The 72,089-nt window shown below is 38.7% G+C and overlaps 1 non-coding gene and 1 pseudogene across 1 annotated transcript; both read left to right on the forward strand.

Moving 5' to 3' along the window:
• Positions 1-10,082: 10,082 nt before the first annotated feature.
• Positions 10,083-58,233, forward strand: LOC124992663 (serine/threonine-protein kinase Nek4-like; annotated as a pseudogene).
• On the forward strand, positions 21,412-21,484 carry Trnat-cgu (transfer RNA threonine (anticodon CGU)). The gene has a single exon. It is a non-coding gene; the product is annotated as a tRNA-Thr (tRNA).
• Positions 58,234-72,089: the final 13,856 nt, after the last annotated feature.

A 72,089-nucleotide genomic window follows, 5' to 3' on the forward strand; every position in this document is an offset into this window, starting at 1 on the left:
GTTTCCTGGAGCTGACAGCTTTACTCAACCATGCCCTTCTGCCATGATATTTTTACATTGGAGCTAGCCCATAATGGACTAGGACCATCAGAGAACTTTCTCTATCTATACCTTGAAATATGTAAAATCATTTTGATTCAACAACTTAGGGTCAGAATACACAGGATTTTCATGAATTAGATGAACAAACAGTTGAAATATTTACTTGATAGAATCCTTACTATGAAAGCAGCTTTAGAATTTATTTGGTTGACGGTTTTTCTCCTATAGGGAATGATGGGAATAATGAAGGGTTATTAGAAGATGAAATTGCTTCATGCAATAAGTATCTAATGTAAAGTCAGAGGATGACAGTAGTAGCTCCTGATAGAACTTAGTCAAAATTAACTCAGAGTTCTTTTAAATGCAAGGATATTAAACCAAATAATCTGGTTGTTTTCTTATTGGAAAGATGGTTTTCAAAGTTTCATTCAAGGAATTTTAGAATCTGTGTGTCTTCAGCTCAAGGTGTTTAAATTTTTAGTTTTTAATACTGCTACGAGATCATGCAATGACTATAGTTCCTATGGTAAGAAGAAGGTACTAACAGGGAATAATATAAGATAGGACAGAAAAACTATAAAGAAAAGGAAAAAGTAAGGGAAGCAAAGAAGAAATGAAGGGTGAGATAAGACGATAACAGGGTTTTATAAAGACTGCTATTCCTCAATAGAACAGCTTGCCAATTTCTAAATTGTATATAGGAACTTGTTTACAGGGTTATAAAAAAGAAAAAGTGTGGTCTTGTTATTCCAGTTTTTAAAAAGATTGTCAAAATATTTCTAAACTATTTGGATAGGAGGGGAGTTATGATGTCAGTTGGTAAAAGCATTTTCAAATTAAATTTTAATAAAATGTAACACCTGGGAATAATGTTGTAATTTTAAAGATAACATTAAATTAGGAGACATTCTCTGAGACACAGCCTATGACCTTTTCACCATTCTGCTGACTTCTGTGAAGACAGTAGCTTCAGTAGCAGTCCTGGATTTGATATTGTGGCTCTCATGGGACTGTCAGATGGCTTGATGGATTTGGAAGGAGTTAGCCCACAGTGTTCTCTGTAACAGTTACTTCATTTCCAAGGCCTTTTCTTCTGAGTTACTTATCTCCTGTGATTAGGTGGTGGTTGAAAAAAGATGGTCAATGACCGAATAGAGTCAGTACCATAGAATGCAGTCAAGGATCAGATGAATCTCAGAGCTCTAGGAGGAGAAAAAATATTGATTTTTGGTAAATGCTAATCAGAAAAATATTTTTAAAAATTAAAAAAAATTCATACACAAATTGTACATATTTATGGGGTGCAGTGTGGAATTTCAAACGTTCAAAATCATCTCTACTGTTTTGAAATGCACATTTAATTGCACATTTTGGTGACAAGAACATTATAACAGCAGAAGATGTGCTAGAGAACATTTTCTTATTCCTTCTGCCCAACTGCACCCTGCACCCATTCATAATTTCTGCCTATTGCTCTTCCCCATACCCTTCCCAATCTCTGGTGATTACCATATTACTTTTCAGCTTCCACACATCAGTGAGAACATGCAGTATTTGTCTTTCTGTGTCAGGTAACTTTTGAAAAAGACTTCCTATAATTAACAGCCATTGCTTCAGACTCACCTTTTTGTTTCTAATATAACTGTAAAGTCATAGCTGATTATTGAGACAGTGAACATTTGTTTTATGGAAGCTGGAAGTAGTTTTGGAGATAAAGGTAATACTGAGTTATAGTGATCAGAATATAATATTATATGTAATATAATATTAATATAATAATATAGTACAGAATATTAACATATTCTAGTACGAAATTCCTCAACCTCCCACCACTATTGACATTCTGGGTTGCAAAATTCTTCTGTCATGATGCCTGTCCTAAACACTACAGGATGTTTAGCAACACCTTACAGATTAATAGCACACTTTTGAGTGACAATTGGAATTCTCTCGAGATATTGATAAATATCTCTAGGGGGGCAAAATCCACAGTGTTTGAGAAACATTTTTCTATTGGAATAATCCTCATATAAATGCCACTTTCAGATAACCATTTTAGAACATTTGTTTCATTTTATCTTCACAAGATTCTTATGAATTTTTCTTTCCTGCGACAGGATGTCTATTGTCATATCTCAAGATTGTTGATGTATGATATTCATTTTATGAGTCATTTAATTAGTATGACCCTCAGTTTTCTTGGACATGAACATAGAGGTAGATATGTTACACCTGAAACTTTCCCCTTAAAGTAATTCTCAGATGACACATAATAGAATAATTGTATGCTTTTTAAAATTAAATATCTGTGTAAAAAATTGCATCATGTGTGGGATCACAACTTTGTAAACATTTATATTGAAAGAAAACAAGGAAACAGAAAATATGTGACTCTTTTTTTTTCTTTTGTGGTGCTGGGGATTTGAACCCAGGGTCTTTATGCTTGCGAGGCAAGCACTCTACCAACTGAGCTATATCCCCAGCCCATGACTTATTTTGATAGTCAATTGTTTTGGCTTCAGAATTTAGATTTCCATTATGTAACCCTGATTACATATCAGATTCACCAGGGGCTTAGAAGTTATTAACATCTGGTTTCTGTCCCCAAGGACTTGGATTTATTTGAGGAGAGAAAAAGTCAAATAGGAGTATTATTAACCAAAAAGGAAACTGTTTCACCAGGCACGGGGATGCTATTGTTCACAGCCTTTTTTTTTTTCCTCTCCTCTTCTGCTAGAAATAAAGAAGATGAAATTTGGGAACTTAAAACTTTAGAGAAAGAAATTCTTCTGACAGTATTATAAGGTGTCAGAATTCCTCTAGCAGAAGGGGAACTAATACTCAGGAAGATTACATCACCTTTGAGGGTTCCTCTTAACCTGCCCATCAAATGCAAGGTTCTTGCGTCTGCATTCTTTGAAAAACTATGTATGACATTTATTTTTAATCTCTGATGAATATAACCTTTAGAAATGAGGACACTGGTGATTTGCTGGATCTTTTTATTATTAAAATAGCCATGATATACATAATCCAATACAAATTTATGTTCTTTTAGCTGCTAACCTCTATGGGCATCATTTATTGATTTGCTTTCCTTGTCTGTATTTATTTTTCCTCTTGGTTACTCATCATAGTTGCATTTCTCTTCAAATGTTTCTTTATTTTGGGTTACATACCACACATTGTAAACAGAATCACAGACTAGAGCTTGATGCCTTTTTTATTGTAGAGAATTGTTGAAGGGTATATACTTTCAAACAATGGCATCAATTCTGGCAGAGAAGAAAAGTGAGCTATAAGCTACACCCATCAATGGGAATTAAACATGTTTTGTTTTGGTACCAGGGATTAGATCCAGAGTTCTCTACCACTGAGTCAGATCCCCAGCCCTTTTTATATCTTATTTTGAGACAGGGTCTCACTAAATTGCTGAGGACCTCACTAAATTGCTGAGGCTGACTTCGAACTTGCAGTCCTCATGCCTCAGCCTTCTAGCCAATGGGATTACAGGCCTGTGCCACTATGACCAGCAAGGAATTGAATCTTTATTTTTTATTTTCTTTTAGTTGTAGATGGACCCAATACCTTTACTTATTTTTTTTTTAATGTGGTGCTGAGGATGCAATCCAGTGTCTCAAAAGTGTTCTACCACTCGCTACAACCCCAGCTCAAGGGATTGAATCTTGATTTTGATTTAGTAACTTATGAGTTGTGAGTCTTATGGCAAGGTTTTTTTTTTCTTTTTTTTTTTTGGTTCCCGGACTGAACCCAAGGGCACTTAACCACTGAACCACATTCCCAGCCCTTTTTATATTTTATTCTGAGAAAGTGTCTCCCTACGACGATGCTTAGGGCTTCACTAAGTTGCGGAGTCTGACTTTGAACTAGCAATCCTCCTAACTGTACCCCTATAACTAAACCTAATTTTACATAAAACCATATATAGTAATATGAATATTTGTGTGTATTTTGACTTACATATTCAATTATGAGTGGTATATTTGGATACATATTATTATATACTCATAGATATAATTTACTCGTGCATTCCCAAATTTAAAAGTGTATTCATATGACTCACATTAATCCTTCCCTATTTCAAAATATTTGTTTATATGAATTTTTATGCATATTTTCATGCATGCATTTTTATGAATATTGATGTTTTCATATATATTATATATTCATTCCTTAACCCAACCCAAAATATAATAACCTTAAAATTACCCCATACCTAAGCCTAATTTTACATATAAGCATATATAATCATATGAATATTCATGTATATTTTCACTTATATATTCAATTATCAATGGTATATTTGCATATAAATTATTATGTATTCGTATATATCAATGCATTTCCAATTTAAAAAAAGTATTCATGACTCACATTAAATTTTTCCCTATTTTGAAATGTATACATATATACATATATACATTTTCATACATATTTTTATGCATACTTTCTGATGAATATTCACGTTTCCTGATAAATGTATTCATTCCCTAACTGTAACCCTAATACTAACCCTAAACTTACCTCTACACCTAAACTTAATTTTAAATAAAAGCATACATAGTAATATAAATATTTGTGTGTATTTTGACTTACATATTCAATTATCAATGATATATTTGCATATATATTATTATAAATTCATATATATAATTTACCCATTTATCCCCAAATTTAAAACAAATATTCATATGAATCACATTAAACACTTTATATATATGTATATATATAATGTTTTCATACATATTTTCATGGTAATTTCTTATGAATATTTGTTTCCTGATATACATATTCATTTCCTAACCCTAACCCTAAACAAAATTTAGTACTAACTCTAAACTTAACCCTATACCTAAACCTATATTAACATAAAAGCATATATAATATGAATATTCATGAGTATTTTGAATTATATATCCATTATCAATGGTATATTTGCATATATGTTATTATATACTCACATATATAATTTAACCATTCATCTCCAAATTTAAAAAAGGCATATTCATATGACTCACATTAAACCCTTCCCTATTTGAAAAAATGTTTTCATACATATTTTTACTTCTACTTTCTTATGAATATTCAAGTTTCCTGATGTACATATTCATTCCTTAACCCTAACCCAACCCCAAATTTAAAACTAACCCTATTCTTACCCCTATACCTAAACCTAATCATATGAATATGTGTATTTTGACTTATATATTCAATAATCAATAATCAATGGTATATCTGCATATATATTATTATACATTCATATGTATAATTTATCCATGCATCCAAAAATTTAAAAAGTGTGTATTTATATGACTCCAAGTTAATACTTCCCTATTTCATAAATGTGTTTATCTCTTTGCCACAGCACAATAAGTTGCTTACTGTAGCTTATATTTAGTCTTAAAATTGGGAAGTTCAATATACGTTATCAAATGATTTCTGTGTCAATTTATATGATTATGTGATTTTAGTATTTAAGCTATTAATATGGTTAATTATAATAATTATCTTATACTGATCCAGCCTGGAATCCCCAGGATTCACCCAAGAGTTAGTCAGAATTCTCCAGAGAAACAGAACAAATGGGATACATAGATATATGAGGTGATACCATAAGAGGATTGACTCAAAAAATTATGTATGCCAAAATCTCATGCTATTCCTTCTGATAGCTGGAGAACCAGATATAACCCAGTCAGAGTACAAAGGCATGAGAAATAGAGGAAATATCACTTCAGAGTAGAAGAAATCTAGAACGAGGGTGAAGTAGGGAAGTTTTCACCGTAAAGCTGAAACCCTGAGGGAAGGTGGATGCTGGTATCAGCCTAGGCACATGAAGAGACAAAGACCTGGACTTAACGATATCCAAGAGCAGGAGGAGATGCTGTCCCAATTCCAGAAAGCAGAGTGTAGCCCTTCTCTTAGTTTTGTTTTTGGTGGGACCATCAGTGAATAGGAGTCAACCAGAATAATGGTTTTTCAGTGATCTGATCTCCCTTAACACAGTTATTTCACAGTATAAAATTGTCACAACTACCTTATTGTATTTTTATTTGATATAGTGTTTTTGACTTTTTAAATATTTTATCACAAACTTTTACAACCATGTTCATGATGAGTATTGTCTATAGGGTGTGGTAGGAGGGATGGATGTCTTTGGTATTATGTAAGGATCATGCTGGTTTCACAAATATGAATCAATAAGTTGTTCATCTTCTTTTCTGAAATAAATAATTGTTCTTTAATGTAGATAAAATAAAAAGAAGTCAGAAAAATTGTAGATAAAATCTGCAAGTAAATCTATCAGGGTCTGAAAATTTCCATTTATTTATTTATGTATGTATGTAAGTATGTACTAGAAATTGAACCCAAGGGCACTTAACCATTGAGCCACTTCCCCAGCTGGTTTTATTTTTTATTTTGAAACAGGCTCTTGCTAAGTTGCTCAGACCTGGCTAAGTTGCTGAGGTTGGCTTTGAACTTGCACTCCTCCTGCCTCAGTCTTTCAAACCACTGGGATTAAAGCAACCAGTGACATCTTTTTATTATGAATACAATTTCAATAATGGTTATAGCACTATTCCATTTTCTTTTTTCTTAATATTTTTTAGTTGTAGATGGACACAATATCTTCTAATTTTACTTTTATGTGATGCTGAGGATCAAACCCAGTCTCTCACATGTGCTAGGCAAGTGCTCTACCACTGAGCTACAACCCTAGCCCCATTCCATGTCATTTTTGATATTCGTTATGTGTTTTCTTTCTTTTTCCCAATCACCAGTGAGAATATTAACTTTTTTTTACTTTCTCAGAGAATAATGTTTTAATTTCTCACAAAATTTAGAGGAAGAATTGGAGAAAAGAGGATCTGAACAGTAGAGTTGGAGGGTCAGAAAAATTACCAAGGAGAAATACCTGAGAGCTAATATATCTATTAGTCCAAATGTGACTTCAAAGAAACAAGAGCTGAACTCATGTAGGAAGCTCTTCCTTTGTGGGTCTGGTGATGGGCCTGGTGCCTCTGTGGGTCTGCACTGGCACCACTCATGAAGAAGGGCTCCATGCATAATGGAGGAGAGCTAGGAAGATCTGGAATCAACTAGTACCTCTCCTTCTGCCCAACACCACACATACCCAGAACAGTCCTAAGAGAATAATGTAGACCTACTCTCATACACATTTCCCTTTTAATTAATTTCTCTTTTGGATATCTGTAATTCAGAACAGTACAGAAAAGGAGATTCTGGGGAATTTAATTATGACTTAGCCAAGTGAACATGGCACAAAATATGATTCATAAAATAGATTTCCACACATGGGATATTATCAGAAATAATAGCGCAATGACAGAGGAGTTGATGTTTTAAGAAAACACAAAATTATTAAATGTGCATATACTTAATACATAAGCTGCAAAATACATGAAGAAAAATAGCAAGAACTAAAGGTGATCTATTATCTAGTTAGTCATAAACACTCATCCCTCTGTAATTGATAGAACAAATATACCCAAAATTTGTATAACTATAAAAGATTTGAAAACCATAAGGACTTATAACAAATAGAGAGGAAATACTCATTTTAAGATTAAGCAGAGCATTCACTGAGACAGACTGTATGGTAGATCACTGTTATCATTTGGATCATAGATATTCCTAAAATCTCATGTGCTGGCTTGGTCTCAAGCTGATGGTGCCATTGGTGGAAATTTTAGGAGCTGTGTTATGTTTGGTGAAGTTAAGTCATTGGGGGCATGACTTTGAAAGGGATATTTGGACCCCCCCCACGCCTTTCATATTCTCATTTCCCAGACATCATGGTATGAATGCCTTTGCTCTACCACAGGACTGACACCATGATGTTTGTCCTCCCCAAAGGCCCACAATGATGGGACCAAGGAATCATGGGCTGAAATTTCTCAAATCATGACAAAAAAAAATTTGTTCCTTCTTTTCAGTTGTTTATCTCAGGTATTTTATCACAGTGTCCACAAAGATGATTAACAGATCATAAATGAGTCTCCAAAATATCTTAGTGTTTTTATTCAGAATATTTAACCACAACAGAATTAGATTAATAGTCAACAATGTAACAAATCTGAATACCAACCAAATGTTTTTAAGCAACGTATTTTTTTAAATTACTTATGTGTTGAAGGCAAAACTTATCTGGGAAATTGGAAATTTTTGAACTAAATAATGTTAAGCAACATCATGAGTGATAGGATTAAGCTGAAGAAGTTCTTAAAAGAGTGCTTCTTCTGCTAACTCCACTAACTGCTTACACTAGAAAAGAACACAGCAATAAAATCAATGTTCATATGCCATAATTTCATTCTTTTTTAAAGCTAAGTAATATTCCATATGATGAGTATTATTCCATCATATATATAAATATATATGTGTCACATTTTCTTTATTCATTCTTCTGTTGAAGGGCACCAAGGTTGGTTCCATAGTTTAGTTATTGTGAGTTGAGCTGCTATAATATCATGCTAAGCAAAATAAGCCAGACCCAAAAAACCAAAGGCCGAATGTTTTCTCTGATATGCGGTTGCTAATTCACAATAAGTGTGGGGGGGCGGGGCTAGGGAAGAATAGAGGTACTTTATTTTACATAAAGGGGAGTGAAGGGAGGGAAGCGGGTATGGGAGTAGGAAGGATAGTAGAGTGAAACAGACATTATTACATCATGTACATATATGACTTATGACCCATGTGATCCTACAATATGTACAATCAGAAAAATGAGAAGTTACATTTCATTTATGTACAATTTATCAAAATATATAAATACATTCTACTGTCATGTACAACTAATTAGAACAAATAAAAAATGTAAAAAAAAAAAATCAATGTTCTCTCTGTGCTTCCACCTTGAGAAGCTAGGAAAGAGGAAGAAAATAAACCAAAATAAGTGGATGCAGGGAAATAATAAATGTAAAGGCAGAAATAAAGGAAATAGGGGCTAGGGTTGTGACTCAGTGGTAGAGCACTTGCTTACCATGCGTGAGGCCCTGGGTTCCATCCTCAGCACCACATAAAAATAAAATAAAGGTATTGTGTCCACCTACAACTAAAAAAAGAAAAAAAATATATATATATTTTTTGGTGTTGTTGAGGATTTGAACCAAGGGCCTTATGCTTGCAAGGCAAGCACTCTACCAACTGAGCTATATCCCCAGCCCTAAAAGAACATTTAAAAAAAGGAAATAGAAAATGATAACACAATATAGAACAAAAAAAGAAAACAGATGATGACTCTACAGAAAATTGAGAAACTAGATGAGAGCAAGACAGAGAACAATTTAAAATATCAAGGAAAATAATGATTCAAAAGATCAAGAAATCCTAAAACATTACAGTAAGTTAGCACTGTGTATCAAGTTGTAAGGATATATCACGAAAAACATTTAGGATTAAAATAAACTTACAACTTAGGTCAACAAATGCCTTGAAAAACAAGTTATTAAAATTCATAGAAGGAAAAACAATGGAAAAGCTTGATGGCTCAACCTATGTGAAAGTAATTTAATTCATAAAAATCTTCTTACCAAGTAAACTCAAGGCCCATATGACTTCACTGGATATTCTATCAATCATTTCAGAAAGAAATATTACCAAACTCATACAAAGATTTTCTAATGACAAGGGAGTGAATATTGTACTGCCAAACCCAGGTAGCAGCAAATGAGGCCATCAGCAAAATAATCACATAAGGACATTTTAATTATTTTATTTATGCTTATTGCTATCATCATCATCATTATCATCATTAATACTATTTTTACAGTGCGCTCTACCACTGAGCTAAGACCCCAGTCCACACAACGACATTTTAAGGTAAGCAAACTGGAAACTATCATCCCTGGTGAACACAGTCACAATAGACACCACAAAATATTGAGGAAGTAGATGTAAAAACACCGTAAAATGTCCCAAGAAGACGCCATGGCTGCCCAGATACACGCACCTGGCCTTCCTAGGACTAGAGGACCTCAGGACCTTTGGCAGCCGGGATGACTGTGTCCCCATGTGTCCCTGTGTCTTCCCTTAAGGTGGCACCAAGTCAGGCTGACCTGCTGATGTTCCTGGCCTTGCCGCTCATGATCCTGCTGCTGATGGTTTGCGGTTGGTGTTTTGTGTGGCATCTCTTTTGTCTAAATTCAAGTTTCTGCAGAAACTGGTGGGAGACCCAGGATCCCAGGACGGAGGGGATAAGCCTTCTGGGTCTAAAACTGAAGCAGACCCTTCGTGCTCTGCAGACAGGATAAGATTAGCTGCCCAGAGGAAGGCATCTGCTGGTGAAGACCACTAACCCCACACGTGGTCCTTTATCAGTGAATGGTGGAAGGCAATTGCGAACCTCGGTCTTTAGTGATTTGGCTTTGAAATTGACTAAATGACTGGTGAACATTTGTACTTTGATTTTATAAACAGTTCAAAAAAGTTAAATGTAAGCCATATGGTAATAAAGGGAATTAAAACCAAATTGGGACCACTACCAATTTCATCTTAAAAACAATTATTTTGATTCGCTAAATTTCTACTTATTCCTTGGCTCTTGGGATTTCATTTGCTTGTTTGGTGACACTGGTGTGAATCTGGTGATCATTCTAAACTTGAAAAATATCTTTTAATAGTTATAAAATAAGTTCTTTTCTTCACATTTTAGCTTGTCTGAAATTGTTTTGCATCTCATTACCACCAACCAGTTGATAAGTCACAGAATTATTGTAACGTGTGCACGTGTGAATTATAGCTTATGGTGGCATCCCCTTAACTGACCTGTGTATTGTTAAAGTCAAAAATGCCAGGTTTGATTAGTATTTTAAAATGACTTCAAAAAGATTACTCCATGACTCAGCATTGAATCACAGGTTTATTACATATGTAGAAAAGTATGAAATCAGAGCAGCAGGGCAGAAATTTGATATTAGTGAAGCAAGTATTCATTGTTGGTGAAATGATCACAATTCCATATTTTCTTGAAATGCACTCATAAAATATATTATGAGACCTAACATAGGAAGATACCCACAAAGAGATGAATTTGAACTACATTTTGTCAGTGAGGCATTTGCAAAGGATGGCTTATCACATGCCAATCAATGCAGCTGAAGGCAGAGGAAATCACCCAAACCCTTGGAATATCCATGAAACAATATTCAAAGCAATAAGAGGCTGGTGTGAGGGGTTCATGGGCAGAGCTGGACTATGGTGAAGGCCTCATATAGTTTTGTCTAAAGCTTCCCTCTGGCATTAACAGAAGACGGTAGTGGCGCCCTCTTTCAAGAGGAATCACCAGTTCTCCTGAAGACACCTCGGACTATGTTCTGTGGGTAAATGCAGACAGTGAGGACACTGATGTAAAAAGTGACTCAAAAGAGTTGGGTTCAGAATATGAAGTTATAATTGAAACTTAACCAGATTATTTCCCACAGTACATACAAGATTGATGTGATAAAACATTTTAACAACACTACTTCAATAAGTATAAAATAAACATTTTCCATGATTAAAAAAATACTATAAAACAGATCATACATTGTGACCAAGTGGATTTTGTCTCAAGAATGTTCACTTATTTTCATCAATAGACTATTGAGCAATGCAGTTGATGACATTGACAAAATTAATCAACATCTTAATAAATGGCAAAACAGCATTTCACAAAGTGCAGCACCCATTAATATTCTAATTTCTAAGCAAATGAGGAATATAAGGAAAACACCTCAACCCAATAAAAAATCCTTACAACCTACAGCTGATTATATATCTAATGGGGAAAGCCTGAATAGCACCCACAAACACTAAGGAAAAGACAAGGATACCAATTCTCACCTCTTCTGTTCAGAGCTGTCTTTAATTGCAAATGACAAGACTGTGTAGGTAGATAATCCTAAGGAGTTCACCAGAAAATTGCCAGAACTTCAGTTAGCTGCTAGTAGTGCACATGAGGTTGGGGACAAGAGAGAAACTGCTGGAAAATGGAAATGGGCCCCTACAAGGCAAGGTGGATGGTGGGTGAGGCTGTGAGGGATTTGTCTCAGCTAGAGCAGTTTCAATGGGAAAAGGAAGAGAAGGGATATCTTCTAGGTGAGACAGACCCCCCCACCCCAAGCTCCAAGCAGAGACCACATGGGGGTGCAGCCTGCCCAGAGCAAGGGCAATTGGAGAAGGCAGGTGAGATACAGAGATCAGAACCTAACTACAAACTTGAAATCACATTAAAAAATAAAAAATAAGGAGTAAACAATTCACAAGGAGGGAGGGTGGAGGATCTTGGTGAAGGCTTAAGAGTAGAAATGTCTGGTTTGCTGCTGAGGACCCTAGTGATTACTTTTAGGAGACTTTTCTTTACATAGTTTACTGTCTATTGAACAGGACTCCAGCCATAGAAAATCCAGTCAGAACTAGTCCTTGATCTGATGGCCCTAGGTCCTGAACCTCATCCCTTCACCTAAACCTCTCTAGGCCCAGAAGGCAGCTTGTCTGCAAGGAGAGAAGATGTAGGGAAGGGGAGACAAGGTATTGCTAGTCAATCTTAACCCATTAAGTCCAAGTGTTTAATTCTGCCAATATTTCAATGAAATTCATGCAGGTGCTTTAAAATAGTTTGAAAAGTCCAGTCTAGAGCTTATTATATAATTTAATGATATTTGTCAATATCACTGATCATTTGCCTCTTATGTTTCTCAGAATACTAGAACTCTAAAAACAAAATTTTTTTGGAAGTTACATACATTTTCTATTCATGGCTCAATTTAAGTGTTTTAATCTTCCATAAACAAGACAATGGAACATAATGGGCAAATGTGGTGTCTGAAACCCAGAAACGGAAAACTACCCTCTTGGCTCCTTGCTGGTAGGTCCCCTTCTATCTTCTTTTCGTGGTTCTCTCCTCCCTGCACGACCTTCCAAGGCCCCTAACTCTTTCTTTACAGATGTTCCATAGTGAGTACCTCAAAAAACTGTTTTCCACGGAGAGTTAAAAAAAAAAAAAAAAAAAAAAAAAATCAAAACACTGTCTAGTGCCTGGCGGAGAACATTTTAACTAGATAGGAAGATCCTTTCAAATTCTCTTCTAAAGCTTTCAGTGAAGAAGAGGGAGTCGCAATGGTTTGTTGTTGTTGTTGTTGTTGTTGTTTGGATGGGAAAAGGCAGAATTTTGTTTATTATTATTATTATTATTTGATTCATTGTACACAAATCAGTTACAACTTCCATTTCTCTGAATGTACACAAAGTAGAGTCACACCGTTTGTGTGATCATGAGCTTTTCATGATCTGCACCAAGGGCGTCTTCTCAGCAGAGCCTGGCAGGAGCAAGGGGGATTCCCCGCGACTCTGGGACGTGCTCCTCGAGCTGCTCAGGATCCTCTCACTTTCTCCCTGGACGAACTCCTCTGGGACGAGGGAACTCAATCTCTGGGACACAGAAATCCAGGCCCAGTTCATTGCTCAACGGAGTTACGGGTTTCAGGGACTTCCCTACACTGGGGTGCCAAAGTCTGGGCACCGGCGCCCTCTACTGGCCCCAATAGACACTTAGAAGCTCTCGATTTTCCCGGTAAATTAGTTAGGAATAGTGTGACAGGAATATCAACTGAAATGCTCCCAACCCCCTTGAACCCGGGACTGGAAATTGAGTCTGATCATCCCACGACTGAGCTAAGGAGCACCATTTCCTATTTCAAGTACTTTCTTCCTGTAAGGAAATAGGACAATAGAGCCAAATAGCAGGCTCTATTAAGGAGTTGGTGGCCAGTGGCCGAGGGTCACCTGAGTATAGACGGAGTCTTGCAAGGTCACTGGGCTCATAGGGCGCGGGGTGGGAAACTCCGGTGCCAGCTAGCATGGAGCCAGCAGAGTAGCTGAGGACAGGCTTGGACACCGAAATTTGATGAGTTCAGTTTCCCAGTGGTCGCGGCCTCTCGGAGGATCTGGACTCAGGTACACGAATTAATGAAGAGTCAGGGGACAGCGCCGGGGGACAGGGCTGAGTGGGCAGCCAGGGACCAGAAGGAACTCAGGGACCAGGAGCAGCCACTGTCCTGAGCAGCCTCTTTCACTACCCTGAATCCTACCTGTCCCCTAAAGCAGAACTTGGAAGGAGAAACCAAGTCCCACTTAAGGAGGTAGTGATAATGGCCATTACCCCAACTAAACGGAAATGTTCCACCGTGACTTGAATTCTGATCTTTGGGCTTACAGTGTCCAGAGTGCTCACCATGATTGCATGGAACAAGTCCCAGCTTGCCCTAGATTTTCAAACCCTTTTTTTAGCCTCCATCGTGCCCCAGATTTTCTTCCCTGGTAAGTACAGCTGTTACTCAAGTATTAATGAGTCCTCTAACTCGTAAATACATTGTATCTCCCAATTTAGTTAGGTATTCTTTTATCCTTGTTAAATCCTTTGCCATTTGTACATCCAAATATATTTTTTGAAGAATCACGTTGGTGGGGACCATTTTAAATAGTATTAATTTTAAAAGTTTGCTTTTCGTTGTATATTGCTAGTAATAGAAATACGTTTGATTTTTATTCATGTACATTGCACCCTGCAATACTGCTAAACCCTCTCATTAGTTTTAATACTTTTGGGAGTTTTCCACCCACTTTCTTTGGGATCTTCTCTATGGACAATCTTATCATCTCTGATAGAAACAGTTTTATCTCTGCCTTTCCCAGTCTGGATGCCTTTTACTTCTTTTTCTGTACTATCTCATTGGTTAAGATTGACAGAGAATGTTGATGTGAGTGGTGATGTGAGTGATGTGATTGTGATGTGAGTGGTGAGGGTGATACCTTGCCTATTACTAATGTGATGGGGAGAGCATGAGGTTTTCACCAGGAAGTGTGATGGGTGTGATATTAGCTGTTACATGTCTTTTATCAGTTTGTGGACATTCTCTTCTATTCCTAATATACTGCTTGCATATATATATATATATATATATATATATATATATATATATATATCACCAGTAGATGTTCTCACTGAATTGCCTTTGCACCTTTGTCAATAGTCATTTGGCCAGACTGATGTGGCCCTATATCTGGAGGCTATTCTTTTTGTTATATTTGTCTATGTGTTTATCCCTTTGCTCATAGTACTATATCTTGCTAACTGGAGTCTTATAGTAAGACTTAAAATTGGATAGTGTAATACATATTGTCAAATATAGTTTCTGTATTAATTGATATTATTATGTGGTTTAAGTATTTAGACCATCAACATAGTGAATTACAACAATTGATTATTTTACACTGAGCCGGTCAGGCATCCCTGGGATTAACCAGGAATTAGGGAAGAGAACTAATAAGATATATAGAGAACTAATAAGATATATAGATAGGAGAGGATGCATTATGAGAATTGACTCACAATTGTGAAGGCCAAGAATTCCCATGACATGCCAGATGTAATTCAGTCTGAGTCCAGAGGCTTAAGAAGCAAGGAAGCTTTCACTGCAAAGATAAAGAGATGACTGTCCCAGTTCCAAAAGACAAAGTGAAGTATTTCTCCCTCCATCTTTTTTGTTTGTTTGTTTTGTGGTGCTGGGGATTGAACCCAGGGACTTGTGCTTGCAAGGCAAGCACTCTACCAACTGAGCTATCTCCCCAAGCTCCTCTCCCTCCATCTTGATTATTAATGTTGTTATTCTTTGCAGTATTGGAGATTGAACCCAGAGCCTTCCACATACTAGACAAGCAATCTGCCCCCGAGGCACATTCCAGCCATTTGTATTTTATTTTGTGATAGGGTCTCACTGAAGTTCCCAGACTGGCCTTGAACTTGAGATCCTCCTACCTCTTAGGAAGTGGGATTACAGGTATACACTATCATGCTCAGTTCTCTATCCTTATTTTTAAATTTTTTTAAATTAAAAAATATTTCTTTTTAGTTGCAAATGGACACAATACCTTTATTTTATTTATTTATTTATTTTTATGTGGCACTGAGGATTGAACCCAGTGTGTCACACATGCTAGGCAAGCACTCTACCACTGCCCTACCTTTATTTTTTATGGTCCCATAAAAAAATGTGTACCCACATCAGTGAAGATGGATCTTCTTTTCCAGTTCTCTAAATCAAATACTAATCTTTTCTATACACAAGCAGAAATAGTGTCTCATCAGCTATTGGTGTGTGTCTTAAAGCAGTTGAATTCACATTAGAAAAAAATTATCACACCCACTTCATTATATTTCTCATTTTGTATCTTGCTGGAATTAAATCATTAATATTTTATTATAAATTTTGTATGTATGTTTATGAGGGTTATTGATCTATAGGTTTTGGGATGTTTTTAATTGTTTTTTTTTTTTTTTTTTTTTTTTTTTAGAAGGCAGGGGTCTCTAGTATTATATCAAGGTCATGCTGACTTTACAAAATGAATCATGAAGTATTTGCTCCTTTTCCAATTTCTGAAAAAAATTATGTATCATTTATAATGTTTTTTCTTTAATTGTTAACAATTACCCAGTTAATCAACGTAGACCTAGAGATTACTTTTTATTATTAATAACAGTTTTAATAATATATCACTATTCAGGTTGTTTTGAGTGAGTTTAGTAGCTTAAGGTTTTCAATAAATGAATCTACACTTGAATTTATATGTGTAGGGTAGTTCATAATGTTATAATAGTCCCATATTATGCTTTTGATATTTTTAGGATCTTTAATGATATCCCATTGTCATTCTTGATAATACTAATGTGTTTTTTTTCTTTTCTCATAAACACCACCTAGAATATTAATTTTTTCCTTTCTCAGGGAATAAGATTTTAACTTCTCATAAAAATTAGAGGAAGAATTGGGGAAGAGAGGATCTGAACAGTGGCAGAGTGGGAGGGTCAGAAGAATCGACAAGTAGATAATGCATGAGAGCTGATATGTCTGTTAGCCCAAGTGTGACCTCAAAAAAAGAAGTGCTGGATTCACACAGGGTGTTAGGCCTTTGTAGGTCTGCAGCCAAATGTCTGGTGATGGGCCTGGTGCCACTGTGGGTCTGTGCTGGCAGCACTCATGAAGAAGAGCTCCATGCAAATGGAGGAGATCAAGGGAAAGCTGGAATCCACCCAAACCTCTCCATCTGTCCATCACCACACTTATCCAGAAAGTCGTAAGATTATAATGTAGGCCTACTCTCATAAACATTTCTATTTTAACTAATTTCTCTTTGGGTCAATTCTGAGAAGTGTACAACTAAGGAGATTGTGGACATTCTTTTGTTGTTAACAATTCCCTACTCGGGAAGACACCGCTGGACTCTGAATGCAGGGAGTCTGGTTTGTGACTGAGTGTGGTCTTGACCTCAGTGCTCTTCTGGTCTCATTGGAGCTCCGCCATTAACGCAGTGGTGTGGTCTCCCCCTGGTGTGCACGTCTGTGTGAACAAAAGCAGCAAAGCTGGGCTGTGGGTACAGACTTGATGGCTTTTAGGAGAGGAGCAGGGACTACACAGCCCTGTTCTGTGGGCACAGCTCCTTCCAGAGAACTCAAGTCATGCAACATGGTGGCCTTCCTTTGACAGGATTTCTGAGAATTTTGACTAAGCTCTCTAGTTGCCTGAAAGAATCAACACTGAAACAGCTTGACCCTGCTAGTCAGCTGACCAAGGTTCAAGCTCTTGCCTCAGTTGGGGTGGGAGACACTACTAGCTCTGATCTTCCATACCTCATAGGGCAGCACAGGGTCCCCACTGGGTCTCCTCATTGTATGACAGTGCCAATGACACCCCACATGTCCAGGTTGGTTCCCAGCTGTTCTTCTCCCATCCTTTCAGAGTCGTTTCTGCCTGATACACAGCCCCTTGACTGGAAGTCCTTTTCCCAGTGGACGTGTTCTAAGCATAGGATTAGAGGAAACCCCAAACACAGGGCTTGTGGTTGTTGTAGGGCTCTCAAGATCTCATCTTACTACTGCTGAAACTTGAGGTCTCTTGACTGGTCTTCAGAACTTTAACTCCCTCCCCCTCAGTTCTTCTAAAAATCTACTTCTTGGTAAAGAAATGAATATTGATTTGGTTAAAAACCTTTTGGAGATAGGCAAGGACATGTGCCAACCTTTTCCAGTGAGGCAGTTTTGTGACAGAGTTGAAGAATGGGCTCCTGTATCACTTTGCAAATGCCCAGAAGGTGGGTGCTTGCCACATTTGTACTGATGACAAAGGATTTGAGGCCTCCCATGTATTTGCTCTAGAGCTGGTGGTGATCCCAGTCACTGCCCCTCTGCCCATCCTGCGTGCACTGACCTTGGAGTTCAGTGCAGAAAGCCCAGGCCAGGGAGCATGGCAATGTCCTGTTCCCCTGTCAGGCTGTGATGAAGGCTGGGGAAACATTTATCCTCACCATTACACCTGTGTACGTGTTTAGTTCTGTGTCTGGGTGTCCAGAACACCATGTTTTCATCACATTTTACTTTGCACTTTTTTTCTTCCACATTTGTTATTGGACAGTTAGGGACATGAGTGCCAGAGCAGGAGAAGGAATGAGGTGTCTTTGCTCATACAGGGACATCATCTCCATTCTTCATCTTTGCCCTGCTTGCATCTTCCTTTTCAGTTTGCCATTCAGAGAACTTGTATGAGGGGAGTGGAAATTCACAGCCAGGGCACCTCTTATATTTACTTAATTATTTATGTTGCCCAAAAGAACACGATTGTAAATTTAAAAATTTTTATTATGTACTTTTCAAAAAATTTATAAAATGGATAATAACTGGTGACCAAGTAGGTGATATCTCAGGACTACTATATTACTATTAGTAGTAGAATATTAAATATTGCGATTAATCACATTAACAAAATTATTCACCATATTAATAGATGCAAAAGCATCTATTCACAAAATTCAACACCCATTTGTCTTCTAAGTGTAAGAAAATGAGCCCTAGAAGGAAAACACCTCAACCTGATAAAAAGTCCTATAAACAGCCTACAACTGATTTTATACCTAATGTGGAAAGCCTGAAGTGCCAGAATTAATAAGTGAATTTAACAAGTTGCTAGAAGTACACATAATTGGGGACAGAAGAGGAACTGCCAGAAAATATGAATCTATCCCTCCAGAGGGAGGGGGAGGGAGGGGTGAGGCTGGTGAGGGCCTTGTCCTTGTCTCAGCTACAGCAGTTTTGATGGGAAAAGGAGTATCTTTCAGGTGAGGAAGGAAAGAAACTCCAGGCTCCAGGGACAGAACTGAAGTAGGTGCAGTCAGCCTAGAGCATGGACAGTTGGAGATGGCTGGTGAGACATTAGAGGATGGAATAGAACCTAACTATGAGCTTGTAATTGTATTAAAAAATATAAATAAAGCCTAAATTCTCAAGGAGAGGAGGTGCAGGACAACAATGAGGGGTTAGGAGTAGAAATGTCTGGTTTGTTGCTAAGAAATCTTTTGATTACCTTTATGAAACTTTCCTGTACACAGTGTAGTAAATAGACTTTGAGTCCTTCAATATGCAGTGGATTCAGGTATGGATCTCCAGACACAACCAGTGCTTGACTTGACCTCAATCTTGAACTCTTCCAATAGGGAGACACTGTCCTCAACCAGTGCTTTATACTTAGGTGTTTATACTTTTGCATGAGTGCCTTTGGCTTTGAAATACAGAGGAACTCACTGGTAGAATTAGCTGAAGGGAAGAAAAGTCAGCAGTGGGTCATTATCACTTAAAGACAAAGTAGTAAGTGGTGAGTGTAAGAACCCAGAAACCACTCCGGATGCAGGAACTCATGCAAGAGACTTTATTAAGCGGACTGACAGAGTGTCTCCCTGCAGGCTGAGAGAGAGAGAGAGAGAGAGTGAAAGCCAGGAAGAGAGAGAGAGAGAAAATGGCGAGAGAGCCATTCTTAAGCAGTGGAATTTCGCAGGCTAATAACAACGGATCAATGGTTGGCGAGGCGGTCTGTGGGCTAAGAATCTGGACCAATTACTGGCTAGTAAGTTTGCGGGCTAATGATCTGGGTTGTGAGGTGGTATGGGGGAGCAGAATAGTGGTGGCAGCAAAATAGTAGATCTGATGCCAACATTCCTCCCTTTTTGTTTTTATAGATACCGGGGGCGGGATGATGGTCTTTCTTCTGTAGCTTTTTCCTGCTGGTTAGGGGCAAAGAGTCACATTCCTGTTTAAAAAAAAAAGAGGATTAGGGAGGGCTTTAGGTGGGAGCAGATTTTTTGGAGCCAGAGTTGTCAAGTGAATCGTAGGTCTTGGCTTTGGGTGTCAGGGGCTGGTAGTCTTGAAGAAGAAGCGAGTTGATTGGCTGATTGCTTAGTGAACTTGTGTGTGTCTACCAGCTCGGGAACTTGTGTATCTGATTTTGTAGGAACTTCTGTAGGCAATTTAGTGGGCATGTTTAGGAAGATCTGTAGATGTTAAAATGACCCAAAATTTCTGATTCCAGCAGTTTCTCTTGATGGTTATCAGGCACTCCTGCCTAAGAATCTCTTTAGTAGCCCTCCAGTTTTACTTATTATTGGGGCTAACGTAAGTGTACATCTTAAGTTACATCTAACTATTGTTTCTTCTTTTAAATGCCCAGGAATGGCTGTTTTGGTTTTAACTGTTTTGCTAGTTGTTCAAGATAAAGCTGTTCAAATTGACCTTGTTCTTAAGGGTCAGCTGAGTTCCCACAGGGGTTACTCATGGAGAACTTGAGAGCAGCTTCTTAGCTCCTTTAGTGCCATTTGCTAGGTAGGGTCTCCTTGATGAGGTGACTTCCTTTGGAAGCATCAGGGATGTCTCCCTTTTTCGAAGACATTCCTCTGCAGCAGGTACCCTGATTGGCATTTTATTCTCCAGTGGTCTCATTAATCTCCCTGATCAGGAGGTCATGTGACCCAGAGTTGCAAAGCTCCTTAGAGAAGTTCTCTTGTTCCCTGGATTTAGGCTGACACTGAGGGCAAGATCCAAATACTGGTTTTTCTTGGTCTCTGTATTTAATCTCAATCTCTAAATTTGATCTGAACCATCCAGCAAGCCAGTCATAAAGTAAGAGTACTGGGCTTTAACTTCAATGTCTATGGCTTTACAGTTATTTACCCTTTTATTTAACTGGAGTCTATATTAGTACTGGAAGTTACCATTATATACTATCTGTTCTGTAGGTGATGGCTTATTATCACTAGTTACCTAGGTTCTGTGTTCTTGAAGCAGTACCTTTGCAAAACAGGTAACAGTTTTACAAAATGAAATTAGCAAGAATAAAAATATATTCAGCTTGTATAATAGCTATCTTGAATTTTGGCTGAGCTCTACATTATATCCTGTTTGAGATCACAGTAATTTTACAAGAACCAATCTTTTGAATATAACTTTAAAAAAGCTGGAGTCTGGGGGCTGGGGAGATAGCTCAGCTGGTAGAGTGTTTGCCTCGTAAGCACAAGGCCCTGAGTTCGATCCCCAGTACCGCCAAAAAAAAAAAAAAAAAAAAAAAAAGCTGGAGTCTGGCTTATTTTGGAGCCACTCTAACATGCAGTAAGGTGGGAGGGGAGGCAGAGCCTTATCTCAGGTAAGGCATGGCTTTTTACAAATCTTAAGTGAAGTGTTCTAATTCTGATGTTGATCTTTGCTTCTTTCTTAAATGTCATTTTAAGAAACTTACATATATTGAATTGATGCAAAGATCATTAACAAAATATTGGCAAACCGTATCCAAAAACATATTAAGACAATTGTGCACGACAATCAAGTGAGGTTCATCCATGTAATGCAAGGATGGTTCAACATTCGTAAATCAATAAATGTAATCCATCATGTCAATAGACTTAAGGATAAGAATCATATGGTTATTTCAATTGATGCAGAAAAAGTGTTCGACAAAATACAACACCCCTTCATGCTCAAAACACTAGAAAAAATAGGGATAGTAGAAACATACCTGAACATTGTAAAGGCTATTTATGCTAAGCCCATGACCAACATCATTCTTAATGGAGAAAAATTAAAACCATTCCCTTTAAAAATGGGAACAAGACAGGGATGTCCTCTTTCACCACTTCTATTCAACATTGTCCTCGAAACTCTAGCCAGAGCAATTAGGCAGACCAAAGAAATTAAAGGGATACGAATAGGAAAAGAGGAACTTAAACTGTCACTATTTGCGGATGACATGATTCTATATTTAGAGGATCCAAAAACCTCCTCCAGAAAACTTCTAGACCTCATCAATGAATTCAGCAAAATAGCAGGCTATAAAATCAACATGCATAAGTCTAAAGCATTTTTATACACAAGCGATGAAACAGCTGAAAGGGAAATGAGGAAAACAACTCCATTTGCAATAGCCTCAAAAAAAATAAGATACTTGGGAATCAATCTAACCAAAGAGGTAAAAGATCTCTACAATGAAAACTACAAAACATTGAAGAAAGAAATTGAGGAAGACCTTAGAAGATGGAAAGATCTCCCATGTTCTTGGATAGGCAGAATTAATATTGTCAAAATGGCCATACTACCAAAAGTGCTATACAGATTCAATGCAATTCCTATTAAAATCCCAATGACGTACCTTACAGAAACAGAGCAAGCAATCATGAAATTCATCTGGAAGAATAAGAAACCCAGAATAGCTAAAGCAATCCTTAGCAAGAAGAATGAAACAGGGGGTATCGCAATACCAGAACTTCAACTATACTACAAAGCAATAGTAACAAAAACGGCATGATATTGGCACCAAAATAGACAGGTAGATCAATGGTACAGAATAGAGAACATAGACACAAACCCAAATAAATACAATTTTCTAATACTAGACAAAGGGGCCAAAAATATGCAATGGAGAAAAGATAGCCTCTTCAACAAATGGTGCTGGGAAAACTGGAAATCCATATGCAACAGAATGAAATTAACCCCTATCTCTCACCATGCACAAAGATCAACTCACAATGGATCAAGGACCTTGGAATCTGATCAGAGACCCTGCATCTTATAGAAGAAAAAGTAGGTCCAAATCTTCACCTTGTTGGCTTAGGATCAGACTTCCTCAACAGGACTCCCATAGCACAAGAAATAAAAGCAAGAATCAATAACTGGGATAGATTCAAACTAAATAGCTTTCTCTCAGCAAAGGAAACTATCAGTAATGTGAAGAGAGAGCCTACAGAGTGGGAGAATATCTTTGCACTCATACTTCAGATAGAGCACTAATCTCCAGAATATATAAAGAATTCAAAAACTCTATACCAAGAATACAAATAACCCAATCAACAAATGACACTTCACAGAAGATCTACAAGCAATCAACAAACATATGAAAAAATGTTCACCATCTTTAGTAATAAGAGAAATGCAAATCAAAACCACACTAAGATTCCATCTCACCCCAATTAGAATGGCGATTATCAAGAATACAAGCAACAATAGGTGTTGGAGAGGATGTGGGGAGAAAGGTACACTCATACATTGCTGGTGGGGCTGCAAATTAGTGCAGCCACTCTGGAAAGCAGTGTGGAGATTCCTTAGAAAACTTGGAATGGACCTACCATTGACCCAGCTATCCCACTCCTTGGCCTATACCCAAAGGACTTAAAATCAGCATACTACAGAGATACAGCCACATCAATGTTCATAACTGCTCAATTCACAATAGCCAGACTGTGAAACCAACCTAGATGCCCTTCAATTGATGAATGGATAAAGAAACTGTGGTATATATATACAATGGAATATTACTCATCTATAAAGAATAATAAAATTATGGCATTTGCAGGCAAATGGATGAAATTGGAGAATATCATGTTAAGTGAGATAAACCAATCTCAAAAATCCAAAAGACAAATTATCTCACTGATAAGCGGATGATGACACATAATGGGGGGTGGGAGGGGGGCAAGAATGGAGGAAGGAGGGACTGTGTAGAGGGAAAAGAGAGGTGGGAGGTGTGTGGGGGAATAAAAAATAATGGAATGAATCAAACATCATTACCCTATGTAAATGTATGATTATGCAAATGGTATGCTGTTCTTCCATGTACAAACAGAAACAACATGTATCCCATTTGTTTACAATAAAAATAAATTTTAAAAAATTAATAAAAAAAGTAATTTACATATATTGATTCCTGAGTCTATATGAACATTAGTTAACACAATTTAACATTATATCTAAAATATGAATTAAAGAAAGACTGAGAGAGCTTTTAACTTTCCTTTTGTGTGGCAAAGTGGCAAAATGCTTTCGTGTTTCACGATATTAACCTCTAAACAAATCAGGCTCTCAACTTCTAGAAATACATTTACATTTAAATTTTTTATCTCAGTGTAAAAAGTAACAAATATTATATATACCATATTGATAACAGGTCCTAAAATAGAACATTAAATGATAAAAATAAAAAGCCAATAAAATTTACTCTTTATAAGTTTAAAATGATCACTTCAGACAAGTTTAATTTGGAGAATAGCAGCTTGATAAGTTTTCTGCTTTAAAGGCTTGTATACTTGGAAAATATGAACACATTTAATATACAATGAATTACCATTCCACAATTACCTTGATAATTTTATATTACAAATTTTGTTTTTAAAGAAAAATTTAGACTCTGTAATGTAGTATAATACTCTAATAGTTGTTTAACTGTAATTGTATAAACCCCAATTTTTAAGACTAATTGTTCTAAAGAATAAAACTTAATAGAAACAATGTTAAGAGTAAATTAGTGTTTCTAAGAAATACTTGTCATTTTAACATATAGATTAAACTTTGGTTTATATCAGTACAGTAGTATTTGACCTCAGGAAAAACCTTAAATAACTTTGACTGATTGTCTTATGTACATATAACCAACTTAGTTACATGCAAACTTGTTGAAATTTGCCCTTTACTTACACAGACTTTCTTAGCACTTACTTAGACACTCGTGTATCTTATCACATAAGCACTTTCTTACCCAGAAACATTTTGTTCTTCATTAAATATATTTCCATGTTTAGAACCTCTTATTTTCTCTTTCCTATCTGTTGAACCCCTTTTTGTTCACATTTTGAAACAATTCTTATGAAATTTATGAATTTAGATAAATTACTCCATTTTAATAAGATTAAATATTTTGTTATTTATAGTACTGTTGTGCCCAAAGGCTCGAGACCCCACAAAGACCACCAGAGACCACGATCAATGCAAGCAACAAAGAGTTATTTATTAATAAGCTCAAGCCTGGTCCTCCGCGCCCTCAGTGACCGATGATGCTAAGAGGCCCTGAGCCCTTGTTTAGCAGGGTTTTTATAATGAAAGGCAAGCAGTTTTACAGTGTTCTTTTAATTGGTTAACATTTGAACAGCTAAGCATTAGTCCTCCTCTGGTTGGGTCCTGCCAATCTATTTGATTCTCATTGGGTCCCACCAGAACTGAACGGTCCTAGTGGAAGAAGGGAGGAGGGAAGGGGTGAACTATGCAGGAGATGAGTTGGGGCTAAGCCCCGCCCCCTTGATAGATAAGGTTTCCAGGCAACCGCACATTCCTCAGACAAATATCTCTTAACAACCTTGGTAAGCACAGGGGCCCAGCAGTCCTGTTTGTCCTGTATTGCCTGCATCTGAGTGATTGAGACAGTTAGCAGCACAGATATCACCCTGTTCTCAACAGTACCCTAATTGAAACACAGTTGAAATTTTTGGAACCCTTTGTATATAGAATCGTACCTGTTAGGACATGACTCTTAGTAACCTTGTTTTTAGTAATGACACAAAGCAATTCTAATCCCTTTTTTATTTACCAATCTATGAAAACACCAGTAATGTTTAAGTGTGTTACCCCATGGAATTTAAGGAGTTAAAGAGTACTTGATGTTATTTAATAATTAGCATTTTAACTTTGTAAATTAATCAGATGTCTCTAACAAACACATTTGAGTAATCCCATACATGTCAACTCTAATTCACTCATCTTATTGTAAAAAAAAACCAAGATATCAGACAAATGTACTAAACAGTATTTGCCATCTCTTTCCTGTTGAAGAAAAGTCCTAGAAAAAATTGATGTTAGACATTTTATAAACATCAACATTTTATGAGTTTGACCATCTAGAGACTTATGAGTTAATTTTACTTTTATTAGTTTATCCAATTTAAATTGAACCTTTTTAAATCATGTGAATTAAAAGTATTTGGATCCACTTTTTAAATTTTAATTTTATGCATGCTTATATTTAGTTGCACATAGACAACATGATATGAACATAACACAAAAGCAAAGGTCTTGTAACATTTATCTCCATTGCAATGTAACAGATGTTGAAAATTAACTCTAGAGTTGAATAAAATGAACTGATCAAAAAAAGTCATGAGCTCAAAAAATATAGAATTTAAGGAAAAAAAATAAGAGTCCTGGAAAAATGATCCGGCCGTTAATTACGTTAGTAAAGCGCCATAAAATTTACTTTTGCTAGAGTTCAGGTGAAACTTTTTGCTTTTTTTTTTTTCCCTTGAGTTTGAGATGGGTCTCCTACTGAGCCTTCAGTCTTCCTCTATTTACATTTCAATGTAAGCCTTGACTGAGATCTGAAAGGAGTTGAGATAAAAGGTTCTAGCAGAAACTTTATGCCTAGGGCATTTTAGCCATTTCTATCAGGACAGGTTTGGATATCAAAGAAAATTATGAGAGCTTATTTTCCATTACTTTTGAGAATGAAGCTACTATGCTACTAAGCTCCTCACTGAGATATGCCATTGGCTATTGAGCTACCTATGGCTGCCTATCCAGGATTTATTTTCCCCTCAGTGACAAACAGGTTAAATCTTGCTTCATAGGTAAGTCGAGGACAGGAGCTTGAAGTAAGGTCTATTTTTGATATTCCTGGGGCAGAGGATATTGTCCTATGGTAACTATTTTCCTGTAGTGTTGAACCTGTTGATGGCATAATTAAGCTTTAGTTTTTTTGAGATCTTATAATTCCTATCAGCTAAGAAGTTTAGGAGCTCTGTAATGGCCTTTTGATAGTCTTCCTGGGTGGAGGCACATAAAGGATGTCATTTACATACTGGAGAACAATTACAGATGTTTTGTCTGAATTTTGTTAAGTCCTTAGCTAAGGTTTGTCCAGAACAGGTGAGGGCCATCTCTAAATCCTGAGGCAACACTGTCTAGATTAGTTGAGGTTCATTATCTGGTTCCTCAAATGCAAGCAGAAACTGTGATTGAGAGCCTAGTGTCAGATAACAGAGTAAGAACTACAGGGTGGGGAGAAATTACTGCTTCATTAAATTATGCTAAGGTTTTGGACTAGGCAGTTTCCTAATGTCTGACCAGCGAGGGAAGGGGAGCATCCAGGAGGGAGTGGATGTTGGGGAGTGTTGTGCAGCCCATACAGAGGCAAAGGTAATTGGCGCTTTCCCTCAGTGCCATTTATCAACTGATCACCCTAGATACCCCTTAGGGTGGTCGGGAGGGGGAGTCTGGAGAAGGAACCTTTGGGATCTGCCAGAGAGTAGCCCAGGCCAGAGAACCCTACAGTTGTTCCAACCCTTCATCCACCTCCATGCATCCTGGGTAGATCAGGACTAGGGACACTGTGTACTGATGACAATTGTGCTCCAGGCCTGGACAGAAAAGTAGGAAATGGCTTTGGCACAGTCCAACATGCCTGGTCTGTACAGAGCAGGTGATTGGAAACTGCCTGGGCCAGGAAACCTCTCACCCGAGTCTTGAAGGATGGCGGCTGTACTAACTGCATTTAAGTAGCCAATGGTTGCCCATTTTGCCCTCCAAAAATAAGGAGATGGAAAGATGCACCTCAAACAGATGTGGGGTATGTGGAGAGAGAAGCTTACCTAGGCTTAGATCTCGGTGGGACCTTGTGGCAGGAGGACTGGGTGGGCTGGGCAGGGGAACAGAAGCAGAGACAGAACGAGGCAAAGGAGATGGAGGAGCAGAGGCTGGAGGGGCCTCTGTTGCAGTGGACCGGTATCAGGGTGGTTTGTTAGCTGAGTTCAAGTTGGAGGAGGAGAAGGGATTAAGAGGGAGAGAAGAAGACAAAAGGAGGTGTTTGAGTTTGCAGGAAGAGCAAAGTGCAAGAAAGAAAAGACTTGAAGATAAGGACTCCATTTCCATCTGCCTGCTCACTCACAGAAGCTGTGTGCCATTATGTGGCCATTTTGGATTGATTATCTAGGCAGGGTAAAGGGGTTTAAGATTGTCTGGTAGATACCCTGGGGTGAATCTGCCGGAATGGAGGACCCAGATCCATGGTGGAGACTGATACAGCCGAGTCAGTGTCCAGGGTGTCCGGAGGTCACAGAGTAGTCGGCTGGAGACAAGAAGGCAGCACAGTGAAGGGGTCATCACCCAAGCATGAGTGTGTGCTGGGCAAAAGCCAAGAGAGTTGAGGACCTGATGTCAGGATTTTCAAGAGCACACGTCCTGGACGATAGTGTGAAGAAGAGCCTCAACCCTGAGAGAGAATCTCCATCATAAAGATCAGGGATCCACCTGTCTGATAACTAAGGGGACAGCCGTGCCTGAAAAGTCATGACTGAGGGAACCCCCACTCCTCAACCACCTCGAAGGTGCCTGACGATCAACCGTCATGTCTCAGGTCAGCAGAGGAGTGTTGAAGCCAACCTAGGGGAAAACTCACCAATCTGAAGTTGGTGGTGGATGTGGAGGAGAGCGTCTGGGCTAATGGGAGGTGAGATCAGCATCTGGGGCTCTGGGGCATCAGATGGGATTCCATCCGCCTACGTGGTGGTAGAAGAACCCATCTGAGTCACAGCACCAATGTAAGAACACAGAAACCACTCTGGACGCAGAAACTCACGCAAGAGAGTTTATTAAGTGGACAAACAGAGTGTCTCCCTGCAGGGTGAGAGAGAGAGTGTGCGCAAGAGAGAGAGAGAGAGTGAAAGCCAGGAAGGGAGAGAAAATGGTGAGAGACATTCTTAAGCCGTGGAATTTCACAGGTTAATAACAATGGACCAGTGGTTAATGAGGAGGTCCACGGCTAACAATCTGGACCAATTACTGGCTAGGAAGTTTGTGGGCTAACAATCTGGGTTGTAAGGTGGTGTGGGGGAGCAGAATAATGGCAGCAAAATAGCAGATCTGATGCCAACAGTGAGGAGCTCTGGCCCTGTGGAACTTGCAGCAGGATGAAAATTCCTTTCCTTATCTCTGTGCTACCGGGCTGGAGCCTTGATAAGATAATAGTGATCACTGGACAATTCAAATATCAATCCTTAGAAAGTCATTTCTCTAACCAGGAACACAGATGACAACAACAAAATATTAGATAGTGTTAAGTCTGAGAGCCAGTGGATACAGCCATAAATGCCTTTTGGGGAAAAGTTTTAAAAGCTATTGTGATTTCATCTTTTATGAATGTTGAAAGTGAGCTCTGTGCCCTAAAAAAATAGGTGACAGGAAAATATCTTTCCAGTATTTAATTTTTGTAAATTATATTCTTTCCCTGTGTGTAGCAGATACAGAACTCATTATTTAAGAAAAGAGGAAGAAAGAAAACAAGCTACAAAACATTAGAACCACTCGCCTCCTCCTAGGTGTTCTGGTGCTCATTGTCAGTCTCTCACTATCCCCTTGTCTCTACCCTCCCTAGCTACTAGGGACCTCTTCTCTTTTCTACTTCTAGATGATCAACTTTTTAAATAACCTGTATTTGAGGCTCTGATTCCGGCTTATTTAACTAAATGTCCTCCAGTTCCATCAATGTTGCTGCAAATGACACAATTTCATTTCTTGTTTATGGCTGAATATTATTTTCTTGTGTATATTTACCATGCTTTTAATATCCATTCATTGATGGATGGGCACCTAGGTTGATACCATATTTCGGCTGGTTTGACTACTGTCACAATAAACGTGAGTGTTCTTTCTGAAAGCACCCAGAAACCACTCTGGACACGGGAACTCACACAAGAGATTTTATTAAGCAGACAGGCAGAGTGTCTCCCTGAAAGGTGAGAGAGAGAGAAAATGAGAGAAAGAGAGAGAGAGTGCGCACACGCAAGAGAGAGTGAAAGCCAGGAGGAGAGAGCATGAAAGCGAGGAAGAGAGAGAGAGAAAATTGCCAGGGGTGGGGGGTTATTCTTAAGTAGTTCACAGGCTAATAATAGACCAATGACTGCCGAGAATGTTCACAGGCTGACAATCTGGACCAATGACTGACTAGGATGTTCACAGGCTGACAATCTGGGTTGTAAAATGGTGTGGGGGAGGCAGAATAATGGCGGCAGCAAAATAGCAGATCTGATGCCAACACTTTCTACTATCTCTTTGATATTATAAATTCCTTTCCTTTTTTATTTTGTCCTGATGATTGGACCCAGGGGCACCTAACCACTGATTCACATTCCCAGCACTTTTTAAAAAAAAATTTTTTTATTTTTATTTTTTTTTTGAGACTAGGTCTTGCTAAGTTGCTCAGGGCCTTGGTAGGTTGCTGAGACTGGTTTTGAACTCAAGATCCTCCTGACTCATCTTCAAGAGCTGCTGGGATTTAATTTGTGCTCCATCACACCTGGCTTCATTTCCTTTTGATATATACAACATAGTGATGATACTGCCATTTACCAGTGACGAGTTTTGCTTCCTCAAATGTTGAAGTTTGAATATTAGAGAAGCACACCAAGGCAAGCATATTAAGCAGGTTTTATTTAAAGGTTATAATATAGACTTTTCCTGGGAGGGAGAAGGGGGCCATGACTGATGTTCTAGAAGTGAGCATGCCCTACATCTTTTATAGCTTAAGGTCTCTTTTGTTCTCCAGTTCTCTCCCCACTTATTTTTCCTTCCTGGTGACTAGGCCTGGTTTTGCAGGTGAGATGCAAAAAGTGAGAAACTGATGGGTAGAAGGAGGGCCAGAGTGATTCAGCCAGGTAAGGGCCCAGGGTGCATTAATTAGCAGGTCCTTGCCTGTAGTCCCTGACAAGTGCAGGTAAATTTGGTAATCAATGGGCTCCAGAGATCCTTGACAGTCCATTCTCCCAGGGGCAGTCTCCAACTTCCAGAGGCAGATGGCTTTCATGGCCTCCATTTCCTCGATTTGACCCAATCCCCTATTTCTACACTAACTACCTGTCCCCAATTCTGGCTTCAGTCAGGTTGTTGGATCAGATGGTAGTGCTATTTTTAGTTTTTTGAGGAATCTCATACTATTCTCCATAATGACTATACTAATTTATATTCCCACCAACATGTTATAAGAGTTGCATTTTCTCTACATTCTTGATACCACTGGTGATGAGAATCAATGAGAGCCAAATTCCATTTGCCCAGATGTGAACATTGAACACCTGAGAAACCTGCAGACATGCATAGAAAGCAAGTTTTATTTAAAGGATAGAACAGAGACAGACTTCTCTGAAGGGAAGGGGATCCAGAGCTGGAATCCAAAGAATTGAGGGTGTTCTGCCCCTTTTATACATTTTAGATTTCCTTTGTTCTCATGCCCTCCTTCTGCTTTTATCTTACCTACATGACCAAAAGGTGGGCCAAAGGTGGAGTGATCCTGGGCAAGATAGGAAGGGAATTGCCCAGGGGGCATTCATTAAGCCCCTGGCAGGAGGAACAGTCTCTGGGCACAGGTTACCTTAGTAAAAGGTGGAGGAGGAAGGGGACGGGCTCTGAATGTGTTAGCATTTGATTTCCTTTCCTTCTGTATCAGCCCCCACCTGCCCCATTGGACCGAATTATTTATTATCTACAATGTTTGCCTTTTTGTCCCCTGGCCTCATTCTCTCCAACATTTAATATTTTTTGGCTTTTCTTTTTTCACAATAGTCATTCTAACTGGAGTGAGACCAGGCCTTATTGTAATTTTAATTTGCATTTCCCTTATGATTAGTGATGCTGAACATTATTGCATATATTTGTGTCTGTTTGTAATCTTCTTTTGATAAATATCAGATGTATTGCCCATAAAAAAAAATCTGTTTTATGTTCCGTTGAAATTTTTGAGTTTCTTATAATTTCTGAACATAAACACCTTTTCAGATGAGTATTTCAAAACATTTCCTCCAAATCTGTAGAATCACTCTATTGATTTTTTTCCTCTGCTGAACAGGAGCTTCTTAGTTTGATATAATATGATTTGTCTATTTTTGCTCTTGTTGCCTGTGCTTTTGAGGTCTTTCCCAGAGTGTCCCAGTGTGCTGAAGTGTTTCTTCTTTTTTTTCTTTTAGTAATTTCATAGTTTGGGGTCTTACATTTTAGTCTTTGGTCCTTTTTAGTTGATTTTTTTTTTCTGCACTGTGATTAGAATCCAAGGCTTTAGTCATGTTTAGCAAGAATTTTACCATTAAGTTATATCCCTAACCCTTCAATTTGTGTGTGTGTGTGTGTGTGTGTGTGTGTGTGGTGAGAGTTAGAGATGGAGATTAATTCTTTTGCATATATATGTCTGTTTTTCCCAGCACTACTTATTGAAGACACTGTCCTTTCTCCAATGTATGTTCTTGAAAGCATTGCCAAAAAATCAGGTGGTTATAAATACATTGACTAATTTCTGAATTTTTAATTCAGTTCCATGGTGTGTATGATTTCATGGTAGTACTATCCTTATTATGGCTTTGTACTGTGTTTTAAAGTCAAGTCTTGTGAAACCCACTTTGTTCTTCCTCTCCATGGTTGTTTTGTCTATTTTGGGTCTTTTGTTGCTCCCTATGAATTTTGTGATTTTTTTTTTTCTTGTTCTGTGGTAAATGTCATTGTATTTTGCTAGGGATTTCACTGAATCTGTATCAGGATTATAACAATATTAATTATTCCAGTCAGTGAGTATGGGATATCTTCTTAATTGTGTGTGTGCGTGTGTGTGTGTGTGTCAAAGTTTTTTTCATCCCTTTTTAAAATTTTACTTGTTAAGATCTTCCACCTACTTGGTAAAATTTATTCCTTAGTACTTTGGGGGGATGTGGTGAATGGGCTTGCTTTTTAAGTTTCTTTTTTAGTCAGTTTGTTATTGGTGTATAAAAGAATGCTGTGTTGTATGTTAATTTGGTACCCTGCAACTTTACTGAGTGTGCTTATCAGTTCTAAGAACATTTTGGTGATGTCTTCCTTCTGGATGTTTCAAGTACATCACTCTCTTGTCATTTAGACTTACATACGGCAATGCTGGTCTTAGACTCTTGTCAGTTATACTGGGTCTTGATAAAGCTTGGGCTTACTTTTCTTAGAGTCAATTAATGGAAATGTTCTCTTATAAAATCAGACCTGAAGATTAAATGCGTTTGCATTTTAGATTCTTAACTGGACATATAGAAGTGGAAAAGGGTCTAAAAAGCACGGGGGTTGGGGGCCTGAGCAGCACATGATCTCTGTCATTTGAAGCCCTGCCCTGGGCATCTATTATTAGACTGAAGTCTCTTTACAGTGCCATCTAATGCCTCCCAGTTAGTGTCCCCTTCAATGAGTCCATCAGTGCCAGATACAGAGTCCTGCCCAAGACCGTACATGTGGTGCCAAAGACAGAACTGTCCTCGGAACAGTTTGTGTTTCCCACCTATAAACCCACATTGCGATTTGAGGTTTGTATTCAGGGCTCTGGTCAGTTTAAAATTTTTCATTTGTGTAAAAGTTAATGGTTGACTGAAAAGAGACTTAAGGGTGGACTTAGTCTTGTTCTAAAAGATGGGTCTTGGAGGACTGTCCATGTGCCAATGATTTATGAGGACCATGCCTCCCAGAATAAAGAGGGAGTGGAGTTGAGGGGGAAGGAAGAGAAGGAAAAACAGCCTACAGACTGGGATTTTTTTCAGTACCATCAGTTTAAAAGATGGTTTTCATAGTATTTGAACCCCAAGCTGACTCTGCTTTCCCATGGTAGTTATAAGGAGTATCAGGACAGCAGCTGTGAGAACAGAGAAGAGTTCAGAGTGAAAACCACAGGAGTGGGTCAACCTTATGTACAACCAAAGTTGAATTTTACACTCACCTATCCAGTGAATACAGCCTCCTGCATTTGGAGAGTTCCAGAGAACTTGTGCCTTCTATGCCTCTTATTTTCAATATTTGCACATCATATGCTATGTTGTTGTTTGTTATCTGCTGTTTTTGCTATGGCAGAACAGTTCATGATCTTGGGAAAACAGTGCAGAAAGTAGTTATTCATGCTATCTTCATTTTAGTGCCTACAAAGGAACAAGTGACTTTTTTAAGGGTAAGAAGTCCCCAAGCCTCCTTAGGTCCCCTTGGACAGTTTCACTCTACAACTACATTAGAGAAATAAATGACCTGGTAAGAGGACTATGTCATGAACAACATCATGGCAAACAGTCACTTTATACCTTTGATTATGGAATTCACAGCTCATTTTGATCTCATGATGTGTATTTTAGAACATTCAAGTCCCATTTGGGGGGCTTAACAGCTCTGATCATTCATTGTTTCATGGAATCTAGTGACTACTCTTAATCATCATCATCATCATCATCATCATCATCATCATCATCATCCTTGTCATCATATTCTGTGAACAAATTCAGAAATGTCCAGAAGTCATTATATAGCTCTATTTTATATATTTTGATACAGCAGACTACCTGAGCTTGGGAACATAATTATGTCTGTATGAATTTAGGATGCATATACAGGATTATATTGACTGATATCTTATGTTGAATTTAAAGAAATAGTCTGTGTTGATGCTGATCCTTCATGCACCAAGTCACTATTGGTTGGATCATTTTTATGGCATGCTCTGAATTAATTGGGTAGAGTCAGAATGTATTTTGGCCTCCTAACCAATGTATAATTGACCAGGTTCTTCTGGATTTCTCTAGTTATATCTCTCTTCCTTCTACAAAGCACATTCCTAGGCTTAGTGGTTCTGCTCCTCCTTACAATCCTTAAATAGAACCTATTCCCAGGTCTTTATTCCTTTCTATATTGTGACTTTTGTACTGAGCTCTAAATTGGCTTCTGCAGTGTACTGTAGGCAATTTCTCTTTGAAATTTGTTCTAGTATGAACCAACATTTCTACCACCTCATTTATTTCTTCTTCTTCTTCTTCTTCTTTTTTTTTTTTTGGAGGGGACACTAGGGTTTGATCTCAGGAGCACTCAACCACTGAGACACATCCCCAGTTATTTTTTGTAGTTTTTATTTAGAGACAGGGTCTCACTGAATTGCTTAGCACCATGCTGTTGCTGAGGCTGACTTTGAACTCATGATCATCCTGTCTCAGCCTCCTGAGCTGCTGGGATTACAGGTGTGCATCACTGCACCTGGTCTTGATTTTTTTAACTGAAGCAACTCCAAACACTTAAAAGCACTATGGTTTCTTAAAATGAGTTATTGAGAACTCCTTCATTCAATTGCTATAACTAAATGCAACACATTATTTGATTCCTTTTAAAGGTGAGAAAGCAAAAAAACCCAAAAGGCAGAAGTGAACCATGTGCCTACAGGTGTAAAAGCCAGAGCTCAGGAAGAGCTGGGGAAGCTTTCTTTACTAGTCCAGTCTTTCTGCCCTCTAAGAATCTGCCTCCTGTCCTTGAGAACTGGTAGTTGCTCCTCTTGCCCCAGAGATCACACACCATCGGGGAGGACAGAGAGAGTTGGAATACTGTCACCTCCAATACAATGCAGTTGTCCTTTTGTTCCTACCCAGGTTATACTTATCCTGCCATGGCTTGACTGTGATGGAGAAACCAGAACATTTGCTGAAATGTTACTGGTGGAAGTGGGTAATTAGGGCTTTAACAGAGATTTCTATGACAATATGCCTTTGAAGTTTTCAAACCAGAATTCAGGTACACTTTGAGCAACTGTGCATAATCCTTTGCTCTAGCCAGTTAAGCTTCTGCAGACTAGTAAACACTAACATTGGTAGTTCATATACTTTCTGGGTCTTTTTCTTTGAATATTATGAAAAATACATTTATGTGTTTATATCTATACATTTAAACTTACATATGTATAGATATACACACATGTATGTATAGATAAAAACACATGTTTGTATAGATATATACCTAACTGCATTCCTTTCTGTAAGATCCCTACTACTGAAGATGAAGTATGTAGGAGGTCTGAATCTTACCCTACCTTTTTGACCATACATGAGAAGATGGATGGGACCTGGGTGTTGGGGGCTGTGCCAGCCAGAACGGCGCCTGATCACACCAGCGGTGAGGAGGTTAATTAACATAAGCACACTCAGGTGATTTATCACTGGCCGTATTCAGTTAAGTCCACACGCACAACGCGTGCACAGGTGTTCCCGAGCACGCCTGCTTGTGCCTGCTCGTTTTAACCCTTGCCATGATGGGGCAGCTGGCTCCTCGCCTGATCACAACTGGCGTGGCCCCGCCCTCTGCCTCCTGGAGGGAATATAAGCGGGCAGTGGGCGGGGGTGCGAGAGTAAGGAGCAGCAGCAAGAGCAGCAGCTAGCAGAAAGAAGCGGAGTAGAAGTCACTAGCAGAAAGGAAGAAGAAAAGGCAGCAAGCAGATAGAAGCAGCTCGCAGAGAGAAGCAGCAGGCAGCGGGGGAAGGCAGATCACAGAGCGGAGAATTGAGAACACACCTCTAGATCACAGTTAGGTAGATCGCAGTACGTGGGACGCATCACTAAGAAGCACCTCAGAGAGAGCACCCTTAGTTCACAGGATGCAGGACACACCTTTAAGAAGCAGCAGCAAAACTAAGAAGAAATAGATCTCTGATAAGCGTAGAAGCCTCTCTCTCTCTAAAACTTTCTCTCTAAGCAAAGTTTATCTTCCTGATAAGCAAAGTTTCTCTTTCTCTAAGCAAAGTCTCTCTTCCTGATAAGCAAAGTTTCTCTTCCTCTAAGCAAAGCCTATCTTTCTCTCAAAGTCTCTCTTCCTCTATATATTAGTGAATATAGGAAAAATAGTTTATTTCCAGGCCCCTCCGATAAATACCTGTGCAGTTGTTGCTGCGGGCGCCGACACCTGGGAGTCCAGAATATCCCTTGATACAGAATTGTTCAGAGTAGCTCTACAAGTACCAGAAGGAAAACACACAACCTTAAGTGGGCAATGGCATTCTTGGTCATGAATGTGGCCATGTTTCTCTCTGTCCCTCTAAGGACCCTCTCCATATTTGACCTGTTCTGTTCATTCATTTTAGATATTTGATTTTTCTTCCTCTTCTTCCTCATTTTCATGATTGTCTGCAAATTCAGAAATATTATGTCAGACATGAAGTACTTCTGTGTCACTCTCACCTACCTGGACCTGATAATATAAATATTTATTCATGAATTTAGGATATACTGAGAGAATTTAATTTAAAAACCCCATGTTTAATTCTTAAAGGGATTGTTTGGTTTGGATTTATGATCCCTCAGAAAAATGATTTTTAAATTGTGCATCATCATAGCATTTTTTTCTACAAATGGTGACAAGTTAAGATTGCCTTTTGTAGCCTATGTCACCAAGGTACTCCTCTACCTTTCCTCTCCACTTCTCCACCTGTATCCTCCCACCTGCCACAAAGACGGTGTCCAGGCAATGACTCTGTGTCCTATCATGGCTATCACACAGAACCAACTCCTTCCTTTAAGAAGAGGAGGGATAACCCTGATCCAAGCACCTCTACAAATCTCAGCAGTACATGGATTGACAAGTTGACATGTGCTGTGTTATCTGGGAAAATGCCAAATGTAAAATATTTCAGTGTAAACCCACATTCCTGACATCAACTTCCTTTAAATCAATTTCTTATCCAATCCCAAAGAAGGGTCTAATCCTTTTTTTTTGAACTGTGTTAGGAAACATTCCCACATGTTTTGCCAGTATTTGAATGGAAGGCATTTGTCACCATTCTATAGAAATTCAGGAACGATAAATCAGTTAAATGCCCACATTTAGTAAAGACAGCACTAAAAATAGTGCCTGAGAAATTTTTCCTCCAGAGCTCTTTTTACTCCAACAGTCTCTTGCTTACACACTGTTCTTTAACACTGGCCCTCACCCCTGTTGGTTTCTCCTTTGAATTTTCAACCAAGCTAACCTGACCTTGTCATGGTCCAAATGTGAGACGAATAATAATAAACCTGGTAAAAATTTTACTTATAGAGGTGTGAAGTTTTCTGTGACTCAGAGATCATGGAACTGCTCAGTGTAACAAGGACCTAAGGCCACATACCTGGTTGAGCTTGTGAACAAAGTGCTCTGCCAGCCTGCTCCCATCTGCCAGTTGCTCTTGGAGGTTCTGCCTCTGGTGGCTGTTGGAGTCTTCCTTGGTGAGGAGGGCCTTGATATGCTGACTGAGGGGGAAGGAAGCATCTCTCCCTTCCCATGACTGCTGGGTAACTGAGACCCAGATCTCAAGCCTGATCATGACTTAGAACAAAGAATTTTCTGATGCAGGTAGAAGGGAAAGCATCAGGATGAGATGTAGTATAGATAAGTGATAAGGATTTGAGAGAGGTGTCTCTGAATGCATCACAGGGGAGTCCTTCAGTAAAATTCTGACTCATTTAGTAACAAGTCCATGAGCATTTATAGTTGACTTGAACTCTATTTTAGTAAGTTAAGAAATTAGTAAATATTGGTATTAAATACATGAAAATTGAAGCAAGCAAGTAACACACGTTGAAAACACACTTTGAAGTTGGTTGATTGGGTGCAATAGGTATGTAAATACAGCAGATCAATTTTTCCCTGGGATCTGGAGGGAATATTATATGCAATCAGCATATCACATTAGTTAGCATTACCAGCCCTTGATGATCAGAGTTATCTGAGGCCTTTGGCTCTTGTCCTTAATCCTATTTGTTTTCTGCCAACAGAATCAGATGGGACCACAGAATCACATTACACCACTCCTGCTTTACACATCACAAACACAAGCATAGAAATGTCCTCTGGGTACACTGGGGTATCCTAAGAAGAATAATGCAGATCTTAAACCAAGCTATCCTTCATTTATGAGAAGTAACTGGCTTTGTTTTGGGGACCAAGTGAGTAGGCAGTCCTCTTCTGATAGATCATTGACACAGGTCCACTGAACAAACTCTGGAAAACAGCCAAACATGCTTTTTTCCCAGAGATCCTGGGAAAAGTACCTAGCTGCCTTATAGAAGTCATGGGGCAATTTGCCTCAATAGACACTTTGCTCGAGGTTGGTTCAGATGAGAAAAGACACTGAAAGTAGATTTAGATTGAATATACAAACTCTCACAAGGGAAAGAATCATTGTTGCTCCAAGGACAGAGGATCCTTGGCCATTCATGGATTTTGCAGGTGACAGGGTGAAGCCTTCCCTTCAGGAAAAATGTCATACACGAGCAATATCATACATGGGCAATGAGAATTTGAGGTTGAGTTCTGCCAAATTAAAAGGCCTTGAGAAATACTGTGGGTTTTCCATGGATCTACCCTAATGGAACATAAACCAAATCTGCACCAGTCCAGAGAGATCAGACAGTAAGTCAACCATCCCCTGGAACAAAGTCGGTGACCTAATCAAGTTAGCTAAATTGGCAACCACAGAGAACTAAGTAGTGCCACTAAGGACTGTGCACCCTTTTTCAAATATACATAGAGCATTTATTAAGATAGACCATAAAATAAGTGAGACATAAAAGACGTATAAAGAATGTATTAGCATTTCTATGTTTTGGATACTTACAACACTTCTCTAGCTGTTTTGAAATGTTTACATACTTATTCTAGGCTATAGTCTCTTCAACGTGCTAGGTAACATTAGAACCACTTCCCCTCCTCCTACTGTGTTCTGGTGCTCATTTTCCACTCTCTATCCTCTCTACCCTTCCCAGCTGCTATGACCTGTATCTACTCTCTACTTCTAGATGATTTTTTTTAAACTTAAAATTTAAATTCTAGTGACTGAGGATAACTTAAAATTTAAGTTCTAGTGAGTGAGGATAACCAGTATTTGTCTTTCTGTTCTTTGCTTATTTAACTAAATATCCTCCTGTCCCAAGTATGTTGCTGCAAATGACACTATTTCATTCTTTTTATGGCAGAATATTATTCTTCTGTGTATATACACCATGTTTTCAGAATCAATTCACTGATAGATGTACACATAAGTTGACTGCATATTTTGACTGCTGTGACTACTCCCACAATAAACATGGGTCTCCTGGGATCTCTTTGATATAATGACTTCATACATACAAAGTCATGGGATTTCTGGATCATATGGTTGTGCTATTTTCAGGTTTTAAAGGTATTCCACACTACTCTCCATAATGACTGTACTTATTTACATTCCTACCAGCACTGTATAAAGTTGTCCTTTCTCTACATCTTCAACAACATTCATTTTTTTTTCTTTTTGATAATACCCATTCTAACTGGAGTGAGACTAGACCTCATTGAAATTTCGATTTGCATTTCCCTGATGATTAGTGATACAGAGCATTTTGGCATATATTTGGTGACTATTAGTATGTCTTCTTTTGAGAAATATCAGATCTTTTACCCATTTTAAATCAGAGTGTTTTATTTTCTGTTGAGATTTTGAGTTCTTTTTGTATTCTGAATAGATACATGAATAGTCTGAAAACATTGTCTCTATATCTGTAGACTGTTTACTCTGTTGTTTCCTCTGCTGTGCAGATTTTTAGTTTGATGTAATATCATTGGTCTGTTTTTGCTTTTGTTGCCTATGCTTTTGGGACCTTTCCAAAAGTTTCCTAGTGTCCTGAACTCTTTCCCTTTTGTTTTCTTTTAGTAATTTCAAACCCTGCATTCTTACTTTTTAGATCTTGGTACAATTTTAGTTGATTTCCTTTTCAGTGTTGGGAATAGAACCCAGGACTGCACACATATTAGGTAAGAATTCTACCATTCAGCTATGTCCTGAGTTCTTTCATTGATTTTTTTTTCTTTTATTTATTTATTTATTTATTTATTTATTTTATTTATTGTATACAAATGGGATACATGTTGTTTCTCTATTTCTACATGGAGTCAAGGCATACCATTTGTGTAATCATATGTTTACATAGGGCAATGATGTTTATTTTCTTTTTTTCCTTCCCCCCCACCCCTCCCACCCCTCTTTTCCCTCTATACAGTCCTTCTTTCCTTCATTCTTACCGCTCTCCTTATCCCTAACCCTAAACCTAACCCTAAACCTAATGCTAACCCCTCCCACCCCCCATTATATGTCCTCATCCGCTTATCAGCGAGATCATTCGTCCTTTAGTTTTTTGAGATTGGCTTATCTCACTTAGCATGATATTCTCCAATTTCATCCATTTGCCTACAAATGCCATAATTTTATCATTCTTCATTGTGGAATAATATTCCATTGTATATATATGCCACAGTTTCTTTATCCATTCATCAACTGATGGGCATCTAGGTTGGTTCCACAATCTGGCTATGGTGAATTGAGCAGCAATGAACATTGATGTGGCTGTATCTCTGTAGTATGCTGATTTTAAGTCCTTTGGGATAGGCCAAGGAGTGGGATAGCTGGGTCAAATGGTGTTTCCATTCCAAGCTTTCTGAGGAATCTCCACACTGCTTTCCAGAGTGGCTGCACTAATTTGCAACCCCACCAGCAATGTATGAGTGTACCTTTTTCACCACATCCTCGCCAACACCTATTGTTGCTTGTATTCTTGATAATCGCCATTCTAATTGGGGTGAGATGAAATCTTAGAGTAGTTTTGATTTGCATTTCCCTTATTACTAGGGATGTTGAACATTTTTTCATATATCTGTTGATTACTTGTACATCTCCTTCTGTGAAGTGTCTGTTCATTTCCTTAGCCCATTTGTTGATTGGATTATTTGTATTCTTGGTGTAGAGTTTTTTGAGTTCTTTATAGATTCTGGAAATTAGCGCTCTATCTGAGGTATGGTTGGCAAAAATATTCTCCCACTATGTAGGCTCTCTCTTCACATTACTGATAGTTTCCTTTGCTGAGAGAAAGCTTTTTAGTTTGAATCTATCCCAGTTGTTTATTCTTGCTTTTATTTCTTGTGCTATGGGAGTCCTGTTAAAGAAGTCTGATCCTAAGCCGACAAGTTGAAGATTTGGACCTACTTTTTCTTCTATAAGATGCAGGGTCTCTGGTCTGATTCCGAGGTCCTTGATCCATTTTGAGTTGAGTTTTGTGTAGGGTGAGAGATAGGGGTTTAATTTCATTCTATTGCATATGGTTTTCCAGTTTTCCCAGCACCATTTGTTGAAGAGGCTATCTCTTCTCCATTGCATATTTTTGGAACCTTTGTCTAGTATGAGAAAATTGTATTTATTTGGGTTTGTGTCTATGTCCTCTATTCTGTACCATTGATCTACCTGTCTATTTTGGTACCAATACCATGCCATTTTTGTTACTATAGCTTTGTAGTAGAGTTGAAGATCTGGTATTGCAATACCCCCTGCTTCGCTCTTGCTATTGAGGATTGCTTTAGCTATTTGAGGTTTTTTATTCTTCCAGATGAATTTCATAATTGCTTGCTCTATTTCTGCAAGGTACATCATTGGGATTTTAATAGGAATTGCATTGAATCTGTATAGCACTTTTGGTAGTATGGCCATTTTGACAATATTAATTCTGCCTATCCAGGAACATGGGAGATCTTTCCATCTTCTAAGGTGCTCTTTAATTTCTTTCTTTAGTGTTCTGTAGTTCTCATTGTAGAGGTCTTTCACCTCTTTTGTGAGATTGATTCCCAAGTATTTTATTTTTTTCGATGCTATTGTGAATGGGGTAGTTTTCCTAATTTCTCTTTCTGAAGATTCATCACTTATGTATAAAAATGCATTGGATTTATGAGCATTGATCTTGTAACCTGTTACTTTACTGAATTCACTTATGAGTTCTAAAAGTTTTCTGGTGGAATTTCCAGGTTCCTCTAAATATATAATCATGTCATCAGTGAACAGGGATAGTTTGAGTTCTTCTTTTCCTATTCGTATCCCTTTAATTTCTTTGGTTTGTCTGATTGCTCTGGCTAGAGTCTCAAGGACGATGTTGAATAGAAGTGGTGAAAGAGGTCATCCCTGCCTTGTTCCAGTTTTTAGGGGGAACGCTTTCAGTTTTTCACCATTTAGAATGATATTAGCCATGGGCTTAGCATAGATGGCCTTTATAATGTTAAGGAATGTTCCCACTACCCCAATTTTTTCTAGTGTTTTGAGCATGAAGGGATGCTGTATTTTATCGAATGCTTTTTCTGCATCTATTGAAATAATCATGTGATTCTTAACTTTAAGTCTGTTGATATGGTGAATGACATTTATTGATTTCCGAATGTTGAACCAACCTTGCATCCCTGGGATAAAACCCACTTGATCGTGGTGCACTATCTTTTTAATATATATTTGTATGCGATTTGCTAAAATTTTGTTGAGAATTTTTGTGTCAATGTTCATTAGGGATATTGGTCTGAAATTTTCTTTCCTCGATGTGTCTCTGTCTGGTTTAGGTATCAGGGTGATATTGGCTTCATAGAACGAGTTAGGGAGGGTTCCCTCCTCTTCTATTTCATGGAATAGTTTGAGGAGTATTGGAATGAGCTCTTCTTTAAAGGTTTTGTAGAACTCGGCTGAGAACCCGTCTGGTCCTGGACTTTTCTTTGTTGGTAGGCTTTTGATGACCTCTTCTATTTCATTGCTTGAAATTGGTTTATTTAAGTTGTGTATGTCCTCCTCATTCAGTTTAGGTAATTCATATGTCTCTAGAAATTTGTTGATGTCTTCGAGGTTTTCTGTTTTGTTGGAGTATAGATTTTCGAAATAGCTTCTAATTATGTTTTGTATTTCACTCGTGTCTGTTGTGATGTTTCCTTGTTCATTCCGAATTTTAGTAATTTGAGTTTTCTCCCTCTTTCTCTTTGTTAGTGTGGCTAAGGGTTTATCAATTTTATTTATTTTTTCAAAGAACCAACTATTTATTTTGTTAATTTTTCCAATTGTTTCTTTTGTTTCGATTTCGTTGATTTCGGCTCTGATTTTTACTATTTCCTGTGTTCTACTACTTTTGGTATTGGTCTGCTCTTCTTTTTCTAGCGCTTTGAGCTGTAGTGTTAAGTCGTTTATTTGTTGATTTCTACTTCTTTTATGAATGCGCCCCATGAAATAAATCTTCCTCTAAGTACTGCTTTCATAGTGTCCCAGAGATTTTGATATGATGTGTCTTTGTTCTCATTTACTTCTAAGAATTTTTTATTTCCCTCCTGATGTCTTCTGTTATCCATTCATCATATAATAGTGTATTATTTAATCTCCAGGTATTGGAGAAGTTTCTGTTTTTTATTCTGTCATTTATTTCTAATTTCAATCCATTATGATCTGATAGAGTACAAGGTAGTATCTCTATGTTCTTGTATTTGCTAACAGTAGCTTTGTGGCATAAAATATGGTCTATTTTAGAGAAGGATTCATGTGCTGCTGAGAAGAAAGTGTATTCGTTCTTTGTTGGATGGTATATTCTATATATGTCCGTTAAGTCTAAATTGTTGATTGTGTTGTTGAGATCTATAGTTTCTTTATTCAATTTTTGTTTGGACGATCTATCCAGTAGTGAGAGAGGTGTGTTAAAATCGCCTAGTATTATTGTGTTGTGGTCTATTTGATTTCTAGAATTGAGAAGGATTTGTTTGACATACGTGGATGAGCCAATGTTCGGGGCATAGATATTTATGATTGTTATGTCTTGCTGATTTATGCTTCCCTTAAGCAGCATGTAATGTCCTTCTTTATCCCTTCTGACTAGTTTTGGTTTGAAGTCCACATTATCTGAAATGAGGATGGATACTCCAGCTTTTTTGCTGTGTCCGTGTGCATGGTATGTTTTTCCCCATCCTTTCACCTTTAGTCTATGGGTGTCTCTTTCTATGAGATGTGTCTCTTGCAGGCAGCATATTGTTGGATTTTTCTTTTTAATCCAATCTGCCAGTCTGTGTCTTTTGATTGATGAATTCAGGCCATTAACATTCAGAGTTATTATTGTGATATGATTTGTATTCCCAGTCAATTGACTCATATTTGTTTTCGACATGATTTGGTTTCTCCTTTATTTGGCTATTCCTTTAGGCTAGCGCCTCCTGTTGCTGATTTGCATCGTTGTTTTTCATCTCTTCCTCATGGAATATTTTGCTGAGAATGTTCTGTAATGCTGGCTTTCTTTTTGTAAATTCCTTTAGCTTTTGTTTATCATGGAAGGATCTTATTTCATCATCAAATTTGAAGGTAAGTTTTGCTGGGTATAAGATTCTTGGTTGGCATCCGTTTTCTTTCAGGGCTTGGTATATGTTGTTCCAGGCCCTTCTAGCTTTTAGGGTCTGGATTGAAAAATCTGCTGATATTCTTATTGGTTTCCCTCTGAATGTAATTTGATTCTTTTCTCTCGCGGCCTTTAAAATTCTGTCTTTATTTTGTATGTTAGGTATTTTCATAATAATGTGCCTTGGTGTGGGTCTGTTGTAATTTTGTATGTTTGGAATTCTATAAGCCTCTTGTACTTGGTTTTCCATTTCATTCTTCAGATTTGGGAAATTTTCTGTTATTATTTCATTGAATAGATTGTTCATTCCTTTGGTTTGTTTCTCTAAGCCTTCCTCAATCCCAATAATTCTTAAATTTGGCCTTTTCATGATATCCCATAATTCTTGTAGATTCTGTTCATGGTTTCTTACCATCTTTTCTGTTTGGCCAACTTTGTTTTCAAGATTAAATAATTTGTCTTCAATGTCTGAGGTTCTGTCCTTCAGATGTTCTATCCTATTGGTTATGCTTTCTATGGAGTTTTTAACTTGGTTTATTTTTTCCTTCATTTCAAGTATTTCAGTTTGGTTTTTTTTTCAGTATCTCTAACTCTTTATTGAAATGATCTCTTGCTTCCCGTATTTGGTCTTTTAACTGTTGATTGGTGCGATCATTTAATGCCTGCATTTGCTCTTTCATTTCCTCCTTCAATGCCTGCATTTGTTCTTTCATCTCCTCATTAGCTTCCCTGATCGTTTTAATTACGTACATTCTGAACTCCCTTTCTGACGTTTCTTCTGCTGTGCTGTTATTGGGTTTTTTTGATGTAGTATCTAGGTTTGTTTGGGACATTTTCTTCCCTTGTTTTCTCATATTGGTCAGCTGTCAGTGGGACCCTGAGATATTGCAGTTTTCCTCAATTGGCTTATAGTGTCCCGGTAGATTTCCAGTGTATCACCTCCCAGCCTTCAGTAGCCTGATGTCTTGGAGGAATCTGATAAAGCAGTGCATCCGAAGAAAACTGCCCCTAGCCCCCTACTGGTTCCATGGTTTGGAGCTGGCTCTGTGCAGAAAGGCTCTCACTGTGGGCCTGCACCGTGCAGCTGGCTGTGTGGGAGGAGCCCACTGCCGGAGTGTGGAAGGCTACCTTGGGAAGACTCTAGCTGCCCTGCCCAGCTCTGATAAGCCACCTCTATCTGGGCCTGCCACCCGGGCCGAGCTTTACCGAGTGGGCAGACTCACCCGTGGCTCTATTTCAGTCCGAGTCTCTCAATGCCTCCCCTTCTTAACTCCTGGGTTCTGGAGTGACTGGGGGTGCAGTCACCCTCTAGGCCGCCATCTTGGATCGCCCCTCCATTGATTTTTTAATGTGGTGAGAGGTACAGATTAATTATCTTGCATGTGTATGTGTCCCAGCACCATTTATTAAGGATGCTGTCCTTTCTCCAAGGTATGTTCTTGGAATCAGCAAAAATTCAAATGGTTAAAGATACATAAATATCTCAAATTTTAATTCAAAGCAAAATTTAATTTTTAATTATATTCTCAGTTTTTAATAGGCATATGTGTCTGATTTTGTGGTGGTACCATGCTGTCTTTATTATTACAACTTTATAATGTGTTTTGAAATTATGTATTTTGATGCTTCCTGCTTTGGCCCTTTCACCACTGCCTCAGGGTTCTTATGGCAATTCTGGGTCTTTTTTTGGCTCTCTATAAATTTTTGATTGTGCTTTATAGTTCTGTGATCAATATCCTTTATTTGTTGCTATTTATTTCATTGAATCTGCATTGACATTATAAAATATCAATGATTCCAATCTATAGCATGGGCTATCTTGCAAACAGGCATATATCTGTGTGTGTGCTCTTTATACTTTCTTGTTTCAGAGTTCTATAATTTTAATTATTAGAGATCTTCCTTCCATCTCCTTGGTAAAATTTATTCCCAAGTCTCTCTGGGGATATTGTGAATGGAGTTGCTTTTTAAATGTCTTTTTAAGTTAGTTTGTTATTTGTGTATAAAAGAATGCTGTTTTTGTATGTTAATTTTGCATCCTGCAACTTTACTAAAATGTGTTTATCAGGTTCAAGAGCTACCTGCTAATGTCTTCAGGTTTTTTTTCTACATATACTATATGATCTACAAAAAGACATCATTTGACTTCCTCTTTTACAATTTGAATGTCCACTATTCCTTTCTTTGACCTATTATTCTGTTTTCCAGTACTATATTGAACAGGAGTGGTGAAAGTACACATCCTTGTTTAGGTTCTTGGAGGAAGTGCTTTCAACTTTCCTCCAATTCAGTAACATGATTTTGATATTGAGTTTGTCACATATAGCCTGTGTTCTCTTGAGGTATGTTCCTACAATACTTTACTGGTTTTTATAATCATGAGGGGAATTTTAAATTTATAGAGTGCTTCATTGAAGCTCATAGAAATTTCAGATCTCAGAAGAAACTCAGAATCCAAACATGTTACATACCCATTTCCAAAACCAAGCCAATATTTTCTAAATACCAAAGGAAAATCATTTTCAGCAAATACTTAATATTCCCCAAGATATTCATGTATCAAGGCAGTAGACAAGGAGAATTATGCAAAACTCAGAACATCATTATTCCATCATAAGAATATGTTAAGGATAATTCCAGTGAAAAGTGGTGACTGAGGACACTCAATTTTAAATATCTGGTGAGCTTTAACATATTCAGTTTTTATGTAAGCAAAACCAATGTGTATGCAAGGTGGGAGAAATAAATGTGTGATATAGATGATTAACAATACAAAGGACAGTTTTGTGGATAGACATGAAATAAGTGAAATTGAATGATATTATGTAAAACATATAAAACAAACATTAGACACTTTTCAAGTAAAGGAGACTAAAGATGACAAAATGCTGTTAGGGAAATGTGAAATGTGAGTTATAAGATCCTTCCTAAATACCAAACAACACATACACAAACACGGAGAAAAACAACTCTAAATACAATCCACTACAAATGGTAAATGTAGCCTAACTGGCATAGGTAAGGCCAACATATAAATAGGAAAATAAGTATGTTTATGTCCTTAGCCACAAAACTGATCACAGTACTAAAAGGTTATAACATTAAAATTAAGAAATCCATGAGTCCACAGTGAAAAACAAAAACATTTTAATTATTCATGTTACCATCAGTTGTGGAAGAAAGTTGAAGTTCAGAGAGAGAAGTACATTTTTAACAACACAAGGCCAGCTAACACAGTAATGTAGGAAGAAGTGAATTTCAAAATTTCCAGGGTTCAAACGGGACTATAAAAATTTACATAGATAGGGTTCATAAATTATGGTAAAATTTTTAGGGAAAGATCATTGGTGAGCAGACTGTTTATACAGGTACCAGTCTCCCAATTGGTTTACAATGACAGAGAAAACAGTGTATCCACTCCAAAGACTGACCCAGTGGATGCCTCCATTGCCAAATGACCAGTTCTAGCATCAAGTGATGGACACACAGGACACTCTGCCTGTGGGTTGGATGTAGTGGGAAGCACACAGCATTAACTGCACAGTGTTCTCAGCTAAAAGTTCAGGCTGAATTTAATTCTAAGGAGATCATCATATAATGCAGAAGGTAGGCCATGGAGCAAAACAACTGATCTGTCTTCAATAAACAAGTCAGTCACCAAAAACTGAAAACAAAAATATGAAAAGCCCTTTTCATTTCAGAAATATATATATATAATATGTATATATATGATATATATAATATATACCCATATACACATTTATATATATGTGTGTATATACATATATAAAGTATATATACACATATATAAATATAAGGGTATATTTATATATGTATACATGTATTTATATATACACATATATAAATATAAATATGTGGGTATATTTATATATGTGTTTATATATACATATACATATATACTTTATTTTTTCTTTTTTTTATATACATACTTTATATATGTATATACACATATATATAAAAATTAGTATATGGGGATATATATACACACACATATATATGTACATATATATATATATATATATATATACATATATATGTTTAAAAAAATCTTTTTAACCCCCAAAGCCTTTTCTTTTTGTTATCTTATCCCTGGTGAAGGAGATATGCAGGCTGTCTTTTTCAGTGGTCTACATTTTGCAGTTGTCTGATAATTTCCTTGTGCTTGAATTCAGGTTCAGCATTCAGCAAAACACTGAGTCGCTAACAATGTCTGTGCCTATCTGGAGGTACAGTGTTCATCTTGACTGTGGTCTCCTTCCACTCGCTCAGGTCTTTTATGCAGGTTGAGATTGAAGACAACTAGAATTAAGATTGCTCAAACAGTATGTAGATCTAAGCTTTGAAATTCTTAGTCCTTTGTCAAAATTGGTGGCTGAGGGAGTGGGATAACAGTAAAACTGAACATTTGGAGAAAAATAAAGCTGTATGTATCTGTGAAATCCAGTGCTCATAAAGGATCCCTGCAGTGTTCACTTTGGCCTTTAGGTTGGTTTGCTGTCTTGTCTTTTTCGTCAAGTGTTAAACTACATTTGGCAATGCAGTTTTGTTCAAATCAGCAATATGTTTTCTTAGTTCCAGCAGTACTTGGCCTCTGAGAGAGGGAGAGAGAAATCAAAAGAAAGTCTTGGTCAGGTCCAGCTGGCAGTTACCAAAGAGATATGGCTCAGTGGCAATAACAGTCAGGGGACCCCTAAACTCCTGTAGAAAGATGAGATAAAGGGCTTGGCCACAGACAGGCTGGCTGGTGGGACTGTGACATCTACAAGGTACAGGAAACCCTGCTGTACTTGCACTTTAGCTTGGGCTGCAGGACATTGAGCATGTGCACTGCTACAGCCATCAGCAGTGATACCAACCACCTTCCTCTGTTCCTCTTTATCTTGACCAAACTGTGGATTTCCCTGACTTCTAGGAAAGGAGGCTCTTAGCACCAGTATTGCATGTTCAGAAATAGACTGATGCAGGAGGAAGAGAAGTGCAAGCTCTTAGAACTCTGTGCCCCAGGGTCTAATGGCAATTGAGGTGGGGGATGGGAACAACTCTCGGAGGGCAAACCTTGGACAATATCCAAGGTCACAACCACATTTCATTCATGAGAAAAAACTAATGTCACAGGGGTTGCAATTTAAGTAAAGTCAAGTGAACTATCTTACGGAACCTGGTTCCAGAACCCAGGCCTCAGACCCTTTCTATAAATATTGGGGAAGAGGCCTCCCCAGGCACCATAGACTGTTGGTTTCCTTGGCTAGAGAGAAAGAAGAATTCATAGGAAACAGCAGTTCTTCCAAAGCAGACCAGGAGTGAAGAGAAAAAGGAGTCATCCAGAGTGGCAAGAGCCAAGGGAGAGCAGTGAGTTTAACCACAGCCTGTATCCCTTTCTCTAGTTCCCCGCAGGTGACTCTGCACCTGGTCAGAAGGTGAATTATTTTGAGGATGTTCTCTCTGGACAGCTCAACACCTCTCTCAAGGTGAAAGGATGGCATTGAGTATTACTGTACTCTCCTCCCTTCATCTTTTTCCTTCCTCAAGTGCTCCTTTGGGAAAGATTTCTTTATACTGGTTCATACTACTATGAAGAATGACATAATAAAGTCTAAATAACAATAATTTTCTGAGTTTCTTTCGTGATTTGCCATTCTATACCCCTCGAGGGAGAAAGATTGAAGAGTATATCAGGACATAAACACAGACCCAAGTACAAACAAGAGATACAGATTAAAAGTCCCGACAGGGTAGCAACTCAAGGAAGGCAGAGGTAAGACCCGACAGAAGCTGCATCAGTTGTTAGAAAAAATGGTGAAGAGAAGTCACAACATGAGGATTTACAATTACAAAGAGAAAGTTAAAAAGAGTAAGTGCATCCCACAGCCACAAATGTGATCACCACTGTACCTGAAGCTTGAAGGTCAGGAAATCTGCATGCTATTTGCCACTTGCTAAACCATAGCTTTCTTTTGATCATCTTCTGTCTTGAGACACTTGTGTCATCAATGAGAACAGGGACTTGAGACCCATGTTTGTTAGCAGCTGAACCTTCAAGAGCATCACACTCCAGCTTGGGTGGGGAGTTCTTTCTAAGGCAAGCATCTGAGTTCAGCTCTGAAAATAAAACCATATACAACAGGATCCCTTATCTATGATCTTACTGTAGTAAACTCTTCCATGCAATAAGTTCATCAACTCAAGAAAGCAGTCTTGGACAAAGTCATCCAGGAATGTGATACAGTCTAGGAAGACTTGGATATTTTAACTTTTATTGTTCCTTTTAACATATCCAGTAATGATAAGTTTGACAGGAGGCACAGGTTCTCCCACTTTGTAAAAATATTTAAGTAAAATGGTATTGTTAAAAACCAATAGCTCCCAGGTTTATAAGGCAAAGACAAGGAAATCATACTGGAAATAGTTTGCACTCTGGGCAGGAAGGAGAAAATAAATAATCAAGCAAAATCAAAGTAGGAGGAGAAAACTATTAGTGAAGAGTAAAACTATGAATTTCACAAAACTTGCATAAGAATATATATTTCATATGTACCCTTTATATATGATACCCACCACGTAGGCATATTACATGATGCCTACATAGTGGGGTACTCATATTTGTCTGAACAAACACATTATTATATAGGGGTATGGGAGAGATGTTATATAATATTCCAGTCACTTGAAAATAGAAATGCATTTGAAATATGAGAATGAGAGAGATGTCATGAAAAGAAGATGCCCTATTAGACAGCAGCAAGAAATCAGTGTGAAGAATCCAATTTAAGGGTCTCAGTCATCAATTGTACCAAGTCTCTCATTTCATTTGTATGACTTTTCCCTTCCCTGGAATCCCCATCTGACTTATCAGTTGAACTTGTAGAAGGACTAAATTCATCCTCAGACAGGTAATGAATCAGTTTCCTTTCCTGGGTGATGCTGTAGTCAGAAGAGAACTGTTGGGCAGGGATGGGTTGGCTTTCCTGCTGCAGTTTTCCTGGCCCTGGTGCATTCAGAGATGTTCTCACTGAAGGGCCTTCACCTGAGAGGAACGTGTCTTCCTGGGACTGCTTTAATTGCCTCCTTTCTCAGGCTGATAATAGTCAATCCTTTTCTTTTTTTTTTTTTTTTTTTTTTCTGGATGCTCATGTGTTAGAAAACCACTGTGACATGGCAAGCACCCTCATTGGCACACCCTATTACATGAGCCCTGAATTGTTCTCAAATAGACCCTACAACTATAAGTCTGATATTTGGGCTTTGGGATGCTGTGTCTATGAAATGGCTACCCTGAAGCATGTTTTCAATGCAAAAGACATGAATTCTTTAGTTCATCAGATTATTGAATGAAAGCTGCCACCAATGCCAAGAGCTTATGGCCCAGAGCTGGCAGAACTGATCAGAACAATGCTGAGCAAAAGACCTGAAGAAAGACCCTCTGTGAGGAGCATCCTGAGGCAGCATTATATAAAACACCAAATCTCTGTGTTTTTGGAGGCAATGAAGTCAAAAACCTCCAAAAATAACATTAAAAATGGTGACTCTAAATCCAAGCCTGTTGCTACCATGGTTTCCAGAAAGGCAGAATCAAATCGTGAAGTAATCCATCCCCAACTACATTCTACTGAGGATTCCAAGATATATGTAGTGAGTGAAGATAAAGGTTTGTCCCAAAAGAAACCAGTGGTCATTGATCCCTTGAAACCACCTGCTGGTCTGAAAGACCACACTGGCAAATTGGACTTGAGCAACACTACTGTGTCACTAGCCACAATCAGTAGGGTAAATATTGACATCTTGCCTGAAGAAAGAAGAGACTCCATGAATAAGGGTCTAGTTCAGAAGAATCAACCAAGACACTTAGATGCCTCTAGTGAGCACGAAGGTAAATGCAGTATTTCTCAAGTGAAGAAGAGTCTTGAGGATAATCCTAAGTCTAGTGCTCATCCTGAAAGCCCGATTCCCACATTGTCCTCTGATAGTGGCAGTGGGGGAGGGAGTGAACCAGTGAAGCTGTTGCAGCCTCTAAACAAAGACTCAAAGCTAAGGACCAGGACCAACTTGATGGTGAATGTATTATGGAGAAACAGGGCACAATCCACCCAGGTTTACAGCCACATAAGTCTGGATCTGAACTTCCCTGTCTCAACAGCAATGGCAGAAGAAAAGAAAACAGGCTGAGCACAGTGGGGGAAAGAGCCAATTCCAACAGGCACCTCTTCAACTTTTGCCTTCTCATCCCACTGCTGGAAATGTGGCTATCATATCAACACAACAAAATGCTGAAAATCAAAGTAGAATGGTCACTGGGTCTGTGAGCAGTTCAAGGAGCAGTGAGATGTTATCAAAGGTTTGTGGGAATCCCCAGGAATACACACACACTGTTCTCCCTTTTCTAAGGACTTTCAGATCATCCATGTCTGATGTTCACCTGTCAGTAAAATCATCTAGTGAAGCAGGCACACAGAGAGACATCAGGTATCTGAAGGAGATGTCAACTTTCCTGTGTATGTCTGGGGATGCTCAGATGGCAAGTGGTAAGATGAAAATGTCCTGAACTCATCCTCTTGTGTACAGAGGGGTTTGAAGAGGCAAACTATTAATAGTATCTCTATATTGCAAACCTTAGTTGACATTCCTAGAGAAAACATGCTATAGAGGCTCCAGAGCATGGAAAGAAAAAAAGCTATTGATCTCTATTCACAGGGATCACAGAAATAGAACCTCCAGGTTTTGGGATGCCATGAAATGGGGAGTTGAGTAACTGATAACACATTCCAAGTTAAGGGAACTTTTCATGGTTTTGAAAGCCTATGAATTCCTTGTTGCCTGTGGGTCACCCATACCTACATATATAGAGTCTTTGGCATCTGGAGGATGTTGCCCGCTGTAAGCAAGGTAGCAGAGGGAGCTGTCTCTTATTGTAACTTCAGAGGTCAGATGTGCTAGAGATTCTCAATATATAGTTCTTAAAGAGAAAACAGGTGCATAATCCTTATGTTTTCAGCATCTGTTTAGAAAGGTCTGCTCAGTTCTCCCTAATGAAGATAATTGGTGTTTCCAGACAGAAAAGAATACATGTCCTGGGAACATGAGCTAAGGAAAGGCTTCCAGCATCGTCATGCCTATCCTCACAGGCTCAGGAAGGGAGTGGGCCAGCCAGGCCTGCTGCACATTGTTGTAGGCCCAACACTTCCCACTCCCATTTCTTTTCTCATTCTCATGTTTCTTAAACTATCTTCCAAAAACCTGATCTTCATCTTCCTGAAACCACAGCACATTCAACTTTCATCACTGGTACCTAGATTCATCCACTCTTCTCCTTACTGCCTTCCCTAATTATGAGGTCCCCAAAACATCAAGAATCTCACTAGGCTTTTTGTTTGTTTGTCTTTTAGCTAGGATCTCACCTGTTGCCCAGGTTGGCCTCATACTCATAGACTCAGGCCGCCCTCATATCTCAGCCTATCCAGTTAACTGGGTTGATAGGCATTAGTCTTTCCAAAGTCGTTGTCTTATCATGTTTTTATTCTCCTTGTGGTAACTTTTTCAATTGTCCACTAAATAATTCTAACTCCTCACCTTGCCTTTGTAGTCCTAATAACTAGCCCCACTGACTTGCCCATCATCACTTCTCTTCACTACCTTACCCAAATCCTCCCCTGGAATCAGAATGACCCTTTCCTGACTCCAGAAAAGACAGAAATGTCTTCCAGCATCCTCTTTCTCTCTGCTTTCCAGTTGCCATAAGGTGAACAGCATTCTTCCACCACACCCTCCCACCTTGATATTCTGCCTCACTTTGGACCCAGAGCAATGGAGTTGGGGCATGAGTAATCATGGTCTGAACCCCTGAAACCATGAGTTAAAATAAACTTTTTTCTGCTCTCTAGGTTGTCCTGCTTAGGTATTTGGGTCATAGCAACAAAATTTGAACAGCACAGTCACTGAGGATGCATAGTAAGATTTAGAGACAAATAATATTGGGATGAAGGGTAAACATCTTGAACCAATATATCTGCTCTTTCAAAAACTTGACAAGCTCAGATAAAAGGATCTTAGTGTTGCAAGGATTGAAATGGACCACTGACACGAGACTGTCTTCAAGGACTCTTGGCACACCATGCAGTTTCTTCTCAAATGTCCTGTGAAGCAAGTTATTTACAACCAATCATCATTTGACAACTCTCAAGATCAGGAAACTTCCTTGTATATGGCCAACCTCTGATGTCCTGAACTCTTCCTTCACATGTTTTATTTGTATATACACATGATGCCACAAAACAAATTTGTTCTCCTCTCCCACAGTTCCTTTAAATATTTGAAACTGGATCCAAATTCCCTTTGATTTCTCAGTTATTAATGTTGACTTAAATTTGGTCCAAATTTCTGGCCCACTGTCATGCACTGTCTATTGATAAAAGTTCCCAAATCAACCAAGGCCCTGGGGTGTTTGTCCTCCCATAAGAACGTTCTCTTTAAAATATAGCCTACTCAGATGTTGGGCCTTGCAGGCAGCTTTGTCTCAAGGGTGACATCTATTTCCTGTGAAATCATTCTCTGTGCCCTCCTGAGGGCTATAAAGCTAGTTCTCCCCATTCAGGTCCTCTGACATGGATATTTTGAATCGAGAAGGTTGTGTCACATTTTCTGTGGCTTGCTTTTTTCATCTCTTTCTCCCTGAAAATGTTTAATAAGACTAATCTTAGCAGATACTCTGCTTTCCTGGGAGACACAGAAGACATGTGTCAAACTCCCAAAGTACTAACATGCTACAAATTGAGCAAGGGGAAAATCCTTAATAAAAGTTCAAGAGAGAGCTTGGGTTGTATTTATGCTGTTTCTCCTGGTGCTTTTTGTGCAGAGAGAGGATGGGACTGAGCCAACTCTGTGGCAGCACTGCTGGGGTTGTGGCTGTGGTTTCTACACACTATTTAAATGTGAGTGTCAGTGAACATGCATAGGGTGGATCCCCATACAATGAAGATGGTCTTTCATTCTTCTCACCCCATCAATAACAGCAAATGTATCCTCTCCTGGCTTATTAATGTCCAGGCAAGGAAGTGTCACATCATCACATCTTCTGAGACATGTCTTCACATTTCTAATTCTCATTGGACACGGTCCTCCTTGTGGGTGTCTCTGAGACACAGAAACCGTTTTTTAAAAAAATTCCAAGACAGTCAAACTCATGGCCTCACTGGGAGCCTGAGATAGAGCAGAAAGCCTGGGTGCAAGTGTTGAGTCAAAGTCCTTCCAGCACAGGACATATTTTCCATAGAGACCCTCACAAATCTGCAGTTCCTCCTGAAAGCATTCAATGAGGTGCTGGCTCTGTTCATGGACAAAGTGCATTCACACTTCAATATTTTGGTGTCTGGTCATGGGCCGTAGGACCTCTTTGTATCTGACTGGTAAAGTTAATGCTTAAGTTTGAAATTATTTCATAATAATTCTTTGCAAAAAATAATGAAGAAAGTTTGTTAATACTTAACAGGTCAGAATTCATAACAGTAGGCCCACCTTAACTTTGGAGGCAGGCAGACATTGGGCCCATGTTCCCACCACACACCAGTTGTGGATTCTTGGGCACATTTATTGACCTCACTGAGTTTCAGTGTCTCAGCTACAACAAAGAGATACTGTTAGCTACATGAAAGGCTCTGTGGAGGATGTAATGAACTACAATGTATAGAGAACTCACTTGGCACTCACTGGTCATTGTGTACAAGAGACATAAGTAAACATGCATTTCATTATAGCCTGGTGAATTTCTGTGAACCTGAAGAAAAAAACTTTATATCATTGCATCTAAGCAGAACTGGGTTTAAGAAAGATGATGGATGCATTACAAAATGGTACCAAACAAAGGGGAACTGGGGAACAAAATTTATCATGGCTAATTTAACAATAATACATTCAGATAGAGTGAAAGACATCAGAGTTTTGTTTTTCCTCCAAGTTGGTTTACTGAGGAAAGAATCCTCAGAATTCCAAAGGTTTCTCTCTTAGGAAAATTTCAACACTTTCTTGAATTAGTTAATAGGAGAATTGAACTTTGTCTTTACATATTCCATGAAGCTGCCATTCCATCAAGTCCTTGCTCAACAAGTAGACATTTCTGGAATTTGTGAAGAAGAGAACTGTTCTATGGGCCCAGATACTGGCTAAGGGCCTTGTCATGCACACTGGTGTTGACATTTTACATGAGAACAGAACTCTGAGACTAGATACATAGTGGGAACTATTAATTCAGACGGGGAAAACCCATTGGTGTTGCCTAGTCATGTATGAAGGAAAGTGAATTAGATTGTTTAATTGGAGAAAAGTCAACTCAGAGGAAGCAAAGAATCTGAGTTGGGACCCAGGAATCATAAGACCTTTAAGTAACTGGGCAAATGATTTGCTAACACATGTGCCTGTCCAAAGAAGAGTGGAGGGCAAAGTCAATAAATGCAATTCACCAGAACATTGGGGGAGAGATAAGAAAACCCTTGAAAGACAGATGTTGATAGACCCCTGTTGTGCAGGCAGTCTGACAGACAGGCTGCAGTTATGGCTGTGAGATACTCATGACCCCCTCCACCATAACTCCCTTCTACCTGCAAATCTATGACCTGCACAGTGAAGACCAGGCTCAAAGAGATCTAGACAGGTAGTAGGAAGAAGGCAAAGCTGGAGATTCTCAGTCCTCTTAATCTTCTCTAAAACAAAATGGGTTTCCTGGACCTGCAAGCACATTTATCAGCTTAGACAGTGGAGAATTTGGAGCTTACTTGGGAGACCGGTTGGATTATGGTAGGAGTACTCACTGCTTCCAGCAGGGCTGACACTGAGCTCATCTGAAGGGAGGACAGTATTTCTGAGACCATCTTGTGAGTTGGAAGAATCAGAATGACCAGAAGGTATATGACACTGTTCGTCTGGCAGGAGTTCATTCTCTTTCTTCTCCTGCAGTTCACTGTCAAGACTGGTGAGATCGGGAAAAACAACCGATGGAATCAAGATGGATTAGAATTGTAGCATCCCAGCTGGTCATGGTCAGAACAACATGGACCCCTCTCTTCAAAAGGAAAGAAGGAAAGCATTCTGCATTGATGTCCATAGCTTGGGTGCCATGGGCATGGGGATGAGAAAGAGAGAAAATGAACTACTAGTACCCATGCACTGAGTAGATTACAGGCTGATGAGAAAGGAGGTTTAACCCCACCTATAAAGTACAGTCACAAGAGGGGGCACACAATGAGAAGCATAGTAGTGGTTAGCCTTGTACATAACCAAAGTTGAATTTTACACTCACCTGTCCAGTGAATCAGCCTTAGCACTGCAGAGTCCCATAGACCTAATAACTTCTGCATCTTTTTCTATCAATACTGTGAGATGACATATGTTTTTTCCTATCTGCTGTTCTTGCTATGACATAAATATCAATGACCTTGGGCAATAGTCCTGAAAGAAGTTATTTGTCTCATTCTTATTTTAGTCTTTACAAATGAACAAGTGAATTTTAATGGGAAAGAAGTCCCCAAGATTCCATAAGTTCCCTTGGAAGACTCACTCTTCAACTACCATAAAAACTTAATTACCTGGCTAAAAGGACTACATCATCTTTGGTTGAGTGAATAACATCACAAAAATCAAAAACCTTTTTGAACATTTGATTATGGACTCTGCAGCTAATTTTGATCTTATGATGTGTATTTCAGAACACTCAAACTCCATTATGTTGGCTTTCATTATTATCCCTGATCTTTTATTGTTACCTGGACTCCAATGACTCTTGATCTTCTTCATCATTATCATCATCATCATATTCTGCAAACAAATTCAGAAATGTACAAAAGTCATTAAATAGCTATATTTTACACATTTTAATAAAGTGCCCTACATGAGCATGGGGACATTAAATTATGTATGCATAAATTTAGGGTGTACATATAGAATTGTATTGACTGATCTCACATGTTGAGTTTCTAGAAGTGGTCTGTGTTGATGTGCTGATCCTTCATGCACATGTCACTAGTTGGTTGGATCATTATTATGGCATGCTCTGTGTTCAGTGAGTAGAGTAAGGACTTATTTTGGTCTCCTGACCTCTGGATACTTGTCTAGGTTCTTCTGGATTTCTCTAGTAACACCTCCCTTCTACAAAGCTGATTCCCAGGTTTAGTGGTTCTATGCCCCCTCATAATCCTCAAACAGAATCTATTCCCTGTTCCTTATTCCTTTCCATATTGTGAGTTTTGTGCTGATCTCCAAACTGGTTTCTGTAATGTAGTAGGGACAATTTTTCTTTGGAATCTGTTTTAGTATGAACCAACATTTCTATCACCTGATTCTGTTCATTGTTTTTGGATTCTACTCTTTTAACTAAACTATAGCTGAACACTTATGGATTATATTCCCTCTTAAAGGGAGTTTATGAATATTTCTTCATTCAGTAGTTAGAGCTTAAAAGTAACACCCTATTTGATTTATTTTATAGATGATAAAGCAATAAATCAGGAAGGCATAAGTGAGCCACATCCCTATAGGTATAAAAGCCAGTGCTCAGGAAGAACTTGGGAAACTAATTCCTAGTCCAGGCTCTCTGCACTTTAGGAATCTGCCTCCTGTCCTCGAGCACTGGTAGAGTTGCCGCTTGCTCCAGAGGCCACACACCACCAGTGAGCACAGAAACAGTTGGAATACTGTGGCCTCCAATACAGTACACTTATCCTTTGTGCTCCAACCATGGCTGTGCTCATCTTGCAATGTCCTCAATAGAGATGCGGAATCCAAGACAACTGGTGAGATGTTACTGATGGAGGTGTGGAGTGTCCTGGGAGCTAGGGACTTCAGAAAATTCAATGCAATCAAGGCCTGTGCCACCTCACCTTGGCTGAGCCTGTGGAGAAGCCTCTCTGCCAGGCTGCAGCCCTCTGACAGTTGCTCTCGGAGGCCCTGGTGCTGGTGGCTGCCAGAGGCTTCATGGGTGAGGAGGTTGGTCAGATGATGAAAGAGGGAGAAGGCAGCATCACTCCCTCCCTTCAACAGCTGGTGTGAATTAGTCAGCACTAGTGCCTGGACTGCACCAGGAAATAGTAATTCATAAGGTGGGATAGAAGATATTTTCAGAGTGGGAATGGCATGATGATAGGTGATGAGAACTTTGAGAACAGTTTCCAAACACCTTTCACTTGTGATTTTGGCTCATTTTCATGTGCATTGTGAATTTTTCTTTTCTTGTTACATGTGTACAGCAGCCAGGTGACAACCTGCTTCTTAGGTGTTTATAGACATCCAGAGGATTTGTGACTACTAATGTTGGGACAGGATAAGAATTTTTGTCTCATGCAGACCTTTGCTTGCTATGAAATGCTTGCCAAAAGGTAAAGGTGAACCCAGCAGGAAATACCTGCCTCCCACTATAGATCTCAACCACAAAGGAGAGAACCAGTCAACTCTGAAAGTGCTGGACATTCCTACTCCTAGTCAATTCACTTTTAATGAGACAAGGGATACAAATGTCTCACAGAAAAGGGGCAATATAGACTGGTTGAGAAAAGGAAAGCAGTATCACCAGCAGATTTTCTCTATTCTTGTGTCATGAATGTGGCTATATTGGCCTATTTGTGTGCTTCTTTTTTCCTGATCATTACCCTCCCCTGACAATCCATTGCTACCTGGTGGCCAGTGATTCTGCTGATTCTTTCTTTTCTTTATGTTGCTCTTCCTGATCTCCTATAATGAAATTTATAAATAGCCTATTCAGCCTATTCCACCTCATTCAATAGGAATACAGTGGCTTATCTCAGCACAGAGAAATAAATTATTGATGAATAAGTGCAAAACGTTGTCACATTTTTCTTTAAAGAAATGACCTGCCAGGGCGATACTTATCCATGAAACAAAGTGACCTCTATCTAATGGACCTCCTCAGTAGCATACTATTTGTTTGATTGGGCAAAGAGAAAAATATCTTCTGTTCCCCAGATGAACAGGCACTGTAGGCATCTTTGAAAGATGAGTCTGCTCCAGCTGTACCTACCTCCTGCCACATGGCTGCTTCTCAAGATCAGCAATTTACCTGCCACTATGACTTTCACAGAAAATCCACTCCTTCCTCTACAAAGAGGAAAGAGAACACTGTCCTGTGCTTCTCTCTATATATGGTAAATTTGCAGGAACCTTCAAGCCTGTTTCTGTCACTTACCCAGGGAAAATTCTTGCCATGTAACCTGTTAAGTATTCCAGTATACCCTACATCCACTCCCATATTCCTATTACATGAAGTCTTTAAACCAACCCCTGGGAGTGCCTTTATCCTATGAAAGTACACTTGTGAACATTCCCTAACTGAATGTTTCAACTATGATGCAATGCACATTTTAAATATTTTATAAGATAAGGAAATGGAAATCCAGAAAATATAAATCACCATTTTGCCCACAATGATATCAGATGAACACATGCAAAAGTTTTAAATCTTAGCCTGAGCTCTTTTCAATCTCACAAACTTCCACCTGTCACACTCTCCTTCCTGCAAGAATCCTGGGGGGATGCTACCTACTGTCTAAATGCCACATTCCATCAGGGAGGATAGTGACAGTGGGGACACCATGGCCTCTACCCTGTGCACTTATCTACTGTCCCTCCACTGATGCAGTCCTCGTTTTTCAAGACTCCAAACAAAATGTTGATACCAGGAGAGCAGGTGCAAATATTGCTTGCTTAGTGGAGTCCCATGTGAACTGGGCACCTTGGAGCAGCTCTGTGTGTGCAGGACCTCTTGGCACCTTACTTGAACTCAGTTTATCAGCAAGGTGTTCTGCCAGCCTGTGACCCTCAATCAGATGTTGTTCAAGGCCCTGCTCCTGGTGGCAGTCAGGGTCAGGCTGGGTGAGGAGATCCTCAAGATGCCTTTTGATGTCAAGAGAAGCATCTCTCCCTTCCTGAACCTTCAGCCTTAAGTTGGCCAAGTCTTCTCTTTGCACATCTAACAGAAAATTGAAATCCCTAAGGTAGGATACAAGGGGAAATTTATGATCAAAACTCAATGAATGATAGGTTATTAGGGCAAGGACACAATTTTTATAAAAATATCCCTTTGAAACTTCAAACAGAATTCTTGTACTTTTTTTTTTTTTTTTTTTTTTGCAATTGAAGCTGTTTATTTTCCCCTAACTAGCGTAATTCCTGGATAGCTATAAACTTCCAGAATTCTTTTTAAATGCTTTTTTGCCTGAACACTGTGAGAAAATATAGTCACATAGAGACAGAGATACATGTGTATATATGTGTATATTATGTGTGTGTGCGAGTGTGTAACTGCCTTCCTTGTTGTGAGGTTGCAGTCAATGAAGATGCTTATGTAAAAGCTCATACCATATATGAAGGATGAATGGGACCAGGGAGAACAGAAAATCTCTCAAGACTAATTTGTATGCAGTTTACAAGTATCAGAAGGAGAACACACAACCTTGCCAAAGGATCATGGCAAGGTTGGTTGGGTATGTGAAATTGGTAAGTCAGTAGTTCAAATTTAAGTTTGCAGCATGAATGCGGTCACATTCCTCTTTGTTCTTACAAAGACCTTCTCTCCATTTTACCTGCCTTGCTCATTCATTTCATAAAATGGTGTTTTTTCTTCATCATCATTTTCATGACAATCTGCAAATTCAAAAATGTCTGGTCAGTCATGAAGGAGTTCTGTGTCACCCTGGCCTTTCTGGGCATGATGACACAAATATTTATGCATGGTGTTAGGATACATTATGAGAACTGCTGAATAGTCTCATATTTTGTCTTGAAGGAACTTCCTGATTTCCTTTTGCAATCCTTCTGCAAAGACCCTCTTTGATTGGTGAATCACCTTGACGTGTTCTGTCTAAAATGGGGAAATGATGAAAATGACTTTGGTTCCATAGGTCATAGGGAATGCGTCCAGCTTTCTTCTCTACCTCTCTCTCTGTGTCCTCACAACTGCTACAGAGTTGGTGCCCAGACCCAAACTGTGTCCCATCACAGTTGTCACACCATCTCCTTCCTAAGACAAGCAGGGAACATCCTGGCTCCGGCCCCTCTACAAATCTCAGCATCACTGTGGACTGACAATTATGTCTCTGCTGTGTTATCTGGGGAAATTCTCTGAGTGGAAAATACTTCAGTGTAATCACTTTCCCAACACCATCCTCCTTCATATCAATTTCCCCATTCAATCCAAAAAGGATCTAATTATTTTTTGAAATGCTGTTGGAATAATTTCCACCTTTATCATGAAGGCAACCATGCAAGACCTTTATAAGTGAAGAAATAGAGATTCCTTAAGGATAAATCAATTAATTGTCTTCATTTGGTAAACACATCACTAAGGATAGTACTTAGAAACTCACTCTTCCCTCTGAGCTCTTTTCACTCCAACAGTTTGCCTCCTATTCTGATTTAATGCTGACCTCCACCACCCCTGTATGTTTCTCCTTGTCTTTACAACAAAGCCAACTTGAACTTGCCATGGCCCAAATATGATGTAAGAGAATAAACCTGGTTAAAATGTTATTTATACAGGTGTGGAGTGTCCTGTGACCCAGAACCAGGTACCTTGGAGGAGCTTGGTGTAACAAGAACCTGAGGTCCCTTACCTGGACTGAACTCTGCCAAGGAAAATACTATACATGGCAATAAGAGATTGGGACTGGAGAACAGAGCAATATTACCATCCTCCCTAGACAGCCACAAAAGCTCAGAGAACATTTAGCAAGACATTTGGAGGAGGGATGAGATGTCCCATTGTCTGTTGAATAGAAGATGGGGTATCTGCACGTGACAAAAATGTAAAGTTTGTCAGTGCACCTTCACTCCCCTCACCCCAGCCTGCATTAGTTCACATCCTTCATTGGCCAATGAGTGCCAAGATGGGAGAGGTGTGACTGGAAGTAGGAAGAGTATAAGCTGTGTGACCCAACCAATGTCTTTACTACAAACTTTGTCCTAGTGTTTGACTCAAAGCAGCAAGTAACTTCAGGACCTGTCTGCAGGGAGATCTCTATCCACACAGAGGACTGAGCTTAAAGAATAGGGAGACTTCCTGAGAAAACAGTGGGAAACTTATTCTCCTTGTAATTGGTGTACTCACTGGCCACATCCAGAGTAGAGTAAATCACATGCTCTTTAGAGAGGGAGGCTGAACTCTTGGGAGGTTGGTGGGAGTCACAGAAGTCACGACAATTGGAAGGAGTCAAATATATCTCATCCAATGAGTCCATCAGCACTTTGTCCTTTTCCTCATCCTCTTGTAGCTCCATGCTGAGCCCAGGGATGTAAGATGTAAGGAGAACAGAATGTTAAACAATGAAAGATTGTACTTCACAATTGCTCAGCAGATCATGACTGGGATCCTCAATGAGAAGCCACAGAAGGAAGAGTGGTTATCTCTTCAAACCAAAGGATCAAAACAGTCCCTTCTGACTAGGGTAGTATATAAATTTTATGGGAGTTTAAGAAGGGGTGTAGAGTGGGGAGAGGGTAGCAGGTGCTCAGTGCACTGGCCAGGTAGTACACTGGTGAGGAAGGAGTCTCAGCTTTCCTTGTATGTTCCAGGCATGACTTGACACAATGATATTCCTAAGTGCATTTTGTTCCACTTTCATGCAGGGTTCTAGTAAATTGCTTCCAGAGCTGTTACTGACTCCTGATCATGGGCATTCCAGGCCTTACTCTTCAATAGTGTCATTTAACTTGAATTTTCTTGACTCTTCTCATATTTTTGCTGTCATTGGAGTGAACCAAGACAAGTTTGCAAGAAAAGGAATGTGTACCTCCTCCCATTACCACAGGAGAGTGCAGCTGTTCTCCCTGAGTGTAAGAACAGTGGTTTAGTTCACATTGGATCAGTCTGTCTCTGGATTACTAAACTTAAAAAAAAATGGACCCACGCATGATGGAACACTCCTTTAATCCCAGCAACTCAGGAGGCTGAGTCAGGAGGGTCACAAGTTCAAGGCCAGCCTCAGTGTCTTAGCAAAAACTTCAGCAATTTAGTGAGACTCTGTATCCAAATAAAAAATAAAAAGTGCTGGGGAGGTAGCCCAATGGTTAAGTACCCCTGTGTTCAATACCCAGTATACTCCTCAAAAAAGTAATGAAATGTGAAAACATATAAAAGAACTAGTAAGAAAAAAAGCAAAACAGAATAACTTCCTGGTTAGCAGAATCAATGAAATAAAGTCAACACTTTCTGTTTTTTTCTGAACCTGAGATTTCAAGATGTCACCCTTGCATTCAGATTCACCTGGTATCCATCTGTCCTTCCTCTTCCTCTTGCTTCTGATTTTCTTCAGATTCTGCAAATATATTCAGATAATTGGAGAAAAGATAGCCTGTTCAACAAATGGTGGTGGGAAAACTGAAAATCCTTATGTAGGACACTTAACAACTATCTCTCATCCTGCACAAAACACAATGACTTAGGACTTAGACTAGAAACCCTGCACATAGGAGAAGAAAATGTTGGTCCAATAGTCCAATATGTGGGCTCAAAACTGACCTCCTTAACAATAAAGTGCAAGAAGGAAAATAAAAAACTCAATAAATTGGGGCTGGGGTTGTGGTTTAGTAGTGCTAAACACTGGGTTAATGCTATTTAGCACATAAAAATGAATAAATAAAAATAAAGGTATTGTGTTCATCTACAATATATACCAATAAATGAGATGGTATCAAACTTAAAAGCTTCTTCACAAAAAAGGTAACATGGAGCATGAAGAAGGAACTCCAGAAAGGGAAAAATTCCTAGCTACCTACTCCTCAAGTAAGATGTTCATTTCCAAGGTATACAAAGAACTCAAAAATATTAACACCAAAAATAACAAATAACCCAATAAATAAATGGGCAAAGGAACTAAACTGACACTTCTGGAAAAAAAAAAAGCATATGGTCAACAAATGTATGAAAAAAGTTCAACATCTCTACCCATTGGACAAATACAAATTAAAACTACCCTGAGATTTCATCTCATTTCAATTCAAATGGCAACTGTCAAGAATATAAATAACACTAAATGTTGGTGAGGATGTGGAGAAGAGGGTACACTCATACATTGTTGGTCAGATTGCAAACTGGTGCAACCACTCTGGAAAGCAGTTCCTCAAAAAACTAGGATTGGAACCACCTTTTGACCCAGTTATTTCATTCCTCCACAGGAGTAGGGATAGGGGATGGGAAGAATAGGTACAGGAGACTAAAATAGAACTAGATATATTCAATACTTTTAAAATTATGTCAAAATGGATTCTACTATCATGTATAACTAAAAAGAACCAAAAAATAAATGAATAAACAAACAAATAAATAAAAACAGTCACACCAAAATCTTACTTATTCTCCATTATAAACCCTGTGCCAATTTAAACACCATGTGATGAGTATCATTGGTTTGGGGGATGCACACTCTGGGAGGAACACTTAAGGAAGTCTCAGCTGTGTCTTGAAAAATGGAAAGGCCTCCTGGGCATACTGTCCCATTCAGTTAAATAATAAAACAATCTTCTCCCAATTAAAACTATTCTTTTCCCCAGTGATCAGGAATAGCTTGAAGACTGTCTTCTAGAATGCTTTCTTCAAGACTCAGAATCGACTCCATCAGATATACTGGAGCTTCTTGATAGATTTGAGATTATGTAGTGAGAATAAAATCATGGATGAAATCCATACATAGTCCAAGTGAAAAGACCTTTTGTTCTAAGAAGGGAATAGGATACTTTTTTATTAAAGGAGACAGAGGCAGCCAGGATCCAAGTCATGCCTTCAGGAATAATTCCAGATGTATTTATGAGGGACCATGTAAAAGGTATTTCCAGTGACATAGTCAAGAGTACTAACCTATTCAAAGGATCACCAACACTTAAAGCACACTCAGTGTTCAGGATCAAAAATTAGCAAGAAACTTGTAGGACAAATCAGCTGACCCAGTTTAGAAGAGAGTACTCATGTAGATCCCTGCTACACAAATGCTAGTGGCTGTGAGTGTGGTATAATCTCTGCAACCTCTCCACTGTGGTTATTTCTGTGTTAACCACCCTGAATTTCTCATTGAACACCCAGAAATATGACTGTTGGAGTGCAGTTCTCTTTTTAATGGAGTACTCACGAGATGGATCCAGAGGAGAGGAGACTTCATGCTCACCCAACTGGTCAGCACTAGAACAGGGACTCTGATGGATGTGCAGTACACAGTGACTGCAGGAAGTCTTATGAGTTCTGCAGGGTTTCTTTCACTTCCTCCTCTTCCTTCTGTTCCTCTTTGCTCAGCCTAGTGGGATAAAGAGTATGATTAAATAAGAAGGATTGGATGCAAGAGCCCCAGGGGTTCCTGATAGAGGCCCCAGGGGTTCCTGATAGAGGCCACAGGGAGTGGTCACAGAAGGTCAGGGGTGCTCCCTTTAAAGAGAAAGAAACTGATCCTCTTGGATGAGGGTAGAGTGTAGCTACCTTTATGGCATGAGACAGGAGGAGAGGTTCATTATACTGGATAGATGATTAGCTGAGGAAGAAGTGTCTTGACTCTCCCTATATGATACAATCATGACCCACAGCACACAGAGAATATAACAAAAGTTCAAATTTTTCTTTAAGTGTTGATTTTTATAGACATTAGTTAATGCTTCAGAGACATTGTACAGTCCAAGATGTCTAATGCAATCCAAGAAAAAAAAATACATATATGATCCAATTTCATGGCTAAGAAATGCCTTCCAAAAATTTAAGGTCAATCATAAAGAAAACAGATATACATCTCATCCTCAATTGAGCCATACTCTCTCTCTCTCTCTCTCTCTCTCTCTCTCTCTCTCTCTCTCTCTCTCTATATATATATATATATATATATATATATATATATATATCGTCCTCAATTGATCCATATGCAGATTCTGTGAGTTAAAAAAAAAAAACAAAACTTCAGTGAGGAAGTTTACTTCTACTGGATACAGACCAGCACCACAAGGACAATGGACACCTTGTTTAAAAATGGACTTCTTAATTGGCTGAGAAATGTAGTCAGTCATATCAGCCCTTTGTGTTTGCCTTTGCATGTGAAATGTGGGGTTACTTTGGACCTCTTGGTTTTCTCATCTGGGGACCCTCCTCATAGTTTACCCACCTTCTTGTAGGTCCTTAATATTCATTGTTACCTGGGAGTCAGTGAATCCTGCTCTTTTCCATTGACCTCATCTTCACAATTCTCTGAAATCAAATTGAGAAATGTCCAGTCAGGCATTGAGTAGTTCCAATCACTCATTACAAACACAGTGGAAGCTCTGAGCATGGACACATAAACATCAATGTGGGACCTTTGGATGGGCATGACATTCTTCTCTGGATGCAGCTCATGAGGATTCCGATTCACCAACCACATTCCTAGGGGTCCAGTGCAATTCATGAGGTTGTACACAGTACTAATCAGATTGCAGATGTACCAGAAACACAGAATAGTTGGGAAGGTCACAACCCAAGGCACAGGCTGACTAAAACCTGAGGATGAATCTCAAGACTGTGGAAAGAGTCTTGTCCCTCCACAACTCATCCCATACCTCAAAATAGTAACAGAGGAATAAATCTGAAAGAAATACAGTCTCATATTTAAACAGAACAATCAGGAGAAATTGAGATGCTGAAGTAGAAAAGGTAAAAGAGTAGAGGAGATTTTAGTTAGTGACATCTATAGCTACAGCATACACATAACATAGCCTGGAAGCTGCAGGAGGAGGGTGGATCTCCACATAGCACAGCCCAGGTACTCCTCCTCCTCCTCCTCTTGCCCACGCTCTGCTGCTACCCTGCAGCCCCCTCCTTCTAACTACCCTGTGAAGAAGCCTCCTTGGCAATAAGGGAAGAGCTCACTCTACTCATAATCGAGGCTTCTGGAACCCACTGGGTGGCAGGCAGCTTGCTTGCGCAGATCATTCTGAATCCTTGGTGAAAACTCCACAACACCAAATGGCTGCGCATCAGCCCAAAGATCAGAATTCCTTGGCATTACACAAAGTCATCACGGTGGGCAATGGTGGTGTGGGCGAGTCTGTTGGGATCCTACAGTTCATGCATGATGAGTTTGTGGAGGATTCTGAACCTACCAAAGCAGACACCTACAGGAAGAAGATGTGTTGGATGGGGAGGAAGTGTACATCCACAACTCATACCAGCTGGACAGGAGGACCACACTGCAATTGGAGACAACTACTTCCATATTGGGGGAGGGGTTCCTCTGTACCTTCTCTATTGCAGAAATAGAATCCTTCACAGCCACAACTGGCTTCAAGCAGGACATTATAAGAGTAAAAGAATATGAGAATGACCCATTTCTATTGGTTGATAACAAATGAGATTTGGAAGATAAAAAACCAAGTTTATGTAGAAAAGGGAAAAAAGAGAGACAGCTACAGAAAGGCTAAGTGTGTGAAAACTTCTAAAATATGAGCTAATGTTGGCAATGTCAAAGGTGTGCACACGTATTTGGGGTAACAGGTGTGTAGATAGTTGTCAAAAATATTTTTTTTAGGAATTCACGTCTTTATATAGTACATCCAGTTTGTCATGTTAAATATTTTTCCTTAAAGGGTTTGGGATGTACATCTTTTATTTCTTACTACTCATAAGGAATGCCATGCATGGAATTAAAGTGATCAGTGTCATATTGGCTTGCAAGCCCAGCAGACTACATGTGTGCTCACTGCAGCCATTAAACCAGGAATCCTAACCACAAACATTGTGGTTTTGCCTTGAGACCTTTCCTCTCCTGGGTACTGAGGTGCTGTGAAGTCAAATGACAAAGATGCATCACGTTTCTACGTCTGATACCTCTACCTGATTCATTTATTTGCAATTTGAGTCTTTTAAAGACCAATTAACTTTCTTTAAATGAAAAACAACAACAAAACAACAACAACAACAAACCAGAGTCTGTTCACTAGGGAAGTAAACTGAAAAGAGAACCTCATTGAAATTTGGAATTACTTCTATTCATGTCACGCAGGTGACTAAGTGTGGGATTTAAGAGATAATCTAAAGGCATACAGGGAGTAAACATTATTTCAGGAGACAGACCAAGCAGACATTGGAGAATTAACAGACTGGGAATTTAAGGTCATTCATAGGAGAAAGGAGACTTATTATCAACTGGTGCTGAAACAAAAATGAAACTGGGCAGAAAAAGCATTTGATGAAATACAGCACCCCTTCATGCTCAAAACACTAGAAAAAATAGGGATAGTAGGAACATTCCTTAACATTGTAAAGGCCATGTATGCTAAGTCCAAGGCTAATATCATTGTAAATGGTGAAAAACTGAAAGCGTTCCCCCTAAAAACTGGAGCAAGGCAGGGATGCCCCCTTTCACCACTTCTATTCAATATTGTCCTTGAAACTCTAGCCAGAGCAATTAGACAGACCAAAGAAATTAAAGGGATATGAATAGGAAAAGAAGGACTCAAACTATCCCTATTTGCTGATGATATGATTATATACTTAGAGGAACCAGGAAATTCCACCAGAAAACTTTTAGAACTCATAAGTGAATTCAGTAAAGTAGCAGGATATAAGATCAATGTTCATAAATCTAATGCATTTTTATACATAAGGGATTAATCTTTGGAAAGAAAAATTAGGAAAACTACCCCATTCACAATAGCTTTGAAAAAAATAAAATACTTGGGAATCAATCTCACAAAAGAGGTGAAAGACCTCTACAATGAGAACTACAGAACACTAAAAAAAGAAATTAAAGAAAACCTTAGAAGATGGAAAGATCTCCCATGTTCCTGGATAGGCAGAATTAATATTGTCAAAATGGCCATACTACCAAAAGTGCTATTCAGATTCAATGCAATTCCAATTAAAATCCCAATGATGTACCTTACAGAAATAGAGCAAGCAATCATGAAATTCATCTGAAAGAATAAGAAACCCAGAATAGCTAAAGCAATCCTTCACAGGAAAAATGATGCTGGGGGTATCACAATACCAGAACTTCAACTCTACTACAAAGCAATAGTAACAAAAACGGCATGGTATTGGTATCAAAATAGACAGATAGATCAATGGTACAGAATAGAGGACCCAGACACAAACCCGAATAAATAAAATTTTCTCATACTAGAAAAATGTGCCAAAAATATGCAATAGAGAAAAAATAGCCTCTTCAACAAATGGTGCTGGGAAAACTGGAACTCCATATGCAACAAAATGAAACTAAACCCATATCTCTCACCATGCACGAAACTTCAACTCAAAATGGATTAAGGACCTCGGAATCAGACCAGAGACCCTGCAGATTATAGAAGAAAAAGTAGGTCCAGATCTTCAACATGTTGGCTTAGGACAAGACTTCCTCAACGGGACTCCCAAAGCACAAGAAATAAAAGCAAGAATCAATAACTGGGATAGATTCAAACTAAAAAGCTTTCTCTCAGCAAAGGAAACTATCAGCAATGTGAAGAAAGAGCCTACAGAGTGGGAGAACATTTTTGCCAATCATACTTCAGACAAAGCACTAATCTCCAGAATCTATGAAGAACTCAAAAAACTCTACACCAAGAATACAAATAACCCAATCGACAAATGGGCTAAGGAAATGAGTAGACACTTCACAGAAGAAGATCTACAAGCAATCAACAAACATATGAAAAAATGTTCAACATCTCTAGTAATAAGAGAAATGCAAATCAAAACCACCCTAAGATTCCATCTCACCCCAATTAGAATGGTGATTATCAAGAATACAAGCAACAACAGGTGTTGGTGAGGATGTGGGGAAAAAAATACACTCATACATTGCTGGTGGGGCTGCAAATTAGTGCAGCCACTTTGGAAAGCAGTGTGGAGATTCCTTAGAAAACTTGGAATG

The sequence above is a fragment of the Sciurus carolinensis genome, chromosome 1, assembly GCF_902686445.1.
Source record: "Sciurus carolinensis chromosome 1, mSciCar1.2, whole genome shotgun sequence".
Classification (NCBI taxonomy): domain Eukaryota; kingdom Metazoa; phylum Chordata; class Mammalia; order Rodentia; family Sciuridae; genus Sciurus; species Sciurus carolinensis.